A 60,948-nucleotide genomic window follows, 5' to 3' on the forward strand; every position below is an offset into this window, starting at 1 on the left:
CAAAATCTGCGTGTGTATACAATGATCGGAAGTGTGTGTGTGTGTGAAATACATCTACACACACTTATATGGAATATTATTTAAAAACGATTTCACTCAAGTCTCAGATTCACTTTTTTTCTAACATGAAACAGGAGACTTTATTTCTAGCCTTTTAAATTCTTCAGTCCTTCCTGGGTGTACTTAATATTCACATTTAATTCTCTGGAGTGATTATTTAGATCTCCGATGAAGCAGTTTAGTTCAGTTAAGGCAGAATATATATATATATATATATATATATATATAGAATTTAAAACAAAAGCCCCCAAAACAGTTCCCAGGCCATCACCCCAGATGAGGTGAACTTCTGACACTGTTGACAACTTAACAAAATAAAACCTTCGGAGAAGGAGAAAACCGAACTGCTAATGTTATAGTCATTTAAACTCAGCATACTGTTTGGGCTAAATGCATCCCCCAGCATCTTAATTTCATTTTAGGGAATGCAAATCTGGCAGAAAAACTTTTTCCATGTCTCCCTAAATTCAGGACGAAGTGTGTGGTGACTGGTGTGGGGGGGGGGGGAAGGATAATTATGTGACAGTTTGAGGGTTAGTTCTCAAAATTTTACTCTAATCTGATTACACCTCTGAAGCGGAAACACCATTTTGTCCACCTCTTCAGAAAACACACAACTGCTGTGATGCAGCATGAGGACACTTTCCCGATCTTTGAACTGCTTTCTACTGTTAAATAATAATAATAATGATTAATTAAATCCCCTTCTGTTCCACTTGGTTGGCTCCTCAAGTTTTCCATGTAAATGACAGTAATAAATATCTAATCATGCCCCCCAGCTGTAGTCCGTTCTCTGAGCAGCCCTCATTAATGAAACATCAAGTCACAGAAAAGTTTGTTGGTTCCTGTAAACGATTTTTGAAACGTTATGAAAACAGTATTTAGGAAGTCATAAGAGGACAACGAAAACTGCCCAGAATTACAGTGCTGCTAATTTATTTTAAAACCAGAAAATGTACATTTGGGACATTTGCCTCATGGCTAGTTTCGCCTTCTAAATTAGTGACAGTGTATGCATACGAATCATCTTCCTTTTGGCATAGACTGCAAACAGCCTTGAATCATTTAGGGATTTTTTTTAAAAAAAAACACAACCCAGCCGCCCTCTTTTGCAGTTCATCATTACGAATCTTTTAGAAATACCTTCAGAGCAAGCACACTTGTAGCACGTACCGTCTCCCAAACTCTCTCTCTTTTTGGAAAAAGGTTTACAGATAATTGCTAAATATACTGCTGTCAACGCACTGTTTTAAATCTCGTTATTCTAACTAAAAAAAGAGCATTCCCGGAATAAAACCCACAGAAATGAAAGGTAAGAAAGGGCTGCGATGTATTGCAAAGTCTATTTTCTTTTGCAAATGAGAAAAGCAAAGAATTAAACGGAGAGTAGACAAAATAAATGGAGACTAGACAAAACAGAGGACAAATACAGAAGAGACAGAAAGTATAACCCCCTTTGCTTAAAGAATAAACAAACCAGCTTAAATCTGCACACGATCAGAACTGCACTTTTTAAAAGCATTTGAAACGGATCTCTTAAAACGAGATTGTCTCCAAGGGGTTTCTCCACAGAGAAGTGGCATGTGCCCATCAAAAGAATGGTTCCCAAACAACTAATAGGGCCGTAAAGAGCTTTTAATGCTGATGATGAGAAGGATAAGGCTAAAATTAAACCATGAGAGTTGGATTTGTTCTCCTCACGCTAAACAAATGGAGTGATTACATTTCTTTCCAAACGCATCAGTCACACTACATTAAGAAGCAGAGAGCTAATTATCCCAATTAGGAGGCTGATTTATAATTAATGGCTTGGACCAAGTGATAATTGGATGTTAATGGATAACAGTTTTGTCTAGAAGTAGCCTCTAGCTTCCCCTAAGGCAGGGGTTGAGGGTGGTTCCCCCCCTCTTCCCCCTCCCCCATTCTCTCTTTCCTCCTACTTCTGCTGGCAGCACAAAGGAAATGAGGAAATAAATCTGTTATTAGCTGATTCAGTGATATCAATCATAATGGAAAGGGCTTGGGGGAATTGCTTTCAAGGCGGTTTTGTGGTTTGAGGCCTGATGCAAACAGGGAGCCAGAAGAAGTAGAATAAATACCAAGCAAAACTGCAAGAACAAACCTTCCAAGTCACTTGCCTACTTGGGATCCTCCCTAGCTTTGGGTGAAGTTATTTCAGGCGGACAGCCCAAGTCAACAGCAAATTGCCCCAGATCCTGTACACAGAACAGATGGCTATTGGTACAATCACTTGTAGGTTAGCTGGCTGTAATCTGACTCCTTATAACTAGAAATACTGCAATGGATTGTCAAAGGTGTCAGTCTTAAACTCATTCTGTTTCCATTTCTGGATTTCACCTCCCCAATTTGCTCCTGAATTTTAAAAATTCCTTCCCTGAGTTTATTTTTAGTGTCGCTTCCTCCGGGTTTTAAATTGTGTCACCATCACACTCCAAATCCTATGATTCCAGGTAAGGGAAGACATGGGCAGTTTAAATGCCCAGGGCCTGAGGCTGATCTTGCTTTCACTTTTTTTTAGCACTACATTGATTTTAGGGGAGATTTAACTGATTTTGAGTCCTTGTTTGGGACAGCATCTAAGCAGACATACTTAAATCCTCTTGAAACCATTCCTCAGCCTGGAGTGTGCAGTCAGTGGGACAAAAGCACATGCTTAAGTGCTGACCATTTGCCTGCGTCAGCGCCTTTACTGGTCTGATACCAGAATCTGATAGCAGCTTCCTAACTTGTAATGGCAACCAAGCTTTCAGGAGAACCATTTTTTTCATTTCCCCCGATCTATGCTGTTTTAGGGCCAGATTCTGCTTCCATTTATGCCAGTGCACCCAGTGGAGTCACTCTGAATTTACTCCAATGTAATGTGAACACAGAATCTGGCTTCATGCCTCCGCTGCAAGCAGAGTACAAACTAAAGGTGTCTTCTACCAACCCCAACTCAAGAATGATGCATTAGAACGGGGGAAAGGTGCAGAAAAGGGCAGCAAAAATGATTAGGGGGGATGGAACAACTTCCATCTGAGGCGAGATGAAAAAGACTAGTCGGCTTAGAAAAGAGAGGGACGGCTAAGGGGGGATAGGCCAGAGGTCTATAAAATCATGTCTGGTGTGGAGAAAGTGAACAGGGAAGTGTTATTTATGCCTTCACATGACATAAGAACTGGGGTCACCCAATGAAATTACCAGGCTGCAGGTTTAAAACTAACAAAGGAAGTGCGTCTTCACACAACACACCATCAACCTGCAGAACTCATTGCCAGGGGATGTTGTGAAGGCTAAAAGTCTAATTGGGTTCCAAAAAAGAATTAGATAAGTTCATGGAGGAGAGGTCCATCAACGGCTGTTAGCCAAGATGGTCAGGGGCACAACCCCATGCTCTGGGTGTCCCTAAACCTCCAACAGCCGGAAGCTTGAACTGGACAGCCGGGGATCACTTGATAATTGCCTTGTTCTGTTCATTCCCTCTGAAGCATCTGCCACCAGCCATTGTGGGAAGACAAGATACTGGGCTAGATGGACCATTGATCCGATCCTATATGGCCATTCTTATGTTCTTATTTCCACTTAACTGCACTCACAGCCCTGATCTAAATCAAGGTTACTGTCATGAGAAAAGTACCTGGGGGGATCGGGGTGTGTGATTGTCCTTACATTAGCTTTCTAACATTGTAACTTGATAGATTTCAATGGAGTTACTCTTGATCCTTCCTTGTGTGAAAGAAGGATCAGGGCTCTGCATCTCTCTGACCTTCAGGACACATCTCAAAGCTCCTCTTCCCTCCCTGGCATTTAAATAACTGGAAAGGTAAGGGTGGAAAAAATGTGGGAGGGGGTGAATTTGAGTTTTAAGTCACCTTGCTGATTGTTGGGGGTTATATTAACTTGTACTGCTGCAGTTAGAGATTTTTGCTGGTCTTTTTACACAGTCACAGATGCCTGAAGTATATGCAGACTGACAGGTTTCAGAGTACTAGCCGTGTTAGTCTGTATCCGCAAAAAGAACAGGAGTACTTGTGGCACCTTAGAGACTAACAAATTTATTTGAGCATAAGCTTTCTTGAGCTACAGCTCACTTCATCAGATGTAGCTCACAGAAGCTTATGCTCAAATAAATTTGTAAGACTCTAAGGTGCCACAAGTCCTCCTTTTCTATATGCAGAGTGGCTCTTTCCCAGCCGATCGAATGAATCTAAATAAATCTTCAAGTGTCCCAATGAGAAGCTCCCCTTACCATTCTGGAGAGTCAATTGGTACCTGCTATAGTGCGCCGACAAATCTTACCACAGTCAGCAGGCAGTATGCATCTCTCTTTCCTTGGCATCAGCCTCGTTATCGGTGTCATAAAGGAACAGAACCAAATGTTAGAAGAGGCTCCCCTTTGGGTCCAGAGAAAGGGACAGTGGCAGGGTGGGCCAGGCAAGTTTTGCACAGCATTTGGTTTTGTAGCCAGCGGATGATTGCAATGGATTTTGTTCCCCAAACCAGCAATCTCTCCTAAACACCAAAAGCACCAGAGGAAAGAGGGTGAACTAGCTCAAAAGACACCGGACCTGAATGGGGACCTCTCTCACCTTCAGCTTTATCTTTTGGGTCAAGTTCAGAGAGATCAAAGCTAAAAGAAGCTGCCAAAAAAAAAAAAAACGGTATCAGCATGAACAGTATTAGGCCAAACTTTTCAAATCTGGTTGCGTGAAATTAGACTCCTAAATCCATATTTAGGTCCCTAAATAAAAGTAGCTTAATTTTTCAAAGGTGGTAGGTGCCTGGAGCTTCCATGGATTTCAATAGGATTCTGAGGTAGTGGGGACTTCTTTGAAACAAAGACACTTTTATTTAGGTGCCTACTTAGGTGAATACTCACTGATCAGTTCAGGAGTCTATATTTTGGTGTGAATTGTTCATTTGATTTTAAATGAAGGACTTAGATGTAAAAAAAAAAAAAAATCACGGTGAGTGAAACGGGAATAGTCCCAGCGACATCATTAACTACTTTAAAAACAAAATCATGGGAGATCTTGTTGTAGGGAAAATGCAGATGAAAATTAAGAGACTGAAATAAGCCAAAATATTTTCATTGTTATATAGCTGCTGCTAAGGCTGACCTACTTTTCTGAGGTGCCCACTAGATGCCGATTATTGTAAAGATACAGAGGAGAAAGCAACCATTCCTCTTTGTGAGTTTCTATAAAAAGAGAAAAATGGGGATCTAAAAAACTAATTCAAGAAGTGCAAAGCTGCAATTTTTTTTAAAGCAATTACCTATCTATTACACGAATTTAACTGGTTGGGTTTGTTTTGAGTTAATCCAAACTCTTATTTTTACTGAAATAAGTGTACTGAAATCCATGGTTTCAGAGTAGCAGCCATGTTAGTCTGTATCCGATGAAGTGAGCTGTAGCTCACGAAAGCTTATGCTCAGATAAATTTGTTAGTCTCTAAGGTGCCACAAGTCCTCCTTTTCTTTTTATGAAATCAATGGGAAGCTTTCCATTGACCTCAGTGTGTGTTGGATCTGGCTCTATAAAACCACTATCGCAGATTGTACAGCAATGCATCTTCCATAGGACTCGGTGTCATGAGTTACAGGTATGGAGAAAGAAAAGGAGTACTTGTGGCACCTTAGAGACTAACCAATTTATTTGAGCATAAGCTTTCGTGAGCTACAGCTCACTTCATCAGATGCATACTGTGGAAACTGCAGAAGACATTATATACACAGAGACCATGAAACAATACCTCCTCCCACCCCACTCTCCTGCTGGTAATAGCTTATCTAAAGTGATCACTCTCCTTACAATGTGTATGAAAATCAAGGTGGGCCATTTCCAGCACAAATCCAGGTTTTCTCACCCGTCCCCCGCACACACACACACAAACTCACTCTCCTGCTAGCAATAGCTCATCCAAACTGACCACTCTCCTTACAATGTATATGATAATCAAGGTGGGCCATTTCCAGCATAAATCCAAGTTTAACTAGAACGTCCTGGGGGGGAGGGGGGGTAGGAAAAAACAAGGGAAAATAGGCTACCTTGCATAACGACTTAGCCACTCCCAGTCTCTATTTAAGCCTGAATTAATAGTATCCAATTTGCAAATGAATTCCAATTCAGCAGTTTCTCGCTGGAGTCTGGATTTGAAGTTTTTTTGTTGTAAGATAGCGACCTTCATGTCTGTAATTGCGTGACCAGAGAGATTGAAGTGTTCTCCGACTGGTTTATGAATGTTATAATTCTTGACATCTGATTTGTGTCCATTTATTCAAATCAGATGTCAAGAATTATAACATTCATAAACCAGTCGGAGAACACTTCAATCTCTCTGGTCACGCAATTACAGACATGAAGGTCGCTATCTTACAACAAAAAAACTTCAAATCCAGACTCCAGCGAGAAACTGCTGAATTGGAATTCATTTGCAAATTGGATACTATTAATTCAGGCTTAAATAGAGACTGGGAGTGGCTAAGTCGTTATGCAAGGTAGCCTATTTTCCCTTGTTTTTTCCTCCCCCCTCCCCCTTCAGAAGTTCTGGTTAAACTTGGATTTATGCTGGAAATGGCCCACCTTGATTATCATACACATTGTAAGGAGAGTGGTCAGTTTGGATGAGCTATTGCCAGCAGGAGAGTGAGTTTGGGGGGGGGAGTGAGAAAACCTGGATTTGTGCTGGAAATGGCCCACCTTGATTATCATGCACATTGTAGGGAGAGTGGTCACTTTGGATGAGCTATTCAGCAGGAGAGTGAGTTTGTGTGTGTGGTTTTTTGAAAAGGGGGGGGGATGAGAGAACCTGGATTTGTGCTGGAAATGGCCCACCTTGATTATCATGCACATTGTAGGGAGAGTGGTCACTTTGGATGAGCTATTCAGCAGGAGAGTGAGTTTGTGTGTGTGGTTTTTTGAAAAGGGGAGGGGGGTGAGAGAACCTGGATTTGTGCTGGAAATGGCCCACCTTGATTATCATACACATTGTAAAGAGTGGTCACTTTGGATGGGCTATTACCAGCAGGAGAGTGAGTTTGTGTGCGGGGGGGCGGAGGGTGAGAAAACCTGGATTTGTGCTGGAAATGGCCCAACTTGATGATCATACACATTGTAAGGAGAGTGATCACTTTAGATAAGCTATTACCAGCAGGAGAGTGGGGTGGGAGGAGGTATTGTTTCATGGTCTCTGTGTATATAATGTCTTCTGCAGTTTCCACAGTATGCATCCGATGAAGTGAGCTGTAGCTCACGGAAGCTTATGCTCAAATAAATTGGTTAGTCTCTAAGGTGCCACAAGTCCTCCTTTTCTTTTTGCGAATACAGACTAACACGGCTGTTACTCTGAAACCTGTCAGGTATGGAGAAGAATACGGCAGGTAACATCACTTTGTTTTTTTACTTAGTTTGTATTTGGAGGGTGCATGCAAGAATCCTTTAGGATATTCTAAAAGACACTGTGAAATACAAGGTAGAATAATGGGATGGGGTGAGGGTGGAGAGGGGAAAAAATCCTAACAGATTAGTTTATTAGACCCTGGAATAGTGTCCCAAAGAGAGTGATGTAAAAACCCCATTGTTTTAAGTCTTTTAAAATTAAATTGTACAAAGCTCTGTAAGCAACAAAGCTGCAGTGATAAGGATGGGTCTCATGCGTTTATTCTGTCTCCAATTTCGGTGGTGCTAAAATGAACAGAGTAAACATGTGTCTGTTAAGGAGAAAGCAGCACTGTGCATCTCCTTGTAAGACATGAATGACACAGGGCTGTCATGCCTGGTATACATTACTTCCTACATTTTAAATTGCCTGCTGATGGGTAGAATTTACCCACCTATGCTAGATTCTTATATTGCATTCATCACAGTATCTGAGTGCTTAGAGGAATGGGAAGCATTAGATGAAGTTACAGTTATCTCCATCTGCTTTATTTCCATGTTGCTATTATTTAAAGTATTGATCCCATAATTAAGGTCACACAAATAGCCACAATAATTTTTTCCCCCTCCTGAACTGGTCATTGAGTATTCACCACAGCAGAAATGGTTTAAAGATTATTCCATGGGCAAGAGGGAAACTAGCATTAATCCAATGCCAAAATTGTGAAATCAAGCACTGAAAGGTCAGGAAAGAAGTTATGTACAAAAGCTTCTTCTCCTGGGACATTAAAATGTCCTGGAGTTGTAAGCATTGTTGGACAGTCCTAGAAACGTAGGGCTGGAAGAAACCTCAAGAGGTATCTCGTCCATCTCTGCACTGAGGCAGGATTATACCTAGACCACCCCGACAGGTGTTTGTTTAATCTGCTCTTTAAAAGCCTTCAAAGAAGGGGATTCCACAACCTCCCTAAGTAACCTGGTATTTGGCACATCTTTGCAAGTTTAGAATAAGGTAAAACACTTAATGGCATCCCATTCATCCAAACCAGCTTTAGTATGAGCAGAAACACCTAACAGAAAAGTCCATTGTGCATCGCATCCTCATTATTAGCAGTAATAAACCAAATAAAGCCTTAAGCCTATTATTCTGCTGAACATCCATGGGGAAAAAAAAATCTTTCTATGCTCATTAAGTTCTCCGCTTCTGAACTAGATTTCTTCAAAACTGGCTTATTCCTTAGATCTCTCTGAAATCTAGAAAACAAGCAATTTTTAAATTTTAAATTGATTTAGCTATGGGTGAGTTGTTTGTGCAAAAGATTTCTGATCAGAATGTAAGGGGAAAGTGTACATTGGAAAGCTATACATTTAAAACATACATAGACTGAACTCCAATGTCCGGATGCTTTCCAAGAGTCATCATAAGGTCCAACTCAAAAATAATTTATTTGCCAACATTATGAACAAGTCCAAAGGTGCCGGAACAACTTGCACAGTGGGAGTGCCGAGAGCCATTGAACCAAACTGTAAACCCTGTAGCTAACAGAAACCGCTTCAACCCCTAGTTCCAGCATCTATGTGAACAACTGTAAAAAGAGTGGTACCACTTCCACTTTAACGTAACGAATCAACGAGGCTACATAGCTGATTGCAAGATCAGAGCCCCAAGTCTGGAGCATTGAGGGTTTTTTTCTCCAAGGAGGCATCTTATTACAAATAGGGGCCGTAGGTTCAAGCAGGGTGCCTAATTCCATGCACCTAAAGCCACATTTTGGCACAGAAATAGACAAACATGGGCACCCAGGTTCTCTAGTGGCAAGTGTCCATGGGCCCAATTCTGTATGGCGCTGATCATGGCAAGGTGTTCTCAACTCCCACAGAGATCAGGATGACATCTCAGAGGATCAAACCCTAAGCTAACACTGAGGCATGATCTTCCATTTAATAGGAGTCAAATACACTGCAATCACAATTACTTTGCAGACAGAATTAGCCAGAACTTTTCTCATGCTGGATGCCAGCATCCATACAGAACCGTGGGCTTTGAAAAGGTCTAGACCTGCCTATTTATGCAGTTTTGAAAACCCTACCTGCCACTTTTCAGAAAAGTCATGTCATTTGCCTTTAAAATAAGCCCATTTTACAGAAACAAATGGAGTGGTAGGCATCAGCCAGACAAACCTGTGCAAACAAGACTTGTGAACTGCCAGCCAGAAACATGAGAGTGGATTCTTTGGTTTTTTGCATATAAACTGTCAGGTTACACATCTAAACTGCTTGTAAATTGACAGTCACTTGATTGCACGGTGCTTTAATGCTAATGAAAGCCACAGCTGTGAGCCAATGTCCTATTTCAAACCAAAAAGGTGCAACATGGCTTGAGTTTTATGGGCCTTCAGACCTACCGGTGACATAGATTTATAACCGACCAGGCTACTGGAGTATTTGCATTTGAGCTCCATTAAATCTGAGAATGCAACCCAAGCTCTCCTCATCAACAGTTCTGCTGCAAACACTATATTATAACCCAGTAGATCAAGCAGCGTTACAGATTTAACTTCCATGACGGCACATTTACCATTATCCTTATGAAAACTGTCTTCAAACATTTCAGTTTTGTCCTGATCCTTCATGGCTGAAACCAGTGGTAGTTCTATTGTTGACTTCAGTGGAAGCAGGATGGGACTCGAAGACTGTGTCTACACTACGGCGGTAAATCGACCTAAGTTACACAACTCCAGCTATGTGAATAACGTAGCTGGAATCAGCACGGCTTAGGTCGACTTACTGAGATGTCCACATGGAACTGGGTCAACGGGAGACACTCTCCTGTCGACTTACCTTACTTCTCTCATTCCCAGTGGTGTTCCAGGGTCAACCGGAGAGCGCTCCGCCGTTGATTTAGCGGGTCTTCACTACATCCGCTAAATCGACCCCTGGTGCATCCATCGCCGCAGCGTCGATCCTGCAGCAGTGTAGACCTAGCCTCAGTTTGGATCCAGAGTAAAATTCCTAATGCTTTTAACTTCCTTTGGCAGATAAGGAACCCTTGTTACTTTGACTAAGAATGTAAGAGCTTTGAATAAGATTGCGACTATATGGACACATTTTCCCAATTATTTGGTTTCATTTTTAGGGTAAGAATAAGGGAAAAGAAAGGGAGGCATAAAATATATATTTACACAAACCTACTGTACCTGTAAACACACAATTGAAATATTCAGTTGACAACTAGTGTGGTCAAAATAAGAGACTAGGTGTCAAGACAACACTCGGGTTCTAGTCCCAAGTAACTTGCCATCTGGTATTGCCAAACTTAAACATTTGAAAATCAGGACTTGAGCCCCCAGAATCAGACAATTGGCTCAAAAATCAAGATTTTTAAAAATCATATTTGCAGGTTCCTTTTATTTGCCTTGGGCCACACTTTCATGCTTCTCTTTCTCTGGGAACACGAGAAACTTGCTTCCTTAAATGGAAGCAGAGAGTCTCCCATAGTCACATGACTTCAGGAGCTGGGGCTTTGGGGGGAAAATGCCGAGTATCATAAGAGTCATGATAAAAGTGCACAGCCTGGCAAACGCTGGCGGGGTGACCTTGTGCAAGTTCTCTCATTCCTTTGCACCCCAGCATACAAACTTGTAAAATCAATATAATCAGAGCTCCCTACCGCATAAGGGTATTATGAGGTTTGTGGAACATTTATGATACCCCTAGAGATCCTGGTATGATACCTAGAGTGAAAACGATTAGCATTATAAATATACTTCATATGGGGACATCATCGTAGGGCCTAATCACAGCAGCCACACCATCAGAGGCTCGTTCACCTGCACATCTACCAATGTGATCTATGCCATCGTGTGCCAGCAATGCCCCTCGGCCATGTACATTGGCCAAACTGGACAGTCTCTACGTAAAAGAATAAATGGACACAAATCAGATGTCAAGAATTATAACATTCAAAAACCAGTCGGAGAACACTTCAATCTCTCTGGTCACTCGATTACAGACCTAAAAGTGGCAATTCTTCAACAACAAAACCTCAGAAACAGACTCCAACGAGAGACTGCTGAATTGGAATTAATTTGCAAACTGGATACAATTAATTTAGGCTTGAATAGAGACTGGGAGTGGATGTGTCATTACACAAAGTAAAACTATTTCCCCATGTTTATTCCCCCCCACCCACTCACTGTTCCTCAGACGTTCTTGTCAACTGCTGGAAATGGCCCACCTTGATTTTCACTACAAAAGGTCCCCCCCTACTGGTAATAGCTCACCTGACCTGATCACTCTCGTTACAGTGAGTATGGTAACACCCATTGGTTCATGTTCTCTGTGTCTCTAAATCTCCCCACTGTATTTTCCACTGAATGCATCTGATGAAGTGGGCTGTAGCTCACGAAAGCTTATGCTCAAATAAATGTGTTAGTCTCTAAGGTGCCATAAGTCCTCCTGTTCTTTTTATAAATATACTTGTTATGATATTCCTTAATCATAGCTCTCAAAACTATTGGACAATATAATTAAGATGAAAATCTGCCTAATATCTTATTCTGCGTATTTATATACAAGAGACTAGTGTACTGGGCCTATATGCAAATAATTCAAAATTTCACTCACTAAAATGCTTCAAGATCTCATTATTGTTTTCTTAAAATGAAAAATACTGTCATGGTTTTAAGAGACCTTGGAAATGAATGGGATGGGGGCAGAGATCAGATGGGGGTGGTTATATCTAAATCATCTGCAAGAAGTTTGGATAGAATTTACAAAAATCCATGTAGAAATCTGTTTTTATTTTCTGTGGGTTTACACTTAGCTGAACAGATGAAGCTTAATTCTGGGATCATTCACATCAGTGCAAACTGGGATGGTATCTCAGTTTAAGTCCCTGTAATTACACAGGTGTAAAAATATTGCAGGTAATTCAGAATGGAGTGCCTCACTTTCCAGAGCTGTCCTCAATAACACCTTTATTCCAGTATTTTAACAAAATCCTTTGAATTTCATTTTTATGATGCATAACCCTCACTCTCTCTGAAGGTTGAATGAGGAAAATGATGGTTTTGCCATATTTCAAATAGTTATTTATACTACATCCACTGCAAAAAAAAAAAAGTTTCCTTAGACATTCAGCACATTCTCACAAGAGCAACAAAACTGATTGAAGACTTACTATTTATTATATGATGTGAATTTTGAACCATCTGGATCTTAAAGATTTAAGAAATAAAAGAAGAAATTGCGGAACATGTCTTGCAAGAGTCATTTATTTAGAGCTCCCCAGACATGTAATGAATTCAGCACCAAAGACGTACAAAACGTCATATCTGGGGTTAGAATGTGCCTTTTTGCATATATTTTGTCAGATAAGCATAAGCAGAGCAAGTCGCTATTTGTCTCACTGACTTAAAGTGTGGCTGTACCCTAAAAAAGGGAATAAAAAAAAAGCTAATAAAAATGGGTGAATATTCCCATTTCTTGCCATAATTTTATTTTCAGTGCACCTTATTGACTGGCTGCGATTGTGACAAAAGTGTTATGAATATGGAGATACCATCTTTTATTTCGGTGGGCTTTGAATCAGGCCCAAACTGCTGACCCAAAATTTGAGTTGCATTGAGCACTATATTAACAAATGGATTTTTCTGTGCCCTTTTAGTGAGGGATCCTGCATGATTAAATGTGTTGTTAATATGGAGCTAAATTTGCTCCATTTACTGCTAACCCTGCAAACTCAACCTGGAAATCAAGCTGAGTTCTTTCGGGCTCATGAGTCATCCCTAGTAATAAAGATTCTGAAACTGGAACTCAGTTAAGAATTCTGTTTATGATGCACAAGCCAGGCTAGACTCCATCTCCGATGGCTGCTTTTATTCTGCAGAGGTAATGCTGCTAAAAAAAAAATAAAAATCCATCAATAGCTTATTTTTTGTCACTGCATTAAGCAAACATAGCTCTCCTAACACACCCGGAGCAGTTCTGTTGTGGAAGAAGGAGCACGTTTTTGACAGTCACTCACCTGATTGTAATTGCACTGTAAACCCTGCCATCATTCTGTGCCTGGATCTCACGTTGAAGTTGCTGGGCTTTTGCAAACTAATTAGTGGCAGGTGGCTAGGTTATCAGATACTGGAGTGAGGAGCATGGTATAAATACCCAGAAGATCTCATCCAATGGAATCTTTTCCCTGACTCCAGTGGGCTTTGGAACAGACAGAGATGACGGATCTAAGTTGACGCTCCACTGAGTTCCATATTAACATTCATTTACCTGTGCCTTTAGTGACGTCCCCAACCTGAGGGATTGTGCAGGCTGCTCCTGGATTCCCCCCATAGCAACAGGAGCCAAGAGTCCTTTGCTCTGCTGGGAGGTGGTTGGGTGTTTTTAATGATCATCCCCATCTGGCTAGGAGACTGCAGCCTTTTCTCCCAGGGGCCAAAGCTATCCCCGTTTGTCACCTACAGAATATTATACTTCAGTGCAATCTACACACAGGCTACCTTTGAAGAGTGCTGGAAAATCCAGCTGGCGTAGATTGTGCCCGATTGCTCCTTCCTGTGATCCACACAGCGCTTTCACAGTTCGCACTGGCTTTTACAATTCTGCAGACTGCACTTTGCTCGGAGGTGCAACCCAATCTGCTGATTTTGAGCCTAGAGAGACCTAAATGTGTTTTGGTCCTGGTTAATCTCCTCTCCTTACATGCTTTCACCACTAAAGAAACACTAGTCCACCTATGGCTCTGGAATTATTTCTGCCATTGCTCTATTAGCATCAAAATGTAAACTTTCAGCGCTTATTAAATAGGCATTACCATGGCACACATCACTGTAGTATCTGAGCAGCTGGCAAATATCAATGGATTAAGCCCTGCACCACCACTGTGAGGTGGGGAAGTATCGATTATCCCCTGTCATAGAAGGGAAACTGAGGCATAGAAGTACAATGACTGCTCCAAGAACCCCACACAGCTCAGAGCACTGTGTCTCAACCACAAGACCATCTTTCCCATCTAATTTCAGGATGTGTGATAAGCCCTGCAGAAGGAGAAAGCTTATCTACATGAGGAAATGGACCAGAAAAGCTGTTGCAGAATAGCGCCGAATGGGGGTGTTCTATTCTGGAATAAAAATCACACTATTCTAGAATAATTAGTTGTTTCCAAAGTGGAGTAATTATTCCCGAACAAAGTGACTTTTATATCAAAATAGAGGGTCCACACAAGGAGCTTGTTCTGTAATAGCTCTTTTGGTCAATTTCCCTGTGTAGACAAGACCTCAGACTTCCTCTTGAGGTTCGAATGGGAAAATAAATTGGATTTGCAGGCTGGAAGGAGTATATTTTTTTTAATGGACTTTGCTTTGTCAGTTTCATGTAAATTATATTTAAATATGGATTGCTCACTTAGACTACAATGGAGGCATTTTAATCAAATGACAAATTAAAGCAAGCGTACAAAATATTTCTACACTCAGATTTTTCAGTGCTGTAATAAATCTTTAGTTCTAGCTTTTCTTCACGCTATCAGGAACATCTCAGTGAGAATGTGTGTGTTTACCAATATACAATATATTGACGAAGTGCATATTTACATTTTTAAATAGACATTTCATTTTTTATTAGAAAACCTCCAGGAAGTTACTTTAATAATTTAAAAAAAAAAAAAACCAACAACCCAGGACGAAACCCTTTAACGAGGACGCAAGACATTTGTGTGTTTACTTTGCACATTTTGTACTTAGGACAGAATTACACCCCTGGATACCTGCATCAAATGCCTATCCAGCATTGATTGGGAACTTTGGCCCTGGCTCATTGAACAAATATATAGGGCGACATTGTCAGGCTAGTGTAAATCAGTGTAGCTCTGCTTACGTCCCCTGAGACTCTAGCCCGACCAAAGTTCCCCATTCACACAAGCATATGGGCTACATCCTCAATTGGTGTAAACAGAACCACAGTGATTTACACCTGCTCAGGATCTGGCTCTCCACATCCCAGGGAAGCTATGTTAAACTGTACCACTTACCGTAATAGTCGCTCACTATACATGGGACCTAAACCCACCATTCCCACTCACACCAGTAATTCCACTGACTTGAGAAGGGGTGATTTGCATGAGCGAGGGATACTTGGGTAAGTAAGGGTTGAAGGATCAGGCCAACAAAAAGCATACACGTAGGGCCCAATCCTGCAAAGTCATAAGCATCAACCCCAGCTGAAATCACTGAGCTGAGAGCAATGAGCACCTTGCAATCCTCAGTTAGCTAGAGAGTTGGACCAGGCCCGATGGAAGTAAATGGCAGCCTTTCCTTGAAAACATCTTTGTTTACTAATCCCTACTACTCTGCTCAGCTCCAGTAAAACCCACTGTTCCCTGCAGTGTGCGTTACATATAGCAGCAGGACACACTTTTAAGTCCCAACCCCAAAATCCAATGGAAGTTCTGGATGCACAAGGAATGCATGGCTGGACCCTATAATGTTTACACTCATTGCAGACAACTAATTTATAAGAACCCCCGCAGTCCCCATTTCCTTTCTCCATGACTCAGACCCCTCTTGGCAGCTGTGGCATGCACACGCAGGAGTTGCATAGGAAAGGAAAGCTACACCCTATTATTTAGAAGATGAAGGTCCAAGCCCCATTTAATCAATGACAGCTTAGGATCTGCTCCTTTGCTGGCCGGCGTTAATTTACACAAAGTAACACCTAATCAAACTCTGCTTTTATTCTCCAATTGGCTGTGGTTATTACCCAGACCCTCCAGCCAGAGAGAGACATAAAAGATGCATTTGCAGATTTTGAAAATTAAAGCCATCTATACAGCCGATGGGGAGGATCAGCTTATTTGGTTGCTTAATGAAATATAAAGATTATTTTAACCAATGTAAGCACAATTCGACAGCTTGTGAAACCCAGCGGTGGCTTGATGAATGGCCTTCTCAATTTAAAAAAAAATCGCTGCATTGTGTCTTTTAAATATTTAATTTATTCCGTTTTGGAATGTGCATAGAGGTAAATGACAACGAAAGCGGGCCTACGTGCGATCTCGGTTAACTCACATCTGCTAGATTAAATAGCCTATGAACACAGAATGCCGATATCCCAGCCGGCTCTTTCATATTACTCTATCTGCCACTCTGTATTTACTAAAAAAAGAAAAGGAGGACTTGTGGCACCTTACAGACTAAAATTTATTTGAGCATAAGCTTTCGTGAGCTAAAGCTCACTTCATCAGATGCATGTAGCTCACGAAAGCTTATGCTCAAATAAATGTGTTAATCTCTAAGGTGCCACAAGTACTTCTTTTCTTTTTGCAGATACAGACTAACAAGGCTGCTACTCTGAAATCTGTATTTACTGTGCACGGTTACAAAGAAGTTACATCTGTCATCTGCCAATGCAGCATTCCAGACAGTTATTGAGAAAACTGGAACATCTATTGACTGGTTTCATGTTACTTTAACTATTTGTAAATCTCCTTTTTCAAATGTATGCCTTTTCTTCCAGGCCAGCAAGAAGAGTTTAACACAGAGAAAAGCCTTTTAACAACCAAATAAATAGAAATCTTACCAAAGAAAATGCTTTCCCATTGGAAAAAGTGGGCCTTTATGGAGCCTCACATCAGAACGGCCACATTGGGTCAGACCAAAGGCCCATCTAGCCCAGGATCCTGGCTTCTGACAGTGGCCAATGCCAGGTGCCCCAGAGGGAATGAACAGAACAGGCAGTCATCAAGTGATCTGTCCCCTGTCACCCACTCCCAGCTTCTGGCAAACAGAGGCTAGGGACAGCCAAAGCATGGGGTTGCATCCCTGCCCACCTTGGCTAATTGCCATTGATGAACCTATCCTCCATGAATAATCCTCTCTAATAATTCTGTCTTGCAAGGGGAATTTCCATTTCAGTGATGGTTTCCAAACACACCAGTTTATTTGGGATTCTAAGTTACAGCCAAAGGTGTACAAACTGCATTAGAAAATAAACTGATCCAAGCTCTGGTTCTGAAAACCTCCTATGCAGATCATGAACCTGGCTTACAGTTGTTTGTAAATACACTAGCTTTTAAGTTGGATGAGCAAATGCAGAAGCTGCCCAAGGTCAGATCCCTCAGCTGGTTCAAATTGTCTTGGTTCCACAGACTTCCGTGGAGCTACCCGGCTTATTATTTATTTTTACTCCAACTAAGAATCTGGCCCAAATACTCACTGATGCTGCTACCTATACCAGACTCGGGTTCTGAGTTCTCTGGCCCTGTTCACTAGTGTACGCTACTAGAAAATGTCCCCATATACGGAAGACTAGCAGAAGGCTTCTGCACTGCTTAAATCCCACTTAAGCTCCATTTTGAAGGCTTAAATTAGCACATAGGTTCTGTGTGCACTGTCTGTGCAAGAGAGAAATTTACCCTATAGCATGAGTGATGTGGGCGATATGTTGAGCTGCCAGCTAGTTTTCTTCAAATATAAGACTGAAGAACAGCCTTGAAGTGAATTTAGAACTGTTCAGTATGAAGGTTCTAACACCACAAACTGAATCTAGGTCCAGGATATGGCTGGTCTTGGATCAGGTTTCCATGGAGTAACTCGTCTAGAGTATTAGAAAGGCCTTTCCTTCAATGGTGACAATATGGATGGAGCTTTGTGGAAAACAGGCATATTTCCAGTCTGCGTATTGTTAATCCTGTCTGTCCTGATTTCAGTTTGTCTCATGATTGCACAAAATTACTCCAGCACTGTATAAAGCCTCAAGAATGTTTCGGACCTATGGAAATATCTCTGTGGTAAGGAACATTCCCTGCATCGATGCAGCAAAAGAACAAGATAGCTGAATAGGTCTTTTGATTCTAGTCACGAGTGAAAGACACCTAGTTTGCTCAGTAAGTGAGATCCCATAAACATCCTACTCTGTTGCAAACTCCCATAGAAAGCAATACAGCTTCTGATTCCAGATGCACAAAAGTTCTATGGATGCCTTATGAAGTCCTTGTAAGTTTAGGTTTAGATTTGCATTCCAGAAGTCCTCAGGCAATGAGACCTTTGACTGAGGATTCGCTCCCTCCTGTGTATTGAGATTCCTTTCCTTGGTGGTATAAATCTTTTACATAGAAAAATGAAAACTTGTTGGGGATAAAGGTGAAATTTAGAGAAAGAAGTTGTTGTTCTTTGAGTAATGATGGTTAATTTATTTGACACAATAGATGTATGCAAAGATAAGATTTAGGCTAAACTTTTGCCTTCAGATTCAGACCTCAAATTGAGGTCAATGAGACTTGGGCATGACCTCCAGCACCTGATGGTAGCTCAATGGTTTTCTTTCTCAGGCAGCCACTATCTTAAGCTGGTAAATAACCTAAAGAGAACTGTCCCAGCCACTTTCTCTTATTGTAGTTTCTCCATCCTCACTTGGTGACTGCTATTTCATCTCTATTTAACACCTTTTATTAGAGGATCTCAAATTCCTTTACAGACATGAGTTAATTCAACCTCCCAACACCGCCATGAGATTGGTATTAGCCCTATTTTACAGATGGAGAAACTAAGGCACAGCAAGGTAAAGTGACTTGTTTTGAGGTTGCCCAGTGAGTAAATAGCAGAAAAATACAGGGGAGGGGGGGTTGGATAGTCTACAAAGCATGTCCTTGATATTGGGGAAACTGAGTCTCTCCAAATGCCAGATACACTCAATTATCAGCAATTTCACCACAAGTTTCTCACACACACACACAATTTTTTTGCCTTTCATTTAAATGTCACTTGGAAAAATTCTTTTTATTTCCTAATACTATTTTGGAGGATACATTCACATGCTGTTTCCTACGGTGGCAGGTAGGCCTCAGGGCAGATATCGTGCTGTTTTCATTGCTGACTTTAACCTCAGCATCGCTGTCTCAGGTCCCGAAGCTCACCGCAGTTCGAGGACCTTGCCATTCATTCAGTGGGCTTTGGGTCAAGACCCATGAGCCTTATTTGTATTTCACGTCAAAGCTTCCAAGGATCTAACTAATCAGACTGTTCAGAGAGGCCGGCAGCGATCGTCTAGTCTGACCACCCGTGTAAGCAGGCCACAGAACTTCCCTCTAAATAACTCCTTTGTATTGGAATGAATGAGTTTCTAACCAGGCCTTTTCTGCTTGGGTTGTTTTAGGGGTAGGCCACCATGCAGCACTATGGAGTGAACGGTTACTCTCTTCACGCCATGAATTCTCTGAGTGCCATGTACAACCTTCACCAGCAGGCAGCACAACAAGCCCAGCACGCCCCTGACTACAGACCCTCGGTGCATGCCCTCACGCTGGCGGAGAGACTGGCTGGTAAGAACAATTTATGGATTTTTGCATTGAGCCGGGCTCACGCTGAGCGAGACTCTTCCACTGTGCGGAATCTTACAGAGGCCTGGGTGTTCTATAGCAAACTATATAGATCCCCATGGACAAATATGGCTGGATCAGAGATACCTGGGTAGTCAACTCACCCCTGAGCACAGATACAAACTACGAGGCCCCCGCTAAAGACCCACTAGGTCCTTAGTGTGAAATTCACCCTGGGCAGAGGCCCAGTGCCCCATCTATGTCCTATTTCAGAGCGGAAGTGGGTTTGGAGTGGTGCATTGACCTTGTGCCAGCCATCGGCCCTGGGGTGAATTTCACCCGACGGGCTTAGATACTTGCTTATTCTCTACGTGGTACCATGTTGCCTCGTACACTTGAAGCCCTTGTCCCACCGAGGGCTTGCTCTCCTGCAAACCCTCTTCTCCCATCAGCACTTCTGATGTTGGATCCCTCCAGAGCATCCCTTGCCCGATCTGTCGCTCTGGGGTTTGGTACATCTATATCAGAGTGTAAGAGCTTCAGAAGAGGGACCATGTCACCATGTAGCCTTTGTAAAGCACTGTATCAATGTACAGCACTGTAGAAATACTGAAAGGAGAACTAAGCAGTGCAAGACACCCCACTTACTGGCTTGACAGGACGACGGTCGGGAGGCATAGGACAAAGTTAGCAGGGGCAGCAGACAAGAAAATGTCCCCTGTGGGACAGGGACTGTGTAGTGTGTGCCCAATGCAGGCTCTGACTCGTTGGAGGTCACTTCCTTGCGACTGCAGTACAAATCATGGACAGTAATAATAATGCCCTGATGTGGCAGTTGCTAGGGGGGCCTGCCCTGAAGAGCTCACAATCTAACGGGTTTGGCATGGAAAGGCAGATCTTGCTGAGCGGCAGCTGGAGGGCAATTGCATCCCGACCTGTGTTGCAAGAATGTATGAAAAACTAGTTGCTAAGTTGTAAGTAAAACTAGGCAATCTCCAGCTGACTGCCAGAACTCACTGATAAACTAGGGTTAGATGAAGATGAATCTCAAGAACTGTGGATAAGCATCTGGGTGTTTCCCTGGTCCTTGAGCGTATAAATGAGGGATAGACATCTCATGGAGGTGATGTGGTCTAGTGAATAGGGCAGGGGTTCTCAAACTGTGGGTCGGGACCCCATTTTAATGGGGTCGCCAGGGCTGGTGTTAGACTTCCTGGGGTCCGGGACCAAACTCCAATGGCTTCAGCTCTGGGCGACAGGGCTCAAGTTTCAGGCCCCCCTCCTGGGGCTGAAGCCCTTGGGCTTGGGCTTTGGCCCCGCCCATCCGGAGCAATGGTGCTCAGGCTTTGGCTCTCCCAGCCAGGGTAGCGGGGCTCGGATTTTGGCCCCCTTGCCCAGGGCATTGGGGTCAGGTGGGCTCAGGCTTTGGTCACCCTGGGGTCATGTAGCAATTGTGGTTCTCGAAAGGGGGTCGTGGTGCAAGGAAGTTTGAGTACCCCTGGAATAGGGCCAGGGTGAAAGTAATATTAAATTCTTACCAGTACAGGGGCCTGGCTCCAGGCCCCTGGAAGGGGCGGGGTCTTGAGTGGAAGAAGCGGGGCTGGCGGGGGGTCAGCCTCCTCCAGCCAGCCCATCCGCGCTGCCTGGCCCGTGCTGCCTGGGGTTCTGGCCACTGCCATGATGGTGGCGGCTGGGAGCCCTGGGCTATTTTAAATCACCAGCCCTGGGGCAGCTGCCCCTTTTGCCCCCCATCCATGAGCAGCCCGGGAGGGGGTGGGGGGGCAAAAGGAGTAGCGACGTTAACGTCGGCTGGGTACGGGTCGGTATCGGCTTCTTACTGGCACACTATACCGGCCCACTTTCGCCCCTAAAGAGGGCAAAGGATTGGGAGTCAGGAGGGCCTGATTCCGCGACCTTGGGCAAGTCACCTTCCCTTCCGTGGGCCTGTTTCACCTCTTACCCTTTGTCTATTTAGTTTGTAAGCTGTTGGAGGCAGGGACTGTTTCACTAGGTGTTTATATAGCAGATAGTAAACTTGGGGGCCTCAAGGTGCTACTGTAATACACAGAATAAGGATCTCTTGGAAGGCTTCTGACCAGGAAATCCCAAGAAAACAGCTTAGCTCATACACTGTGGTTTTACATTTCTGGCCCTAGCTATAAACAAACAGGCAAACACAGGGGTGGCTGAAATCAGCGGGGGGAAGCTATTCAGACTCCTTTCACTGATATTCAGAGCAAAGATTCAAGTTGGTTTCTGGCTACTTATTTTATCTCAACCTTTTGTTAACAAAGAGAACTAATCTGGATAATTTCAGTAAATTAGTCAAACTGTCCTCTTCGGATTCAAATATACCTTCCACCAATCTGGTGAGCGGCAGAGGGGACCTGGCTTCAGTTTACACCGAAGCAAGCAGGCTCCAAACGTGATTACTTAGTTCACATTTTGTTACCACTGAATATCTTTTAGCGCAGGGTTATAGATCACACTTGCCTTCCGGGGACAGTAGGAATAAGCCAGCACAAAAGCAAACAACCTTAAATTGGAAAACAGAGGTTTCAGATTGTAACTGCAAAGCCTCACCTGCAATTCATAATCTCCTCCTTGCACTGAACCTGAAAACATAGTTAAAGCATTGAAATAATTGTTGTCTAGATCCTTGTTAGTAGCCAAATTAAATATTTGAGCCACCACCTCTGAGAAACTGGCAGGTTTAACCTCCACTGTGGAATGTTGGGAATATTCCAGCCAGTAGATGTTAAACCATGGTCTCTCCTCCTTGGTTTTGATACCCGATGTATTAAAGTTAGATGCCATGGGACTTAACAAAAATATTGTAGGGATCTCTTGTCCTGAAAGAATATTCCTTTCCTCAGAAAAGCAGCCAGGCAGCATTGTGAGGTATTTCTGAATGCATAAAGGATACTTGCTGCCTTCTCCTACAAAAGTGGCTGTATTACTGGCATCTAATAACTCATTGCTTCCTTGAATGCAGAGGTCTCTTTGTTTTGTATTCTTCTGGAAACTTTTAGCCTGATTGAGCCTTCCCTGGGTCACCAAAACCACTCTTACTTTGGCAATAGTCTGGGGAAGCATCATAGAATCTGGCCTAGAATGAAACAGCTGGAAGTTTGGAACTGGAATATTCAAATAACGCAAAGCTCATTTGCTACGCTCGTTAACTAACATATTTGGAACCAAACTGTGTGGTTCTGGGGTTGGCCTGACAGCCGGCTTTGTTTTATTGTTTACATTCATGCCATGGGACTTACGACAAAAGCTCACATAAATAGCAACGCCCGCAAAACAAGAGTCTTACTCTGCCTGTGTAAAATTAGGTTTGCTTTCTAGTGTGTCCATTCCCTCTGTCTGAACGATCACATTCTTAGCTGTATTAAAAATGATGCCATAGACTATTAAAGCTGGAATTTAAACAGGAAAAAAAAATCAAATGTATTTCTCATTCAGGCTCTTTGTTTACTTCTTTTGCACTTCATCTTAGACCGGGAATCACTACTGCTCCATTTAGCTCTGATTCCCATGCGCGACCACAGTGTTGCGTTTGGGTTGCAGAATTTAAAATAAAACCAGCCTATTTTCATTTTCATTGACTTTTCAAAAACCAACCCTAAACACATGTCTACTCCTGGTAGCTTTCATAAACCCCTCTTATTTATTGAGCTTTTAGTGGCAGAATCGAGAGGCCTGATTTTTTCCAGCCCATACCTAATTTTTTGCATCCCCAGTTTAGTGGGCACAAACAAACTGAAGGCATAATCTGTATCCTTGAGACACCTAACGAGCTCATCTGCTTGGAAAGGACGGGTGAGTCAGTGACTAGGACTCCGGACTGGTACTCAGGAGAGCTGGTTCTGTCACGGAACGTCGGCAAGTCACTTCAGTTTCCCCTCCCATTCTTTGTGTGTCTTGCCTATTTTAAAAGTAAGCTCTTCGGGACCAGGTCTGTCTCTCTCTATCTCTCTATACAGTTATTTTAAAGAGTCCTCTAAAACATGGAGGCTAAAAAGAAGACCAGGTTATAAAAGTTAAGCCCCTTTTGTCCTTGAAATTGTCTAGCAAACTTTAGCCTTCTATAAACAACCATTAAAATCTCAAATTTGGGTCACACCTAAGTTGGCATGGGGTCCCTTTAAAATCCATCTTTTGCATCAAGTCCAATTAGCTGGGTTAACTCCTCCCCATCAGCACCCTGTTGGTCTTGTATGTCCTCTGAGACACAGAATCAGAGGACTAGAAGGGACCTCATGAGGTCATCTAGTCCAGTCCCCTACAGTCATGGCAGGACTAAGTAATTATCTAGACCATCTAAACCATCCCTGAAAGGTGTCTGTCTAACCTGCTCTTAAAAATCTCCAATGATGGAGATTCCACAACCTCCCTAGGCAATTTATTCCAGTGCTTAAACACCCTGACAGCTAGGAAGTTTTTCCTAATGTCCAACCTAAACCGCCCTCGCTGCAATTTAAGCCCATTGCTTCTTGTCTATCCTCAGAGGTTAAGGTTTTCTCCCTCTTCCTCATAAAAACCTTTTATGTACTTAAAAACTGTTATCATGTCCCCTCTCTGTCTTCTCTTCTCCAAACTAAACAAACCCAATTTTTTTCAATCTTCCCTCATAGGTCATGTTTTCTAGACCTTTAATTATTTTTGTTGCTCTGCTCTGGACTTTCTCCAATTTGTCCACATCTTTCCTGAAATATGGAGCCCAGAACTTGACACAATACTCCAGTTGAGGCCTAATCAGTGCGGAGTAGAGCGGAAGAATTACTTCTCATGTCTTGCTTACAACACTCCTGCTAACACGTCCTAGAATTATGTTTGCTTTTTTTGCAACAGTGTTACACTGTTGACTCATATTTATCTTGTGATCCACTATGACCCCAAGATCCCTTTCCACAGTATTCCTTCCTAGGTAGTCATTTCCCATTTTGTATGTATGCAACTGATTGTTCTTCCTAAGTGGAGTACTTTTCATTTGTCCGTACTGAATTTCATCCTATTTACTTCAGACCATTTCTCCAGTTTGTCCAGATCATTTTGAATTTTAATCCTATCCTCCAAAGCACTTGCAACCCCTTCCAGTTTGGTATCGTCCACAAACTTGATAAGTGTGTACTCCGTATGCCATTATCTAAATCACTGATGAAGATATTGAACAGAACAGAAACCAAAACTGATCCCTGCGAGACCCCACTCAATATGTCCTTCCAGCTTGAATGTGAACCACTAATAATACTCTTTGGGAAGGGTTTTCCAACCAGTTCTGCACCCACCTTATAGTAACTCTATCTAGGTTGTATTTCCCTAGTTTTTTTCTGAGAAGGTCATGTGAGACAGTATCAAAAGCCTTACTAAAATCAAGATAGACCATGTCTACCACTTCCCTCCTATCCACAAGACTTATTACCCTGCCAAAGAACATGGGTTGATGTGGGGGGAGTTGAGAGGATGGGAACATATAGGCCTACTTTCACTAAAGCGTCCCTATTTAAAAAAGCACTTAAGCCTGTGCATTGAAATCAATGGGACTTAAGTATATGTGTATGTGTTTTCCTGTATCAGGGCCCGTGACCTTAAAGTCTGGCTCTCCAACTTAGTGCTCTGAGGACAGTGATAAGCTATATATGAGAGACAACAAAAGCCAAAGTGACCTCTAGTTCTGACAGCAGTGTGCCTCCTAACAGCTGGACCCCAAAAAACCCCCAAAACAAAACAGAACAGAGGCAGCTGTTTTATGAGTTACATGTCCTCACCCCATTAATTGACACAGAGCCTGACTCTGCAGAATTGAAGCTAGTGGACTTCAATGAGAACAAGATCAGGGCCACTGGGAGAACTGCTCCACCTTTAGGCCACAATCCCCACCTCCTTGTTTGTTTCGTGCCAGTGACGGGCCTTATTTCAGATGTCAACATGCAAATTCCAATAATTAAATTGGCCACTTTTCTTGTCTTCCAACGGCTGTACATTTCAAGACATCATTTTGGAGGCCCGTTATGGATCCCAGCATCGCAAACAGAGGAGAAGCCGCACAGCCTTCACTGCCCAACAACTGGAAGCCCTGGAGAAGACTTTCCAGAAGACTCACTATCCAGATGTGGTGATGCGGGAACGACTGGCCATGTGCACCAACCTACCAGAAGCCAGAGTACAGGTATCCACATTCTACCTTGCTTGCTCTAATAGGGCTATTTAAGAGCTATACGAATAGGGCCCACTGGGTTGGCTTGATCTGTAGTTCTTTCAAAATGCTTCCATAGTAACCAAAGGAGGAGGGTTTTCTCTGCAGCAAAAACTGGACTTAAATCTTTCCTTCAGACTCAGGGAGCTGCAAAAGAAACAATCCACACACACATTTTTGAGGGTTTGTGTTGTCTGAGGGTAGCCCTGGCTTTCATTTGTGCTTCCAACTCTCTTTGGAGGGGAAATGGCCACAAAAGTCAACTTATTTATTTATTTACTTATATGACTGTTTCTCTGGCATCCTCAGAGGCCTGGGAGCACAAGTAATTCCAGCTGTTCCCTCCCAACCATGTCAATATTTATAACATCTCAGACCATCTGTCCAACATTTTCTGTTCTCCTCCAGTGAAACAAATAACGAGAGCTGGTCGGGAAATTTTTCACAAAACTTTTTGCAGTGGAAACTGCCAATTCATCCGAATTGAAATTGTTTGAAAGAGGTGGTTGGTTATGAGGGGTTTTTCAGTTTGAATTAAAAAATAATAATAATAAAAAAAGCTTAGAAATTGTCAAAATGAGATGTTTTCAAAACAAAAAAACAAAATTTGAAAAGTTCTAGGTTTTGGATCAACATTACTCTTCTTGAGAAATTTATCTTTTAAAAAAGGAAAATAGAAAGGACAAAAATCAGAACCAAAACAGAATTGTCCAAACAAAACCTCATTTTGATGGACCTGAGCTGAATTTATTATTTGTTCCTGAAAATTTGAGATGGACTTTTTGTCACAATTTGAGGTGAAAATATTCTTCAAAATCTCAAATCCTTGTGGGATGGGAAAACCACTTCTCACCTAGCCCTACAAATACGAATGTGTCGCATGACTTAATGATAGTATGAATGCCTGCTCAGTATGGGTTTAAGGTGCTACATAGCAGGCCAGCCTTAAAGGAGACAAATGGGAAGGGGACATGAGCTTTCAATCTAGCGGAAAAAGATATAACATGATTGGATGGCTGGAAGTTGAAGTTCAACACATTCAGGCTAAATAAGGTGTAAATTCTTGATGGTAAGAGCAATTAACCATTGGAACAATTTACCAAAAGTTGTGCTGGATTCGCGATCATTGATTTTTAAACTCAAATTGGATGTTTTTCTCAAAGATCTGCTCTAGGAATTACTTGGGGGAAGTTCTGCAACCTGGGGCTATACAAGAGATCAGACTAGATGATCACAATGGTCCCTTCGGGCTTTGGAATCTACGAATTACAATCTTGAGCAGGTTGTCTCCTGAATTTATTCCCAAATTGAGATACATTGGGATATTGTGTTGAAAAGGTCTCTCTCTCACACACACACACACACCATGACTTGGAGCTGTGAACAGAGGTTGTACGAGTATTAGCAATTGGATATTTTCCTGTAACTTAGGAGTAAGAACCTTTGACTTTGCTCCAAAGGGTTATTGGTTCAATTCCCACCAAGGAAACTTCCTTCACCACCTGACCTGGCATACTAGAGTCAAATGTCCCATGATATCAGATACAAACGTCCTGCTGTATAGCTTTAATGGATTAGACCAGATATCTTAATGTGAGACATGGCATCACACAGATGATATATATTTGGCCCAGCCAGGGTACAAACCACTTGAGACCTGGTTCCCAGTTCAGTCTCGAAACACCACAATACCACAACAGACGTGCATTCATCATAGAGGGGGCTTGCATACAACATATATAACAAAATCAGTTAAATTGCAAAATTTATCATTTTGTTTTGTGGTAGCACTTAGAGTCCACACTCAGGGATCAAGGTATTACTGCTAGTTAATATGCATGCACATACTTCATGCCCCAAACAGCTTACAGTCTAGAGACTCTAGAGTATTCTAGTGTACAGAACACTGAGACTCAGGACATGTGGGCTCTAGTCCCAGCTCTGCCACTGGCCTCTTAGGTGACCTTGGGCAAGTCACTTCCCCCCTCTGTGCCTCAGTTCCCCCATCTGTAAAGTGGGGATAAGACTATAGACCTACATTGTAAAGAGCTCTGAGATCTCCTGAGATGAAAAGCACTACATAAGAAGTTGTTGTTATTTAAATCCATTCAGCTAATCATTCAAGACAAATAATCTAAAGTGTTGGCAGTAATTAATGCATATGTATGTCCTCTATAGTATGACTTATTCTGACTGTGTTTCTGCGTAGTTTTGGTACAAATTAACGTGATATAGGCTGTTTTTGGAAAGCTAGCGAAACATTGTGCTCTCTACCTATTTAATATCTCAGGTCTGTGGGTAACAGGCATGGTTTAATACATCACGTGTGATTTTTTTTTTCTTGACGGAGCTGTGTTTTCTTAAAGAACCAGCATTAAGTCTTGGGATTTTAAACATATCTAAGGGAGTTAGGCCCCCAAATTCCATTGAAATGCAGTGGTGCCTGGGGTTCTCTTCAAAATCCCAGTCTATTTGACTTTTTGATTTTTGCATTAACTGGGGTTTTTATCCTGTCTCCCTGGGGCTGTTTGCGCTACGAAGGTTTGGTTTAAGAACAGAAGAGCCAAATTCCGGAAGAAACAGCGCAGCCTCCAGAAGGAGCAGCTGCAGAAGCAGAAGGACTCAGAAGGGAGCCACGGCGAGGGGAAGACAGAAGCTCTTGTGCTGGAAAGCCAGACGTCCACCCCTGACACAGACAAGCCACAGAGCCAGCCGAGCGCAGTGAGCACGGAGCTGAACCTCACCTTGTCGGAGCAGTCGGCCAGCGAGTCCGCAGCGGAGGACCAGACGGACAGAGAGGAGGACTTTAAGAACCCCTTGGAGGAGTCCAAAGCAGACAAAGGTCCCGGTGTGGAGAGCAAGGCTCTGAACTGCAAGATAGCCAGTCCAAAAGCAGGTGAGGGTCAATGTGCGTGTGGAGGCCTGGTCACAGGGCCAGATTGGGAGCCAAGCATTTGTAATCCCAGAGGCTGAGTATTGGCTAGTGCAGTATGATATGCCCTAGATCATGGGCTTCCCCCAGCCTGGAAGCGGGAGGTCACAATCCCCGGGGAGGAAAACAAACTGGTCCAGGTGTGTGATGACCATTCTTCCTTTCTTTATGTCTAGACGCGATGCAGGGAGGTCCTCTCTGTTGTAACATGGGGTCCCAGTGCAGAGAGGGCTGAGATCTCCCTGTTAGATTAGATGAGAACAGGAGAACACTGCTCAGTGACAGCATGCCATTCACAGGCATACTGGGCACACACTTCCCCATTGGATAAGAGTCCAAATGCCCCCTGGGGAATACACACTTGCTAAAAAACCTGGCTCCCTCTCGCAAGCCAGGTCTGCCAGGCACTTTAATGAGGTAGGTGCCAGTTGTGTGTGACCCAGTAGGGCAAACATGACCAAAGAGTTTAGCACAGAAATAGTTCATAGTATGGAATCAGAATCTCCTCTCCTGATGGACTGTAATGGCTTGTAAAGGGTCAGAAAGGGGTCAAATCCTAGCCCTCCAAGAGCTTGTTATGAATATACCACAAAACCTGCAAGACAGACAACCAGGCCTATTTTCTCCAGAGAAGACAGTGACAGGTTTGCTCATGCCTGGCCAATGCATTTCCCCACTAAACACAGAACAAATATGTCCATCCTTCTCACATGTAAACCCTCTCAAGAATGAAGTGGAAAGCCCCAGGGATACAGAGATGGCCCTTACTGAGGAACATAGAAATTGACAGACTGTATCCAGCTAGTGAGCCATCTAATCTTGACTCTGATGGTGGCCAGCTCTTGCAGTGGGCAGCTATAGAAGAATCTGCCCATGGCAAGTTTCTTCCTAGTGTTCATCAGTTAGAGATTGGCTTATAACATGAAACATGAGAGTTTATGCCTCTTCCAAATTATTATTAATTATTATTATTGATTTTGAATATTCAGTCCTTTTGGGACTCCTGTTTATCTGTCAGTTTCAGAGATATCTTGTGGCAATGAGTTCCCCAGGCCAATTTGTGCCTTCTGTGGAAAAAGTATTTCCTTTCTGGTCAGATTTAAATTGGTCACTTTTCAATTTCCTTGAATGACATCCCCAACCCTGCACCCTTCCCATTCTTGTATTTTGACAAAAGGTGTCTTGAATGGTGTCTTGAAAGGTGTCTTGAGTGGTGCCATTTGGAAGAGTATTATAGGGCCCCAGTCTCGCTTGCTTGGGTTTCTCCACCATGGACCCAAGGTCTCCTCTGAACAGTCAGTATGGAAAAATCCGTGCTCCATTCTGGTTCTATTGTGTTTTCACAATAATAGCCCCACTTTGTCGCTTTCCATGGGCTTGTCTGAGCCTTGCCTGGAAAGGATCAGGGGAGGCAGTTACAGGAACGCTGGTCCAGATAATTAATTCATCAACACCCTCGCTGCAATTTGGCTTCTGGTTAATTAGCGCTCAAATGTGTGAGGTGATTTGCATACTCTGTCCCTGCTCCAGAGAACTTAGTTTGTATAAAAGGTCCACTGCACCCCTCTCCTTCCTCCTTCTCTGTAAATCAGCTGCCACATATGTCTAACCTCAACCACCACCCTCCTTAGGGAGATTGTTCTATTCAGCTACCACATATGTCTAACTCCCCTCCCTACATCTTGTCTTCTAACACAGACTCTCCCATCAGCGCCACGGTGACGCCTTCCTCCAGCAGCGGCATGCCTCAGACTCGCTCCTACTCCTCCTCACCTCTGAGCCTCTTCCGTCTCCAGGAGCAATTTCGCCAGCACATGGCAGCCACTAACAACTTGGTCCATTACTCCTCCTTTGAAATGGGGACCCCATCGGCCATGCCCTACTTGGGCATGAATGTCAACATGGCGCCCCTCAGCTCTCTCCACTGCCAGTCGTATTACCAGTCGCTTTCCCACGCCCAGCAGGTCTGGTCTTCGCCCATCTTGCAGGCGTCTAGCTCCCTCCCTACCCTGAACAGTAAAACGACAAGTATTGAGAATCTAAGGCTCCGGGCAAAGCAGCACGCTGCCTCCCTCGGACTCGACACCTTACCAAACTGACCGCAAGGCAGCAGGGGAATGCCCACCCTACCATCAGCCACAAGAGAAGGCACCTTCCGCTGGCACTAAACGTGTGGCTCTTTTGTCAATGCACAGCTCTCATCTCCACCTGGATCAAGGTGCTCCCTTTCGGGGGATACTTTAAATCCTTTACTTCTTCACTCGCTCCATTTTACTGCTCCTGCCCCCTATTTAATAAGGAAGGAAAGAGGGCATGTACTTAGATGTTAAAAAACTCTCCTGAGGACCGAGATGTTAAAACTAATGTCCAGAAAGATCCCTCTTTCGCTGATACTGTGATAATGTGCCGACTGTGATTTTTGTTTTGTTTTTGTTCTCTGGAAAACCTAGTCCCCCCCACCCACCCCAGTTTCGTACTGTATATAGATTCTATTGTTGAAAACATCCTTCACTTGTGTGTTGCTGTCTGTGATGCCTTATGCAGAACTATGGAGCATTTTGCTCTTTCCTCCCTCCCCCTTCCTTTCAGATTTATACTTGTAGTAGCTAGAATCAAAATTACAATCAAAAAAAAAACCCCGCAAGCTCTGAGTGGGTGGTGCTTTTTTGGCTAGAGTTCTGAATGAGTCTAGCAAGAGAAATTCAGAGAAAAGATTCTGAATGCCATTATCATATCTTCTCCAGTTCTCCGTTAAAAGCAATCCTGCAAACACCAGGAAATGATGTAAAGGGTTGTTTCCTGTTAAAGCACTTCCTGATGGTAGGGACTTTTTTTTTTTTTTAAGCACTTCTTCGAAGACAGAGGATAAAGAATTTGCCACTGGGCTCTGATGGTTAGAGAGCAAGGAAAAAGGAAAGCACTGGATTTTGTCAAATTCACAAGACTTTTACCGAGGTTGCTGCAGCTTTGTTCTTCACTGAAGTGTACACCCTGCTATTTATAAATGATGTGTAAAAAAGCATTTTGGTCTAACTTGGACAACAAAGAACAATAAAAAGTTGGTATGAACTCCTGCTGTGTTCATACACCATTTGCATTATGTGGCGGTTCCTCAAAACCGTGATTAATTCAAGCTGTGTTTAGGAAAACTGCCTCCGTGCCAAATTCTGTCCTCAGACCACAAACCCTGGGGGCTCCCCTGCTTGTCTCAGAAACTGACTAAGTAGAGAATGAATGCAGATAGGCTAGAGATGGACCTGAACCAATACCCAGATCTGAACACTCCTGAGCTTAGGAGATGACTTAAATCCAAACCCAGAGGCGGATCTCAATTTTGCAAATGGCCATTCCTCTCGGTAGAAGGCCAAACCAAAATCCCAGATCCAGACATCCTGCAACCCAGTGGGATGCTGAAGATCTGAATCAAAATTATACATGAGCCTGATCATCGCTGATACTGTTAATGGAGCTATGCCAGTTTACACCAGCTAAAATCTGGCCCATGTGTGATTCGTGTGTGTGTGTGTATGTACACACATACACACCATGGATATCTGATGAACTAAAAGCTTTTATTGATTTCTGTTTTGCCTAGCTCTGTTCCATTACCAGTGTGATTACACCAGCACAGAGGATAATGGCCAACTTACTTCTCTAAATGTGGAAAAAAGAATACAACCTGCTTGACTACAACAGTCTCTCTCAAGCTGTTCTGCTCAAAGTCTCTCTCGGTGAGTTACCAGTGGTGACCAGACCTGGTTGGGAAATGATTTCCCTCCCCCTCTTTGAAAAATTTCAACAAGAACTCTTTTCCCCCAGGGGAGTGAGTTATTGAAGACACATTTTCAACAAAAGTGGAAATAAGTTTGTGTAAACTTCAGTTCAGTCAAACGTTTTGATGGAAAATGTTAATTCGGCTCGAGTGGTTGACAGGATTACGCACGTCACCGACGCTGCAAGATGCAGCCCTATACCGGGTATTTTGTCTGGGATCTTCAAAGAACCCAAACCATATTGGCACCCTCTCCCTGAGGCCTTCTTGAAAATCCCAGTCTTTATTCTTTATAGCACTTGGGTCCTGCCACCCAAAATGACAGACACCAAATATGAGCTTTAATTTTATTTTCCCCCAAATTACCTCTTTGTTTCCTCTCCTCCCATACTCCTACTGCCCTAAGGATGATGGTGGGTAGGTGTGAAGATGGTTTTAATACAGCAGAGCAACTGAAAAGCATTTTAAGCACCCAAGGCTAAATTTTGCCCCCAGAACTGAGCTGATGAGGTACTCAAGCTGTTTTTTCCTTCCCTCTCATGCTCACACACCAACTTTGATGGCATACCAGGAAGGGTGATAGAGCGAGACATCGAGAAGGGTGGCCTAAGGGACATGACATTCAATTCTGATATGGTGCGACTGGAGTCAGTGACATCCCTTTGCAGGTCAGGACACTAATATCGTTACGCTACGGGATATAGAAACACACCATAGAAGATTACAAGGATCAAAATCTATCAGTGCCCGACCTCTGCCTGTAGCCCTCAGCAAGCTCAGGAAATGGAGTGTGGCAGATACACCCACCTGACCCTACAATAAACTTCCCTCAGTCCTCCAGAGGAAGCAGAAACTTCCCTAAGGTTCTTGTCATCTTGCCTCAGGAAGATCGCAGTGTAGCAATCCATTGAACCTTATGTGTATCATGTTACATATCTAATCCCATTTATCTCCGGAGATAGCATTGGTATCCAAGAGACAGGTCCTGTTCTGAGCACTGAGTTCCTTCCCTTCTCTGCTTGGGTCACTCCATTAAAATCAATAGAGTTACACATGGATAAAACTGGAGCAACAGAACAGTGAGTCAGACTCCTGGTCTTCTTTTAATCCTAATGGCAGCTGATCCAGGGGCAGAGAATTTCAATCTTCATCACTCTCTAGGGAGGAATCTTTCCAAGTTGTACATTTTTGTTTATTTCCAGGACTGTCTATGCCAAATTTGCCGGTGTAGCCCACAACCATAAATACCTAAGGAAGACAGATCATGTATCCCACTCCCAGGAGATGTAGGTATGCAAATAAATTAGATTCCTGTTCCAAATCACTCCTCATTTCAGTTTGACAAAATCTGGTACCCTTGTTCCATCTTCTCTTACATTCAACCAAACTAGACTGAATTTCAAAGTTTTGATGAATTTTCAAAAACAAAACTGAGAAAAACTTTCAATGATCTTTTTGGAAGATTTCCCCCTTTTTAACTCCCACCACCACCACCACCACTTTAAATCAGCCATAGATCTGGTCAAAATTTTCTGGTTCACAATTTTTCCCCTTTGATCACTTGTTCGCATGAGATGTTGACATGCCACGTGTACATCACATGTAGTGCAGATACTAAGACCCAAATGTCACTTAAGTAGAAGACAGTGTAATGATCAGTGCAGAGAGCACCTCCCAAGTTAGACGGTGCTATATCTTTATCTTGCTTTCAAGTTGTTGTCCTAGCATTCCAAGCAGAAGTAGTGCACTGAAAAAAACAAAAACAAACCCTACGCCTCTCCCACCATCACCCTGACAGTGTCACTACGCTGGGGCTGAATGAAATGTTTGGTTTTTTTTTTTTACTTAGCAGGGTTTTGTAGTCCACAGCGAACGGTCAAATATTAACTTTTATGGTTTATGTAATTGTTTGGGGAGAAGAATATTCCCCAAACAAAACGCATAGCATAGATGTTGGAATGAACATGCTGGCTTCCTTATCGATGACTAGGCAAGGACCTCCAGAATCTCCACAACTTCTATTTTACATGGGCCATGAAAAGAATATGAACCGGGGGACTGTGTCAATGTGCATGAGATTTTTGTTTTCCCCTCTAGCTCTGCTCATATTACCTTCCCTCTGCACCACATATGGCCAAAACCTACAATTTTGCGTTCAGAATAGATTTTCCAAGTACGAGCCCATCCTGTGAATTGCTGCGAGCCTCTATGCCTCATAGGATCAGATCCCACCTGAGAAAACTACTGAGTAAAAGGGTTAAAACAATGCAGAGTAGGAGTTTGCAGTAAGACTGACTAACTTGTGATGCAAGGAAAATGTCCTGGGACCAATGAAATCAGTGGGAGTTTTGTTCTAAGTAAAAGAGTGTAGAATTAGATGCTTAGAGAAGAAATGCTGATTCTGAGTAGGACTGCTACCATAGAAGGTTCTTTTAGTGCTGGTTGGGAGGGGAAAAGGCAGGGGATTTATTTGCAAACAATCTTTGAAATTCCTGAATTTAAAATAAAAGGGGCAAATTTTGTCTGCATTTCTTTTCCCCCCCAAAAATTCAAAATTTCCAATTTGAAACATTTCAGGCAGGTCTACAGATGGTTGAAAAAACTGCAAATGTTACATCAACATTATTATTTTTTTACTTTAAAAATTTCAACATCTGAAGAATTTCTGCCGGTTCTAGGTTCTTGTAACCATGGCAGCCAAACAGACTTGTGCATCTCTGATCAGGAAACACCCAAGTGGCACGGGCATAAGTGGGGAATTTGGGGCTGTTTTCTACCCTGGAGCATTGCATCAGACTCTCATTGACATGACAGAGTTTTTAACAAAGACTGGAGACAAAAAGATGGTCCTTGGAGTTTAATGTGTGAAAGGATTAAACAAACCTTTATGAAGGAAAACCAAAATCAAAACCACCATGATATAAAGGTCTAATTATACAGCCAAAACTAGTGAATTCAGAGAATTTTCCTTTTGGCTATACAAGCTGTGTTAGTCTTTTTACCCCTTGTGTGCCTCTTTGCCGGTCTTTACAATTTACTCTGGAAGGAGACAAAAAGCCTGTGTTGTTTGATACATCTAAACAACTATTTATTTCTTAAGTGACTGAGGTTCACACCAAAGCACAATGATAGACTCGGGAAAGAGAAAAGGTGAAGGAATCCTACCACAGCAACTGGGAAGGATTCTCCATCAGATTCAAAACCAAATCTAGTAACAATTAACATTCTGTATATTCAACAGATGTTCTGTAGATCCACTGTTTTGTACTTGACCATATGGCCAGAGCCACTCAATTCGTTCTCAGATTTCTCACACTACGCCAAGGGACAGCTTTAACCTTGATTTAAAGACAAAGAGGCCAAAGTCTCCACTCCCGTAAATGAGTTGCAACTCCATTGACTCCAATGGACCTGTGCTGACCTATGCCCAAAAGTGTCAACCAGGTTCAGGATTGGCCACTTGCATGAAATCTTATCGGTGTCTACGAGCCCCGGGGAGCGAAATCAGTTATTACTTATCAAAGCTGGAGGAGGAACCAGACTCTGCTCTCAATTGTATTGGTGTAAAATTGGAGTAATTCCAGCATCTTCACTGGAGTAATGCCAGATTCACATCTATGTAACTGAGAACAAAACCCAGCCCGAGAATACAGCATATTTGTAGTATACTCAAAATAGACCATCTTTCCAGCCTAGATGATCTACTACACACCCAGTGAAACAGCCATTTGTAAATTGTTTGATAAAGACATTAATTAGCTCCACAGGAAGTTAATCTCCTGTTTGGTGTACTATTCATGGCCACACCTTTCATAACCTTTCTAGCTATTGAGAAGGGCTGCCGTATGCTGCTGAAGTTTAGATGTGTCTTTGCAGTTTAAAGTAATTTTTTAGTATTTCTTCTCCAAGAGTATTGATGGCCCTTTTGACTACTGACCAGAGTTGTCCAGTTAGCTCCAAAGTGTAACCATGTGTGTGTCAAACATATCTTGCAAAGGAACAAAGACTTTTAAAGGGAAAAAAATCAAAGTTATGTACTGTACAAACTGCTGTAAAATTAAGCTGTAATGTAACAATTTGTGCTTTAGAAGTCACTCTCTGCAAACCCAAACATGTGTATATTTATTTATTCTGATAGCTAAAAGAAAAACCAAGAATTTATATTCATTTTGAAAAAGCGGCCGCATGATACTATGTACCACTTGTGCCAGTCTTGCTTTCTGTATAGTTAGTGCTTGTTTTCATACTCAGCTAATAAAAAAAAATGCAAGGAAAGCTTGTTTGCCCCTCGCAAGTCATTCATTAAAAGTGATTTGGGCGGATCGACAGAAATTGAGGTGGTGAGTGGCCTGAATTGTTTTGTGCTGGCTTTGTGGCCATTTTGGCTGAATATCATCATTATTATGCCAAGGTTGTTACAAGGAGGAGGGAGAAAAATTGTTCTCGTTAACCTCTGAGGACAGGATAAGAAGCAATGGGCTTAAATTGCAGCAATGGCGGCTTAGGTTGGCCATTAGGAAAAACTTTCTGTCAAGGTGGTTAAGCACTGGAACAAATTGCCTAGGGAGGTTTTGGAATCTCCATCATTGGAGATTTTTAAGAGCAAGTCAGACAGACACCTCTCAGGGTCTAGATAATACTTAGTCCTTCCATGAGTGCAGAGGACTGGACTAGGTGACCTCTCAAGGTCCCTTCCAGTCCTATGATTCTATTGTGTATGGGGAAATTTCCTAATGCAGAGGAACTTGCACATGGTAAAAAGCCCCATAGTTGAGTCAATTAGGAGACCAGACCAGACAAAACCCTAGAGAACACAGAGTAGGGAACCTTCATTGACAGCTGGGTATAGAATAGCCAACTGTAGTCGGGCCACCATTCATTTCACTCTCTCTTGTGGCCAGAGGTGTTTCCACAGGGCCCTCTGTCTGCCCCCTCAGGAGTGCTGTACAGTCTCTCTCAGGATAGTCATCAGCCATCCCCGGAAACTGAGTCAGTAGCCCAAAGTAATTCAAAATAGTCCTCAGCGTCCCAAACACAAGGTCCATTCTAGCAGCCCCATAGCTTGGGCCCATCTCCACCACGCTGGTTGACTGCGGAGCCTTTATTCTATCTAGCAGAAGCCTAGCATTCCGGCTCTGCCTTCCTTCCTCGGTCAGCACGCACCCAGTGCTCAGAGGCAGCGTGCGATGTCACGCTGTGCGGAGGGTACCATTTTAGTTTCTGTATAAATGCCAAAATGGTATTCCGGCCCCACTACCCCTTTGCCCAGGACCACCTCTTCTCTTCCAGTTTCGGGCAGCTCCTGAGCTCATGCTTACACCAACATCCCTGGGACAGCGTCTTCTGCCCCAGCCTTTAGTCTTTAAGGGCCAGTACACCCCATCACACCAACCTAACTGGTTATTTCCAGCTGCCATGTTTCAGAATCACTGTTTCTAACACACTGGGGTCATACATACCAGGGCTTCTTCAGCTGAATGACAAGAAAGCTTTATTGTGCCAACGTATTTAGGCTACACCACGTACATGGCTGGTTCAGAGGACTTGCCTCTCAGAGTAAAGGAGGAACCTGTTCCTACGACAGCACGACGATGTGCTCTTTCTTGTTCCAGGCAAAGTCACAGTTTAGCCCAAAGAATGACAAATGATGGTTGCTGGCAAGTCTCAGGGAAGTGAAGAAGAAATCTATATAAAACTCTTTCTCTGCTATTAACTCCAGGTTCATTTGGACAAGGAGACCAATCTATCTAGCCAGTGAAAAGTGTACAGATGGTGTGCAGCGAGCAGTAACACACCTGCCCTATTTGTGAGTTAAAAGGCCTAATCCAATGCCCAGTTAATCCAATGGAAAGACTCACTTTTCCAAACTTTTTCTGACTAAATTTACCAACATTCAAGTTTTCAATTAAACTTTATTGCTGAATAACAATAAAAAAAAATCGGACCAAACTTTCACAAATATCTTTGTCCTTGTTTTCAAAACACTTCCGAATTTTGAAATTTTCAGAAAAGATATTGAAATTTTGGCAAAGAAATGCAAATTATGTCATAATAAATAATTACTAGCTAGCGCCTATTGCATTTTCATCCACAGATCTCAAAGAGTTTTATATTGGACAGGATCATTATCCCCGCTTTACATATGGGAAAACTGAGGCAGAGAGCGTGATGCCACTTGTCACCCAGGAAACCAGTGACAGAGTCAGGAACAGAACATTTTTTTCTAAACAGACCTTTGAACAATTCCCAACCAACTCTAGCTATAACACAGTTGTCCCCTGCCCCAGGTATAGGGTGACCAAACAGCAAGTGTGAAAAATCGGGACACTTTTTTTTGAGTGTGGTGATGAAGTATAAGACGAAGCCCCTAATACCGGGACATGTGGTCACCCTACTCAAAATATAACACACTAAAAAGCTGCAGTACAGATAGAACCGGCAGTGGGCTAAAGTCTTGGTCAATTCCTGGTTTCAACGTGGCTGTTGAGAGACATACGGGTTCTGACTCTATTTTGATCATAATGGCACCTGGTGAGAGGACAACTGCCCTGTGACTGGGCCCTCTGACTCTGTTACAACAGGGAGTCGACAGGGCCAAAGGCTCAATCAACCCCTTCTGAGACTGGAATCTATAGTTCCAGGAAATCATACCTGATGCCTAGGCCAGGAAAGCCATCCCCTAAAATTACTGACAGGTTTGTTCCAGAAAAATATGTCAGAGAAAAAATAAGACTATTTGAGAAAGATTCAGAGCTCAATATTAAGAGCATATGTGGTATTTTGATCCATTTCCATAACGCATACATAATATTTGCTGTAGGAAGGGGGAATTAAAAAAAAACCCAACCACAGTTAATATTCTCCCATGGATACCCCATTTGCTGATTCCTCTTCAAACTGTGTAATTGGGTGTCTCCGGCAATGTGATGAAATGTGCCACAAACATCAAAAAACGGTGCCGAATTAAATCTGCTTTTCATAATCTCCTCTCATTTCCCAGACCTGAGACATTTTATTCAATTTTTCCTGTCTAAGTTGATATGTAAAGCCATATAAACATATCAATGCAAATAAATACATATATATTTTTCAAACTCTCATAAAAATGCACTCCTGACTAAGATTCACATCCAGTGTCTACCACATCGTTGCTGCTCAATGTAATTCAATTTTTTGTTGTGTGTTGCGTTACTTCTAAGAATGTCTAGGGAGCTGCATGGTACTGATTTTGGTTTTGTTCCCAGGTTCCCGTCTATCCGTCATGTTTTGACTTTATTATCTGACCCTGATTAAAAATCTTTCCCATTTGCATTAACAGTTAAAAAAAATCTATGCCAACTACCCTTAATATTATTCAAAATAAGGAAAGAAAATGGGATCCTATTAGATGCTGGAGTTGTCTATATTTTCATAGATTAATGCTGGAAGGGACCATTATATGATCATCTACTCTGACGTCCTGCATAACACACATCAGAGAATTTCACCCTACATTAATAAATTCAGTGTGTACATTTTTCAAAAGCGATTAAGTGATTTAGGTGTCTGGAACATAAACACCTAAATCACTTAGGTCCAGATCCTCACAGGAATTTCCATTGCTGTCTATGGGAGTTAGCCAGATTTATAAAGGGACTTAGGCACCTGTTTTGGCACATTCCCCCATATGGTCAGGGTTCTGCTGTGCCCCCTGCCACCTGTTTTTTTGGGGTATGTGGTGGCGTTATAAAAACACTCTTGTTGCTCAGCCTAATGAAATAAGTGGATATGAATCCTGATATCAGTTCTACTTCTAGAGAAATTCCCTTAGGGTATTGTCACCTTAATGACTCTAGACAGACACTCCTACTTTACAGTTTCGGGGCCTAATCTGCAATACCCCCTATAGCGAGTAATCCTTGTGTCTGTGGCAGGAGTTGCACGGGAGAAGACTCTCACACTGGTAGTGGCAAGACTGTAGAGAAGGGGAGAGAGGAGCTGATGACGGAAGGGTAAGAACGCACCCTACCTAGACTGTGCTTATCATCTTAGTGGCTAAGGTCCCGATCCTGCAAAGAACTGACCCATGAGCTTAACTTGAATTACACGATTAGTCTCACTGAGTCCAGTGAAGCTGCTCACGTACACAAACATGTATGAGTCTGTGTCCGCAGGCCTTGGTCTCTCTAGTGTTACCAGCACAGCCCTGAGGCTTGCCCTTGATTGGTGGCACCTTCCTCGTCACCCATCCCTTAACGGGTATGTCTGGGTTCGAAACAAAGCAAGCTCACCAGGATAGGGACAGAGAGCCCATATGCTCAGGGTTTAGCTGATCGCCATATTTGGGGTCGGGAAGGAATTTTCCTCCAGGGCAGATTGGAAGAGGCCCTGGAGGTTTTTTGCCTTCCTTTGTAGCATGGGGCCCCATTCTCTGCTACTTGAAGTCTTTAAACCACGATTTGAGGACTTCAATAGCTCAGACACAGGTGAGAGGTTTTTCACCGGAGTGGGTGGGTGAAATTCTGTGGCCTGCGTTGTGCAGGAGGTCAGACTAGATGATCATAATGGCCCCTTCTGACCTTAATATCTATGAATCTATGAAACAAAGCAAGCTCACCAGGGTAGGGACAGAGAGCTTGCCAGCTGCCTGGGAGACACCCTTGCTGCCCAGTTCGGTAGCAGGGCAAAGAGATTCCCTTGAGCTGTAACTCGTTACCAACACATCCTGTCTTTATTAGTAAAGCAAGATATTGCTTTGCTAGATTCACTGTATCCACACAAAAATACATGGGAGACTCAATAAAAGGGGAGGATGGGTGTTGGGGGAGGGAGGGGAAATAACAGTGCTAAACAACCAATAGGAAGTGTGATTCTGCTTGGGGTTTCAGTCTCCTCGGAGACTAACACTTCCTCCATATTTTCAAGCTTTTTCTTACAGGAATCAGAATGGGAAAATCAGGGGAAAGTTTTCCCACTCTATTACATGAAAGGGAAATGCAGGTAGTTTTATATTTATCAATGTGAAACAGAAATACAAGTTCATTAATTATGGTAAATCCCATCCACGACCGTTTTTTCACTCCATCGTAAGAATAATATGCTCTTTTATAGCACGTTTTCTTCATTGATCTCAAAGCTAAAGTATTTTTATTCCCATTTTAGTAGTAGCGAAACTGAGGCACAGAGTGATGAAGTGACTTGCCAAGGGCCACTCAGCAAGCCAGTGGCAGAGCCAGGAACAGAAGCCAGGTGTCTCCTGACTCCCTGTGGAATGCTATAGCCAGTGGACCACACTGCCTGTCACACCATAGATTGTTCTTCCATATGCCAAGGCATTCCCACTCCATCACTGGAAAAGCAGTGTTGTGTGATGGATAAGAGACAGGCCTGAGACTCACAAGACCTGAGTTCTAGTCCCACCTCACCTCCTGACCTGACATGTGACAAGTCACTTCCTTGGTCTCCATCCCTACCCTTTGTCCATCTTGCCTAATTAGACTGTAAATTCTTTGGGGGCATGGACCATCTCTTACTATGTACCTACCACAAAGGGGCCCTGATCTCAGTTGGGGCCTGAAGCTACTTCTGGAATACTAAATAATAAGACTCACTTCTGTAGCTACATTGTCATAAAACAAACAAAAATACTGAATTTATTTTTGTTTAAAAGTGCTCCTCCAAGCTGCACACTAGCCTTTGCCCATGTGATCTCAACAACGTAACCACAATAGACTCATAGACTAAAGCCAGAAGGGACATCATGATCTTCTTGTCTGACCTCCTGAACATTGTCGACCACAGAACCCCACCCATTCTCTAAGTAATCTCTCTCCTCACACCTCCCAAATTCTGCTAACATGTTTGCCTAAAATCCCCATCACAGAACCTCACCCACCCACTAAGTCTCTTAACTTCTCTGCCTCGGTTTCCTCTAACTATAAATTGGGGACAATAGCAATTCCCCACCTCACAGAGAGGTTGTGAGGATTACTACAGTAATTGGGTATAGGTATATCTTACATAGGATTAAGTAGCTGGTTGAAATTTTTCACTTGATTTTTTTTTTTTGAAATGCAGTTTCAGGTTAATAAGAAATAAAACAAACGTCTTTGGTCCAAATTCTTGATTTTTGTTGAAAAAATTCAAAACCAAAATCAAAATCTGTTTTTCATTTTCACTGAAACATTCTGGGAGGGGCGAGGGGAGGGAGAGAATCTCCACTGGCATTTGTGTCGTTCCACAACTTTTTTGCAGAAATAAAACTGGAACTTGCCGACCCGTTGTTGTGCAAACTAACTTGAGCTCATCTTTCAGAACCCACCAGGGATGCCAAGTTTATCCTGATCGAGGTCATCTGCTGTGGACAGACCTGTGTACGGTGGGGTAGATTTATTGCTACGCCTGAGACTGGCTTAGCATGGGAGAGTCAGGAAACATTACAGCTCCGTGAATCTCTCTCCTCACACCTCCCAAATCCTGCTAACATGTTTGCCTAAGATCCCCATCACACCCACCTTAAAGAAAGGCATTCTGATCTATGGTGAAACATGACACATCCCTGAACCCACAATAACACTGTAATTCCCACCCCACTCACCCCATGTTGGAGCCTACGACCCAAGCAGGAATGTTTCTGAAGTAGGACCAAAAAAAAAAAAATTACATTAGTAACTAACAAAGGGTTGAAGAACCAGTGAAGCAGAAGGGAGAGAGAATTAGTTTTGCTTTCAGACACACACACACTCAAAGGTGTCAGGGCTGCCTAAAAATAATACCTCTATCTCAGCCAAGCTTCTCTAACCTGTTTAAACAGAGAGATCAGAGATGTGCTTTTGATTTCAGACAATTCCCCAATGTTGTTTGCTTGCTTTGCTCTCACCTGTGCTTTAACCTCCCAGGGAGCTTGCCTTTTTTGCCTCACACAACTGTGTTGTTATAACCCTGGCCATATGAACCAGGGAAGGGTCAAGATTTTCACAAGTTCTCAAGCACACGAAAGTGGGGCCTGATTTTCAGAACTGCTCAGCGGTCCCCAGCAGCTTCCGTTGAGAGCAACAGGAAAAAGCCGGGCCCTAGATATGTCATTCTGCCTCAGGATTTCAATTTAACAACAAACTCACCTGAGCTAAATTCCGGAGCTCACCTCATAGAATCCGTTCCCCTTTGATGTGACTGGAAGCTCCTAAACCCTGACGATAACCAGTTATTGAAATAAACACGTTAGAGGCTCATTTACCCTAAAGGCCTTCTTGTCTCCTGAGATGGCCATACACAGGTTTCTGGTGACCAGGGTCCTGCTCCAGTTCTATATGCTGAAGCCCTAAGCTGACAACACCCCAAAGCTGGTCCTAGACAGGTGCGTGGCCTGGACCGGCAGCCAGAGCACCTCAGCTGCGGTGATGGGAGATGAGAGGGAAAAGTGGTCTTTCAGATGGGTGCCAGACCATTAGGGCTTGGGCTGCTGCTCACCCTGTTTGTTGTTTATATCCCTGGCTTCAGTCCTGCATTTGGGCTAATAGTCATGGTGCACATGTAGGATTTTTGGTTCTTGTAACCTGGCTTGAAGGCCCCACTGATTTAACTCCCCTGTCCCTCTAATTAATCCAGCTCCCTCTAGCTGCCAGATTATTTCTGGAACCTTTTCCTGGGGTCATAGAATGATAGAACATCAGGGTTGGAAGGGACCTCAGGAGGTCATCCAGTCCAACCCCCTGCTCAAAGCAGGACCAGCCCCAGATCCCTAAATGGCCCCCTCAAGGATTGAACTCACAACCCTGGGTTTAGCAGGCCAATGCTCAAACCACTGAGCTACCCCTCCCCCCAAGGGGCCCCATCCTGCTGAGCACTCTCTGCTCCGCCAGAGGTGAGAGTGAGGTGGTGACATTCAGCGCCTGGCAGAATCGGGGCCTGACATGTAACTGTCTGCCTGTTCCTGCTGGAACCTACGCTCCTTGCACAAGGTGATCTTCCTACCAGCTGCCTTTACAGTACAGACCAGGAGAGGCCTCGCTACCATGGGGACGAATCCTGCAGCCCTCACGCAAGGCCCCAGCCAGCTCCCACTGAAGTCAATGGAAAGACTCCCAAGGTCTTCAGTGGAAGGTGTTCGGACGCACAAGCCCAGCTGCCGCTGACCTCTGTCGGAGCGGTGCCGGAGCCGGGGCTCCATAGACCGTAGACAGGACACAGAATCCTTAGCCGTTAGGCAAAGCAGGCTTGGTTCTCCTCTCAGCTACAGGGGTATAGATCGAGAACATGACAAACTGGAGGGCAAGGAGAGTTGGATTCCATGTCTCCGCCCCCTTCTATTGTTGTGACGAAACCCCTGAGATAAGGCATGTCGTGAGAGGTCTCCTTTCATGAGCGGCCTGTATGGACTGGATCATCGCACGACACGTATAATTACGCTAACAGCCCCACTGGAGGAAGTTTATAAAGCGCCAGGTCTGGGCCTCGCATTCTGTACGAATCCGCTACATGCTAACTCTGGGAAGGATGGGGTTACAGAGGGTAACACAGGACAGCCACAACAAACACACAAGTGTTGTGAACTGAATGAACTGCTCCTCCCAGAGGCCAGAGATTATCCCCTCGTAATACCCCATGATGCCTGTACTTGGCTGCTGGGAAAACCAGGTTTGGCTCACCCCTGCGTGGCACACAGAACCCTCCTCACTAATTCTCTGTCTAAAGTATTCATGCCCTCCCCCCATTACCACAATATCTGAGCATCTTTAATGCATTTGCCCCCACAACCTCCTGGGAGGCAGGGCTGACTATCCCCATTGCACAGATGGGGAACTGTGGCACAGAGAGACTAAGGGACTTGCCCAAGGCACAGAAGAAGGTTGGTGATGGGTCAGGGTTGAACCCACATCTCCTGAGTCCCAGGCGAGCAGCCTAAGCACTGGACAGCCTCCCTCCCTTCCAACAGGTAAAGGTCACTGGGCCCAATCTAAAGCCCATCAAAATCAACAGGGATCTTTCCACTGAGTTCAATGGGCTGTGGATCGGGCCCTTCTATACCAATCACGGCAGTGCCTGACAAAACCTTAGACAGGAACTGGAGCATCACTGGAGCAAATACTGCTCAGTTACGAGGCCAAATAACTTGTAGCCTTTATGTAAAAAAGCATTCCAATGGGACTGTCTCTTTATTCTGTGTTTGTACAGCACCTAGCACATTGGACTGAGGCTCCTAAATGCTACTGAAATACAAACAGTAGCAATGGCCCAAGTTGCTACAGAGTAACAATGTTTGGGGGATCTTCATGTTCACAGTGTTTGGGGGATCTTCCACCCTAAACAGAAGATGGTCAGCATTGGCACGGGGGGAATAGTGAAAAAGCACATTCCCTAAAATAATGATTGACAGGAGGGAAATTGTCATGCGTGGGGCTTTGCTGTTGTGATGGATTTTCCATGCTCAGGTTCTGCGGCGATGGGTGGCAGTATAAAACCCACCCTGTAGATGATAAACTCTTTGTGAGAGTTGTTCGACCAGCGCTATTTTAAAATGATAGACTGGAGAACCAAAACAATCCCAGCTGCCAAGACAGTGATGGCTGGGGTCAACAGTGGGGGATGGCTGGTGCACATCACTTTCATGAATAGAGCTTCCCAGGTTTCCTATGCCCATTGGATGTGCCTGTGGGAGGGTCCTTCCGCCCCTCACTTCCCTACCCCCATTGTGACACACCAGTTAATTGCCACCAGTGGCAGCAACCCAGGGAGTGCTAGGGGAGAGCTCCCGACACGCCCAGCATTGTAACCACAGCTCAGAGAGCACAGGGCCACAAATGCTCCAGTTGCTACAAAGTGTGTGTGTGGGGGGGTGCGTGGGTGGGATGGGGCGGGGAGGGGGCAGAGATTCGGAAGATATAAACCTTGAGCGCGTATCTGCATTGCCGTTTACTTTTCTCTAGCAGAACATTTTTAGACTGAACGAAAAGAGCCTAACACGACACAGGCGGAAGGAGATTGCTCCGAGCATAAGCAGGGAACACATGGATGGGAGAGGGATGCAGAGAGGGAACAAATCTTCTGTCCTTCGTGGGGATATAAGAGTACTAGACTAAGCTGCGGCAGACATGCTTTCGATTCCCATCTCTGCCATAGACTCCCTGTGTGACCTTGAGCAAGTCACTTAATCTCTCCGTGTCCCCGTTCCCCACGTGTAAAATTAGGTTAGTAACCCTTCTTTTCTCCCAACCATCGTGTGTCTTATGTATTTACACCATACAATCTGGGCAGGGACTGTCTGTTCTTACGTCTCTGCACAGCGCCTAAGACGATGGGGCCATGATTTTGGCTGGATCTCTAGGCACAGCCCATAATACAAAGAAATAATCTCAAAGTCCAGATAGGTAGAATTAGATAGAGGAAAGGGAATGAGAGGAATGATAGGAAGGAAGGAGGGATGGGAAGAGTGGAGAGTGATGTGTTTAACAGGGAACTGCAGAATGGCTACCAGTCACAGATGAGCACTAATCGATATTTTTTCATCTAAATATTTTTTTAGACCATAAATGGGTTTTCAAGCAACAATTTTTGCAGAAAAATTCCATTTTGGTTCTTTTTTTTTTTTTTGCCAAACAATTGGAAACTGAAATTTGACTAGTTTCAAACAACTGATGTTTTTCCCATGGGAAACCTGCGGGGGGGAAGGGGCAGGGGAAAGGGACAAATTTTTTTAAAAATTCCCATGAAAAATATTGGCATTTTCAATCAGCTTTACATTACTTTCCAGCAAGTTGTCTGGCTGTGGCATCAGGACCTCAATTTTGCACAGCACTTCAGGACGGGCGCATCTCGGTCTCAGAAGTGCCTTGCTGAATCAGACCTCCGCTCAGCGACGCCAAACGGAATTTCAAACAATAACTTTCGCAATGTGACTGCGGTGCCTCTGGTCTGGAGAAGGTTCAGGCAGAGCAAAAATGGGCACCGTTTTCTTTTTAAGGATGGAGTCGAATACACACGCCAGCCCAAACGTCGGATGCACTGGAAAAATTCCTGCACTGTCACGCTTCGCTAATAAATTGTCATGCTATGGAAAGAGTTCAAAATAATTTTTTGCTCACGTTTGTCTTTGGGTTCCTTGCCAAACCTACATCAAGAATTGGAGCAGAAGTATCAGCAGCAAATAGTTAAATATATATATATATATAAAGACCCCCCGAAATTGGGGGAAATTGCTTCCTGTCAGATATCACCTATTCCAAGTGAGACAGAAATACATGTAATCTTGTAAAATGAAGGCCAACGACAGACCTGTACCTGCCTTAGATGAATAAGTATCCCATTATCATGAAAAATGACAGCCGCAGGCTGTGATTATGCCACTATTGTATTCTAAACAGCATGGTTTGTCAAACGGAATAAATCCTCGCACAATAAACATTTATTTTTTTAAATCCAGTTTGAAGCCAAACACACAATTTATTATTTTGCTTAACATCGCGCGCTCTGTTTTACTGGTTAGTGGGCAAATAGCACCGTGTTTAAGCATGTGTTTAGAATCAGCCGTGCTATTTGCCAACCCTGCAAACCTGGGGTGGCAAATAACACAGGAGCAACTTTACTCATGTGAGTAAACCCCACTGACCTCAGCAGAGTTAAAATGGTGTAAAGCCACTTAAAAGCACATTGGAATCATGCAGCCCTAAAGAGGATTGGCAGGTGTTGAGAAATGAAATATTTATCTTTGCGGTTTTGGTTCAGTACCATGAGACGGCTGCTTTGAACGCTCTGTGGCCTGGAGAAGGGAGAGTATTTCACAGTATGTTAAGTTGTACCGAATGGGAAAGATTTTGATGCCTAATAATTTCATTCTTGTGCTGGTTGTTTATACAAACATCCCCACATGCTGTTACTCTCATTAACCATTGTGGGCACAGAAGAGCAGAGGTGTCCCCCCTCCCCCATTTTTAAAAAGTATTTGACTCAGGTAGCTTCTCCCTTATTGGAGGATGCCTTCAGTCCAACTTTTATATCACATCAGTATTGGTTACAAGAGGAATACAAGAAGAAGGAAATAAAGACAGGAGCTATACCAGTTTGAGAATGATTATTGGGTTTATAAGGTCTAAACTTACGGCGGTATGTAAAGTGCTGATGCCGCACGCCCGGTTAGTGTGGATATAAACAGCAGTGTAGACGGAGAGGCCCAGCTTAGCTGAGTAGAGTAGACTAGAGTGCCTTACACACCTGAACCCCCCCCAGTATATACCCTACACAAGCTTTCTACATTCCCAAGCAGGGCCTCCTAGTCTACACTGCTTCCCTGTTGCCTCCCCTTCACCAGAACCTTTCACTGCCGCGTGTAGCTACACTTGCCTATGCTCTACACGTCACCATGACTGTAGTAGACATAGCCATAATATCACACACAAGGTCCAATCAGAGCCCTATTGTGCAAGGGGCTGTACATACCCAGAACGAAAAGATAGTGGTGCATATTTTGTTGATACAAAGCGCTAAAAGGTCAAATTCATCCTTGCTGTTAACTCCATCAACTTCAAAATATTTACAGGACTAATTACCGCTTTCCGGCATCAGTTGACCTGAGGCTCTGAGACTCAGTGCTGTGGGTTTTTTATTGCAGTGTCGACATTCTCTCCATTCCCCATCTGCACAGTGGATATAATAGTCCTTCCTTTTGTCCATTTTGTCTATGTAGTTTGTGATCTCGTTGTCCCTTATTACTGTGTGTGTGCATTGAGTTACACAATGGGGTCTGATCATCACAGAGGTCACTGTACTACAAATTAAAATACTAATAAGTATGAATATTGGATATAAAGAGACACTGTCAAAATAAAAATCATTGACCCAAGCCTTATTTAAGGCCAAACTCCGAGTGAAATAGACAAGAACGGCGTAAAAGACTGCAGAACGTGGCCTCGGATTTTGAAAGAAAAATTGTTGTTTGTGTTACTAAAAATAAACCCATGGACAATTAAAAAGGAAAGAACTTTAAAAATTGAATGTATATTTCATCATTTTTGCTGGCTGTTTAACTTTCCTGCATTTCACTCAGCTTGGGCAGGGAAACCAGATCAGTGAGTTTCACTTCCCAGTTCTAGTTAGTTTCAGTTCCCAGTCCTAATCAGGAGACAGGCCCTAAAAATCGTGAGATTGGCTTAAAAACCATGAGATTTGTAATAAATAATAAATGTGGGGTTCTTTTTCTCTGACTTCTGGTTCTGAGCCTGTAGGTTACACTCAGGTCATGTGTTCTATCTTTTCACTGTAACCATGAGGGCTAGAAACCGTTTTTTTTTTAAATGAAAGCTAAGATTCTCACATGTTCACAAGATTCCAGGAGCTGGGGCTTTAAGAAAAACACCACAATATTGCGAGAGCTGGCAACACTGAGTTTCTGTTTCTGATGCACTAATGCAATGCCGCTAGTCCTGGGTTTCTGGTGCTTGTGTGAATTTTGTTTTTTAATTATTATTAACGCACCCCATACACTGTTTTCACTGAAATTTAAAAACAAAATTAATGAAAATATTTCTATTCATTTCATGTAGATTTCGTCAAACTTAAAACAAAAATCTAAATTCTAGGATGAAACAAAATTTGCAGTTTCCCTTCAAAGGGCTTGAATATTTTTATCCATTTCTCTCTTTCGCTACCTAATTTCTACTGGTACATCCTATGCCCTGAAGAAAGCACTTTCCGATCTTCTATTCTTTGAAAGATCATTGATTACACTTCATCTGCTCTCGCATTTTCAAACAGGTCGTGTATGTTTAACATAGAGCGAATAAAGGGCCTGTTTATCCAGATGGTTTAGAAAGTGCTAATGCTGGTCCGGACCTTATGAAGAAAGGATCCAGTAAATCTTTGCTGCTATTAGGTTCATAGCTAAATCAAAGCTTTGAAATTTACAGGTGAAAAAGTTGAGACTCCCTCTGGTCTTAGCTTTCTGAGGCTAGCACCTGAATATTTCCCATGTAGATTTCATCCAGTTTGAACATTACAGACCAGTATATCCGAGATGGTGCATTTTTATTATTGTTATGTAGAGATGAGTCCCACCCTCCTCCTGCCCCCCCGAAAAATCGCCAGAATTTCTAAACTTTCAAAAGCATTTGCATTTCATTGGTTTGCAAACCCGACCAATGTTTTGGTTTCCAAAATGTTCTGCTGTTCTGGAACTTTGTTGTTTTCCAAATAAGAAACTTTGGGGGAAATTAAACATGTTCAAATTAAACAAACACCACCATGTGACCAGTCTGACCAATTGGAGTTGCTACTGTAAAATTGGTACTCCTTTAATATCTCAGCCATAGCCTTTTCTGACTTATTTTCAAGCAACAGGGGGGCCCATGTCCGCAACCTAGAACTCCCAGGAATCCCTGCCTAACTCTGTTGTATATCTGAGCATCATCTGCTCCATCGGGTGGAATTTCCAATATCACATCTCCCCATTCAAAGCAATGATTATTCTTTCATCATTACACTGAAAGCTTTACGTGAAGGGGAGGGCGCGGAGAGGGGGGAGAAATCCCATCTGGGACAAAAGAGTCCCACCACCCTGGGCCGATAAGGAACTTTAGCCCTATTCACAACCTGACAAGCGCTGGTAGAATATGATCCTAATCCTGTTTCCAACATTCTTTTCGCCACTCGGCCTCCCAATTCCATGCTGTATTCTTCTAACTGTCGCTTTAGCAAATCCCCCAAATAGAATTACTAGGGAGATAAACATCAAAGGGGATTCAGAAATCTACAGTAGGTTCACACAGCAGGAGAAAGAGGGGCTGGTGGAAAGACACCGCCCACCTCGTTGCGTTTTTCTCTGATTGCATTCCAAAGCTTTTCGGACTCTCTCCTGCGCTCTGAAGATCAGCCATCCAGACCTGCCCAGCGTTATGTTGTTATGTCTATTACAGTAGCGCCTCAAGGGCCCCCAATTGAGATCAGTGCTCTGGGGTGCTAGGCACTGTACATCCACATAGTAAGAGACAGTCCCTGCCCCAAAGAACTTGCACAATCAAAATAGAGAAGATAAAGGAAGAATATTTTATAGACAGGGATCTGAGGCCCAGGAATATTAAATCATCTGCCCAAGGTCACACAAATGTCTGTTGCAGAGCTCAGAACTGAACCTAGATGTCATGAGTTCCAATCCAGGGCCTTAATCACAAAAGCCACCTCTCCTTTCTATAGTGCGGCTCCAGCCAGGATCAGGACCCATAGTGCACAGCACTGTACATAAACATAAAAATCAGGTGCCCTGCCCCAAAAAGCCTTGTAATATAAGAACTGTCTTATGTCACTCAGTTCTGTCATTCACTCAGCATCATTTCTGGGGAATGAGCCACTGTCTGAGGCCACGAACAGCATTTAAATTTGCCATCCAGTCGGCTTTTAGGTCTGTAGGTTCCAAACCCCAGTCAGTTAGAAACTGATTTGATAGGCGCTGAGAGATAGAATCATAAAATATCAGGGTTGGAAGGGACCTCAGGAGGACATCTAGTCCAACCCTCTGCTCAAAGCAGGACCAATCCCTAATTTTTGCCCCGATCCCTAAATGCCCCCCTCAAGGATTGAACTCACAACCCTGGGTTTAGTAGGCCAATGCTCAAACCACTGAGCTATGATGTCCTTTTCACAACTTCCTTTTTCAGGCTAAAACCACAATTTTAACAGATTTTTAAAAGTTGAGACTAAAAAGAATCAGCAGCCCAGGAAATAGAGGTGGGAAGAAAATAGAAAAGAGAGAGTTTGAGCTCAGTGTAAATGTGAAATTGCCCTAGATCCAGAGAGACGGTGATTCCAGTAGAACCCTATGTGAGAATAGCCACGGCTGGGAGTATAAAGGTAATAATTAAAAACAAAGCGGAGGATGATCAAACACGGCACTCCAACACAAAAGGAAATAGGCAACAGCTACTCTGTACCATACATTATGAGGCCAGAAGGCGCTATTGTGATCATCCAATTTGACCTCCTGGACAGAATAGAAAGCCTCAAGAAAGGTCTGTCTCCTGCCCTGTCAAGCTTAAACTTTATGGCAGAAAGTTCCATTGTGCCGGAGGAGCAGAGCTGTTGACCACAATATTCACCTGAGAGCTTCAGGTGATCTGGGTCTCTCAGGGATGGCCTAGATAATACTTAGTCCTGCCATGAGTGCAGGGGACTGGACTAGATGACCTCTCGAGGGCTCTTCCAGTCCTATGATTCTATCTTTTAGACACGCTGGACACAGCTCATTGAATGCCTTGAAGACAAGGACCGAGACCTGATTCAGTATTCTATGGAAGCCAGTGTGGAAAGTTGGGGAAAGGTCCTTCCTGGTCATTCATTTGCAGTATGTCCTTTCAAATTTGAGTGGAATTTGTCAGTGAGCTGTTAAGACGTTGCCCTTGGAAAACCAGATGCTATCCACACACTTTCACCCATATTAAGCCTCTTCCTTTTGTTTAGGGGCCTTGTTTGCTCATCTGGCTCTCACCTGACATGTTTTTTCTCCAGTGAAAATTGAGGGAAAAGCATGGAGGCTCTAGGGTTTACACAAAAACACCAGCTCGTTCAGGCCAGAGATGGAAGAGAGATGCTGTTGCCAGTGGATTAATGTAGAAGATTTCTCCTTTAACCAAGACTAGGTTCAAATCTGCATAGGGGAGCTTGCATCCTAGTGTCCATACAGGCTAATTATAATGTTCTTGCAATTATATAGGGCCTCTCATCCTGCAACATTCCATGCTTCTTTGCTGTTTATTCACAGGGGACAAGAAACGGTGAATCCGGACACACAGAGCTGCTGCTTGATGATCTCTTTTGGGCAAGAGGGAACCGGCAGGGAGTTCTGCCCCTACAACTCCAGATCTTGCGAGATCTGTATAGAGGGCCTCATGCCTCCAAGCCCCCCCTAGCTATTGCCATGGGCCCCCAAAGTCCTCCTGGGGTCAGGGTGTTCACTGAGTAACAGGAAAACTAACTCTCATTGATGGGCTGAGTCATCCCTCTGGAAGCTAAGAGGAGGATTTGGTTTTGTACCAGGATCATGCCACTCATCACTGGGACGGAACACAGCAGCTGTTCAACAGGGCAGAGCATGAGCCAAGTGCAGGGCAGAGCATGAGCCGAGTGCAGGGCAGAGCATGAGCCAAGTGCAGGGCAGCAAAGATGAATCCTGTACCCAGTTGTAAACGCAGGGGGAATTCAGTCCAGCAAGACTGGATGTCTTTCTAAAAAATAGGCTCTCGTTCAATCAGATGTTATGGCCTGTGTAATAGACTCATAGAAATGTAGGCCTGGAAGGGACCTTCAGAGGTCATCTAATCCACCCCCCTGCGCTAAGGCAGTACCAAGGAAACCTAGATTGTCCCTGCCAGGTCCAACCTGTTCTTAAAAACCTCCAATGATGGGGATTCCACAACCTCCCATGGAAGCCGATTTCAGAGCTTAACGACCCTGATAGTTAGAAAGATTTTCTTAATATCTAACCTAACTCTCCCTTGCTGTAGATGAAGCCCATTGCTTCTTATCCTGCCTTCAGTGAACACGGAGAACATTTGATCATTGTCCTCTTCATAACAGCCCCTAACATATTTGAAGACTGTTATCAGACCTCCCCTTAGTTTTCTCTTCTCAGGACTAACCATGACCGTTTTTTGGGGTTTTTTGTAACTCTCCTCATAGGTGAAGTTTTATCATTTTTGTAGCTGTCCTCTGGACTCTGTCTTCTGGAGTCTCTCCATTGACTTTAATGGCAGTTGAATCAGGTCCTTTGATCTGCCAGATGAGCCCATGAGAGAACAGAAATCTGTTCCTTTTTTTGAGTTTACACCACAACTTTCATTTGCCTTTGCAGTATTCTGGACGGAGGACGTTGCATCACCACAAATTGCTTCGTACAGTCCAGATGGTTTGCATTTGCCTACAAACTTTTTGCCTTAACCGGAATATTTCATTTAAATTGTCGCTTTAATTTTCACATTCCAGCTGCAGTCGATTCCTTCTGTTTAACACACTTCATATTTACGGTGCTACTTCCAGAGAAAGCTGGGACTGATGCTGTTTCAAATTCCAAGAACTCACCTCATCCAATGAGAAAAAAGCTTTAATCACAATACAGCACAGACATTCTACCATTTGCCATTTGGTCCTAAGCAACCTTTATCAGGGTTTGACAGCAAAGCACCCTGATTTGCACCAGATGATGCAAGTTCTGCACTTGGAAATCTTTAGCAACCAGACAATACCAAATTATCCTGAAACATAAACTTAGTACGGCAGAAGGGCCGCAGGGTGTGATTTGGTTCAGTGTTTCCTTCTTAAATATTTAAAGTGAATTCCATACCAACAAATGGCACCTTATTAAGGACACTAAAGTACTCACTACAGCTTTTGAATTTCACAAAAGATTAAAGTTGAAATTGTGAAATTAAAAAAGCATATTTTAATGGCAGTTTCATTAATTTCCCTCCATTTTTCAACCTACTGTAGAGCTGAACCATTTTTTCAATATTTTGTTTTTTATAAAAGGGGTGGGATGGAGAATTTTGCAAACAAAAAATCTTGATCAGCTCTTAATAAGCACTTTAGACACTGCAGTAGCATTATGCTAAACTGTGGTGGTTTGGACTATTATTACAGAATTAGATGCAGGAGTGAGGTCAGATTGACAAGCCAGGAGAGGCTGTAAGAACAGGCACAGAGAGGAGTTCCTAGGATGATCAGGGGAATGGAGGGCTGATCGTATGAGAGGAGACTAAGCCCTGGTCTACACTGGGGGTACGTGAATAACGTAGCTGAAGTCGACGTATTTAGATCTACTTACCACGGTGTCTTCACTGCGGTAAGTTGACTGCTGACGCTCCCCTGTTGACACCACCTGCGCCTCTCATGCCGGTGGAGTACCGCAGTCAATGGGAGAACGCTTGGCGGTCGATTTATCACATCTTCACTAGACGCGATAAATCGACCCCTGATGGATCAATCGCTCCGGAGGTAAGTGTGGACATGCCCTAAGGCCTGGTCTATGCTAGAAAATTAAGTTGGCTTACCTACGTCACCCAGGGGTGGGAAAAATCCACACTGCTGAGCTGCATAGTTAAGCCGACCTAACCGCTAGTGTAGACAACACTCAGTCAATGGAAGAATTCTCCTGTAAACCTAGCTACCACCTCTCGGGGAGACAGAACCCCTCCTGTCAATGTAGGTAGCATCCAAAGTGTAGGTAGAAGCCCTACAGCAGTGATGCTGTGCCGTTGTAGCATTTCAAGTGTGGACAAGTACGAGGAGTTTAATCTCAGAAAATGATGTCTGAGATGGGATCTGATTGCTCTGTATAAATACATCAGAGGTAAACACCAAGGAAGGGGAAGAGCTATTGAAGTAGAGGACAATGTTGGCACGAGAACAAATGGGGATAAACTGGCCCTGACTGGAAATGAGAAGGTTTCCTACCATCAGAGGGGTGAGGCTCGGGAACAGCCTCCCAATAGGAGTTGTGGGGACACCCTAACGAGTTATAAGATAGAGTTTGATGAGTCATGAACGGGATTATAGGATAGGGTTGCCTGAAACAGCAGGGGACTAGAACTGAAGACCCCAGAGGTCCCTTCCAGTCCTGTGCTTCTTGACAGAAGGAAGAGCAAATAAGCAGCCACCAAAGCAGCCTTCTGATGCGCTACTATCCATCTCTGACAGACAATCAAGCAATTTGACGCACCCAAATGGCACCAAGATCCAAGTCCTCCATCCAGTTGTCTGCTACGTCCCTGGTATTAACTCCAGTCTTCCTAGAGTGCGTTCCATGCTATTCCCATTATATTTCTAAAGCCAGACAACCCTTTCCACAAACACAAGCTTGGGTGGATAACAGTCATAAGCTAGAGAAACACTCCACGTCCAACAGCTGACGATCTTCCTACCACAGTACACCTGATCAAGACCTAGCTAAAAGAACAATCACTAGGGGGCGCTATCACTACCAGCAGTCTAGCCCTAAATATGTGCTAGGTCTCTGCAATCTCACCATTTTTGAGCATCTTATTGGTTGCATTTAATATTGACACGTCCATCCCCTCCAATAAGATGCAACTTCGGTGTCAGCTGTCCATTGAAAAACATTGCTATAGCAAATTCCTGTCTATGGTACTTATAAGCCCCATTACCATGAACCCTTTACAATCTTTAATGTTTTCATCCTCTGTTGTTGATATCCCCATTTTACAGATGGGGAGCTAGGCATATAGAGACTAAGGGATTTGCCCAAGACCACAAAAGATGTCTGTGACAGAGCAGGGAAACTGAACTCTGGTCTCACCAGTGCACCATGCTTCCTCATCCTTTGGAGGCTGCTATAACCCAAGATGAACTGGAGCATTTGAGAACAAGATCGTCCTGTGTGAGAAGTGTATTAATCTTGGGTATTTTTGGAGATCTCTCCCCAGTGGGTCAGTCAGTGTCTTAGCAATATCTATTTACTTTTCATACCACGTGTGGCATTAAGGTTCCACTATTCACAGATTACAAAGCCAGTCTATGATCATCTAGTCCAGTGGCTTCCAACCTTTTTATGCCCAAGATCACTTTCTGAATCTAAGGGCAACCCAGGATCTACCACACCCCTTCCCTAAGGCCCCGCCCCTTCCCCAAAATTCCATCCACCTCAATCCATCATCTCTGTTGCTCACTCTCCCCACCCTCACTCACTTTCCCTGGGCTGGGGTAGGAGGTTAGGGTTCAGGAGGGGGTGCGGGCTCTGGGCTGGGGCTGAGGGGTTTGCAGTGTGGGACGGGGCTCTGAGCTGAGCCTGGGGTAGGGGGTGGGGTGCAGGAGGGGGCTCCAGGCTGGGGCAGAGTGTTGGGGTGCAGGATATGGACTCTGGAAGGGAGCTGGGGTACAGGAGGGGAGTCAGGGCTGGGGCTTGGGCTGCAGGAGGGAGTTCGGGGTGCAGAGGGGGTATGGGATGCTGGCTCCAGGAGGGGGATCAGGGATGGGGTGAAGGAGGGGGCTCCAGGCTGGGGCAGAGTGTTGGGGTGCAGGAGGGGGTGCAGGATATGGACTCTGGAAGGGAGCTGGGGTACAGGAGGGGGGTCAGGGCTGGGGCTTGGGCTGCAGGAGGGAGTTCAGGGTGCAGAGGGGGTATGGGATGCTGGCTCCAGGAGGGGGATCAGGGATGCGGTGAAGGAGGGGATTTGGGGTGCTGGCTCTGGGAGGGGGGGTCAGGGATGGGGGTGCAGGAGGGGGCTCAGGGTGCAGGAGAGGGTATGAGATGCTGGCTCTGGGAGGGTGCTGGGGGTTGGGGTGCGGCCTCTCACTGGGCAGCACTTACCTCCAGCGGCTCCCGGTCGGCAGCGGGAGCAGCGAGGTCAAGACAGGCTCCCTGCCTACCCCGGCTCCCCACTGCTCCCAGAAGGGGCCAACGTGCCCCTGCAGCCCCTGGGGGGATGCACATGGCTCCGCGCGCTGCCCCTCTCTGCAAGCACTGTCCCCACAGTTCTCCCGGCCAATGGGACTGCGGGGGTGGTGCTTGCAGGCAGGAGCAACGCGTGGCGGGAGACCCCTGCCCTCCCGACCCCAAGGCCGTGGGGCCGTGCTGGCCACTTCCGGGAGCGGAGTGGGGCCAGGGTAGGCAGGGAGCCACCACTGGAGATCGCGATCAACTGGGAGATCCTCTAAGATCGACCAGTCGATCGCAATTGACCGGTTGGTGACCACTGATCTAGTCTGACCTCCTTCATAATACCAAATAGAGAACATCCCTGAATTAATTCCTGTTTGAATTAGAACCTGAAAAACATCCAATCTTGATTTAAAAATTGCCCATGATGGAGAATCCATTACAAACTGTTCCAGTGGTTAATTATCCTAGCTGTTAATGATACACTCACGATGAGCTCCTCCCAGCTACTGGTTAATGGTACTCTCCCTATGGGATCCACAGCCCGGCTCCTTCTTTCTCAGGTTGACTGAAATGTCTTCCATGATTAATAATGGAATCCAGAGTTCTGGTGGCTGTGAAAATCTCGGGCAGATCTGCGGCAAAAGCAGGATTAAGTAAGTGTTTCCAACACAATAATGGAAATTCTTTTCTGTAGAAACTGCTACCCCGACTTGAAACTCTAGACTCAGGGGTGGCCTCTAATTTAATTGAAGACAAAAGCCAAAAGCATTTAAAATTTGTCACTCTTTTCTTTCTTTTTTTTAGACTGGGCAGCTTTGTCACAAAATGGTTGAGCTCTAAATCACTTTTGCACTGATTTGTTTTTGGTTTGTTTGTTTATCCCTCCGCAGAACATTGAATGCAGAAGGGCGCGTCTCGTCTCTGCAACACAAAGAGGACAGAAGGATCAGAAAGCACAGCAATGCCAGGATGCCAATAAACATTCATTCTGCTCAACTTATTGTTCCCACTTATGTTTAATTTACCTTTAAGTCCTCCGGTCACCTAAAAGCAAGCTGCGCACAGATTCAACTGAACTCTTAAATGTCTTACATAGGTAAAGCATGTGCTTCCAAAAGGCGAGGCATCAGGCATGCAAACGTGACCTTCTAGCCTCTTATTCTTATACTTCCTACTTGTTTCGTTTCTTGTACCCTGGCAAAATGCTGCTTTATTGACACCATTATGGCTATTCCATCATGGATCGCACCACAGCCCTGTTTCAGGGGAATTCACATGAGCTCTGAAATGAAGGACATGCCCAAGCCATGAAGATGTGTTTAGCCTAGTATCTAGCCATGATACAGCTCAGAACGCCCGCAAACTGTGGCAGGTTGGCGGGCATGTGAACATTCTTGGAGTACCCAGAGAGATGGTGACTCTGGCCAATGTGACCTACCCAGAGACAGTGAGGACAACCCTGGGTAATAAAATGTTACCCACAAAGAGACGGATTATTCACTGATTACTAAGCTTTAACCTGGGTCTCCTTAAGCATACAAACAAGAGCGAGAACACCAGCATGCATTTTGACTCCAGTATATACCTTCAACTGTAGAGCCGCCGTATTTTAAATTTAAATAGAAAGAGGTCTCCACAGAGTTTGATGCTGAAAAAGAAAGTCTGAATGCCTCCTCTCTCATATTCCTTATCCTCTTGCTCTACCTCATAGAGGCACTCATAGACTATCAGAGTTGGAAGGGACCTCAGGAGATCATCTAGTCCAACCCCCTGCTCAAAGCAGGGCCAATCCCCAATTTTTTTTTTGCCCCAGATCCCTAAATGGCCCCCTCAAGGATTGAACTCACAACCCTGAGTTTAGCAGGCCAATGCTCAAACCACTGAGCTATCCCTCACCTGCTTATATCTAACCTTTCAAGGTATCTATGGTTCCATGAGGCACGTAATCTACAGTTCACATGCTAGCAGAACTATGTGGCCTGGTCTACTCTAGGGAAATTAAACCAGTGAGAGCAACTGGAGAGCTCACAGGACATCTGCATCCACACCTCCCTCCTATCTACGAATGGCCCAATGAACAGTCAGAACAGACAACCTTCCAGCAGGTTTAGCAGCTAGTTCAAAGTTAAACAGTTCATCCGGAACTAGGTTTGTCTGAATACAGACACAGAGAAGCTGAAAGGGGTGGACTAGTCCACCAGATACTGTCCCATAATGCACCTGTTGCCTTTTGAAATCCCCCAGGACGCATTGCTTCTAGGAGCTGAGCCAGGACTTGTGGGGTAGGTATGCAGAGGCTATTGCAACTAAAACAGTGTAGGGACAACTGTTGGGGGGGGGGGGCAAAACTTAAACCAATTCATCATGACTAATGGGGATGCACCAGCTTGTGCTTGAACTGCTTCACTTATGAAAGGGATACAGTGTACCCCCAAGTTCCACCTCACTTAAAAACTACTTGCTTAAAAATCCTGGGTGCACACTGACCGATGGCTCACTTTCCATGAGTTCGGTGTGGAGAAGATTTGTACTTTAAAGTTTATATAACAGCAAATATCCTAGTCAAAGATTCTTCCTCGTTTCTTTCCCCCTCATCTTCCTAAATAGAGAAATTCACATTTTTATGGTATTTCCTACCTATTTAATAGAAATTCCTTGGGATTTATTTGTGCAATGACAAAGCCGCTACCATTATTCAGAGGAACCAATAGCTGTGAGATACAAGCACGAAGATACTGCTTTCCAGTTCAAAACATCGGGAGATTAGATACGACGGCTAGATAGATTGGATGGAGACAGCAAGCGAATGAACAAACCTAAGTACCCTCATAGACCCAATGACCATAAGTCCTTGATTATGATTGGTCCGGGCTGGATAATGCCAGGAATAGGCATATTAAACACACGAATGTCAAGTTCTAATTCATCTC

The 60,948-nt window shown here is 43.8% G+C and overlaps 1 protein-coding gene across 2 annotated transcripts; it reads left to right on the top strand.

The window, feature by feature from the left end:
- Positions 1-19,610: 19,610 nt before the first annotated feature.
- On the top strand, positions 19,611-36,932 carry DMBX1 (diencephalon/mesencephalon homeobox 1). Of its 2 annotated transcripts, none has more exons than XM_073357820.2 (4): positions 19,611-19,764; positions 25,758-25,936; positions 28,505-28,859; positions 30,594-36,932. In XM_073357820.2, the coding sequence occupies exons 1-4, from the start codon at positions 19,611-19,613 to the stop codon at positions 30,992-30,994; spliced, it is 1,089 nt and encodes a 362-aa protein (XP_073213921.1). In that variant the 3' UTR covers positions 30,995-36,932. The 2 variants fall into 2 exon arrangements, with proteins under 2 accessions (XP_073213921.1, XP_073213920.1); XM_073357819.2 differs by having other exon boundaries at positions 19,611-19,762; positions 25,741-25,936.
- The last annotated feature ends 24,016 nt before the right edge of the window (positions 36,933-60,948 follow it).

The sequence above is a fragment of the Lepidochelys kempii genome, chromosome 8, assembly GCF_965140285.1.
Source record: "Lepidochelys kempii isolate rLepKem1 chromosome 8, rLepKem1.hap1, whole genome shotgun sequence".
Taxonomy (NCBI): Eukaryota; Metazoa; Chordata; order Testudines; family Cheloniidae; genus Lepidochelys; species Lepidochelys kempii.

Coding starts and splice junctions, on each gene's coding strand:
- DMBX1 (XM_073357819.2), top strand. CDS start 19,611: ATGCAGCACTATGGAGTGAACGGTTACTCTCTTCACGCCATGAATTCT. Junction 19,763..25,740: donor ACGCTGGCGGAGAGACTGGC/TGGTAAGAACAA, acceptor CTTGTCTTCCAA/CGGCTGTACATTTCAAGACA. Junction 28,860..30,593: donor GATAGCCAGTCCAAAAGCAG/GTGAGGGTCAAT, acceptor CTTCTAACACAG/ACTCTCCCATCAGCGCCACG.